Genomic DNA, 51,608 nt, shown 5'->3' with positions numbered 1-51,608 from the left:
TGAGAAATAGCATAAATCTAAGTTTAACAGCAAGTGTTAATAGTAGCCTGCTTCCTGTAATATAAATGTGGCGTTGTATATCATTCAATTCATTTTATGAAAGAAAAAAAAACTAATCTGTCAGTAGCTAACTGCTCTGATGATTTACAACACGTCACATAATAACAGTATATGCTAATTCAGAATCGGACACAAAGTAGGCCTAATTGATTCAGTAATGAGTTTAGATTACTTCATTAAACACTTGAAATCATTCTTAAATCATATTATGCTGTTCAGTTCATCAAGAAATTCGTTCAAGATCGTGTGGCGACGCATATGTTTTGATTCACTAAAAAGAGCCGAAGAGTCACTAGCTTGGGAGTCGAACCAGACTGCGCTTCCTGTTGTTGATTCAATTTTAGAACATGGAGCTTGTTGTTGTTGCTTAGTGCTGGTCTGGTCTTGACTGTTTGTGTCACTCCTACTGTTTCTTCAAGCTTGTTTCCTAAAAATACAGAGAAAAGTAGGAAATTTACTCAGCTTTTACATTCAAATATTTCATTTACATTTCATTTTGCTTCAGTTAGGAATAAGTAAAATACACTGTATAAAGATGTGAATGCGTGCTCAAAAAGAGTTTGCACACAATTATTTATCTTAATTTAAGATATTTTAACTGATTCAAACTGACTCTGTAAATCACTTTTGAATGTATCTTATAAATACATGCACAATCACATGGCATTCATATTAACATTCAGGAAAGGCCATCCAACAAACCAAGTAGATTTCATTGGGTTGAAGAGCTACTTTAGCTACTTCAAATATCAGAATCCTTGTGTTCTTATTTAATAATACTGCAGAGCAAATTTAGGAATATGATGCAAATAAATTGAAACTCTATTAAACTCACTATAATCATGACCAGCACGTTCGTCTCTTGAGATGAAAATCATTATTTGCTCGATGTGAGATGTTGCATTGGGCTTCAGTTCTAAATTATCAAAGTGTTATTCAAGGTGTTTAACATGAAAGGTGATTCAGGACTCTTGATTGCCTGATGCAGTGATGCAGTAAATTATGTTCATCCAAACCACCACCTCGAAGACCTCCCCTTCAGGGATCACAGCAGGTTTTGAGTCCTTTTGAGAGAAGGGTCACAGCCGCGAGGAATGGGAAGTCAGAGAGACAGGTTTTGCGGCTGGCCCACGAGGCTCTGTATCTGGGTCACAGTGTGCAGAAGCTCCTCCAGCCCTGGAGATGCTCCTCTCTGCACTGTGACAGTTATGGGATGGAAGCCAGAGCATCCAAGATGAGCAGCAGGGGAGCCCTGATTTCTAACAGTCTCTCCATCTGGAGCTGTGTGAAAGCAGTCAGACACACACTTTAATGTGAAGTGTGTCAGTCTTTTGTCTTTTAAGAACAAAGCCTTAAAATATGTATTTAAATTTTTCTATGCTACAATTTGTCTAGTAATTTGACAGATGCAGTTCTGACAGACTGCATTTGCTCAACATGTTGTGATATATTTCTTATTGGTTTGTCCTGTGCAGATACGAATGCTTTCGGATCACACTGTGTACAGATCTTTATCCTATAGGTTCAGTATAAACACACCAAAATACATGCACAGTATGTTTTTAAAATATATGGAAAAGTTTTGTTAATATTTTTAATTTAGATTTAATTTTGACATTTTTGTGTTTGATTTAATTTGAAAGTTTTAGTAATGTATCAACAAGCTTTCAGTTCATTTAGTTTCAGTAGTACTTTAATTTAAACTAAACGAAAATGAGAAATATTGCCTTGGCAAAATTGATGTACTAAATCTTAATATTTTGCATAAGATTACAATTTTATGTTTTTATATTTTAAAACATACTGTGCATCTTTTTCTTTTAATTTTAGTTAATGTGATTAACTACAATTGATTATTTTGTGTGTTTCTGTTATTATTATTATTAAATCTCTCTTTATATATACATAGTTTATTTTAACAAAAAAAAATAGAGTTATTGCCTTTGAAAATAGTTGAAATAGGTTTTATTATATTTTATTTTATTTATTTCAGATCATGTTTATATTATTTCAAGTAACAAAAATGCATTTTTATTGTTTAGTTTTAGTAAACGATAGTAACTAAAACCATAATCATGGTCAAATAAAAACAGTAAAACATTACACATCGAAATATCAGAATAAGCATAATGTTTAGCATAATGTTTGGGGTAATTGTTAAAAAAAAATTATGCAATGGTGGACATGTTTTTGTGAAATTCACTCATACATAAATACATAATATGAACAATAATAATTTCATAAGTAAATTAATACAGAGCTGGAATTAACACATAATACTGCATTTAGCCATAGAAATAAACAGCAATCAATAAGTAGGCTTATATGTAGCCTATTAAAAATACCTCTACTAGTGAAGCTGCAATGAAGTCATCATGGAGTGCCAATAAAACACTGAACCACCCTGAACAGTGAGTCTCAGACAAACTGTCCAACACATTTCACCCACTCACCATCCAACACTGCATCTGCAGAGAGAAAGAGAGAGAGAGAGAGATTGTCCTCCTCATCCATCTGTCTCTCACTCCCACATCACACTTTTGTAGATTCTACAAATTAGCATTGCATTGTAGGTCATGTGCTACGTTTAACAGCCTGGGTTGCATAACATTTTCTTTGTTGTTCAGTGAACGGTTGACTTGAACTGACCATTTCAGACATTGTGGGGAGCAATTCCATTACTGAAATATTTGTTGATGTTGTGATGAGTCTATTGCACATTCACGTTTTTTCAAATTCAGCTTAGTATTATATATATATACTACTAGTTTTTGTATACTAGTTATAATAATGTAGAAATAAATTATTTGTTTTTATTTAGCATTTATTTTTATATTTCCAATTTTCATTTTAGTTGACGTTTTAATTTCATTATTTTGTCATTTTTTGTAATTTTGCCTTTTTTGTTTTAATTATTAACATTTATTTGTTTCAGGATCATTTTTCATCCCTGAAAATGTTTTATTTTAACAGTTTTAGCTTTAATTAACAATAGCAACACTGAACAACTTAAATGATGATGCATTTAACTGTGGACAAAATGCTTTTTCAAATGCAGCGCTTTCCACAACAAAAGCATTATAAGCATCCCTCATCAGCATGCCTTTCTTGATACCGAAGCATTCAGACATAAACAAAAGGTTGGGGCTGGTATCACTACTGACATTTAAGAAAGGTCACCATCATGCTGAAAGGGCAGTTAAACATATAAAGCAGATCACATATTCCAGCCCAGTGGCATGTGTATGCAATGAGAAACATGACTCAACATGCCAAACGGGATCAATCACCTGATTCAGGACCCCTGCGTCCGGATGCACTTCAAACACTTAACAATGTTTGTGCAATGACAAACCTGGCCTTGGTTGAGCAGTTAAACGCATTTGGTGTGTATATTGGTGAGTCATCTTTGGTCTGGGAGACATTAAGCTGATTTCATGTTCCAAAACATTCGGAGTGAAAATGAATCAAGCCCATCTTCTCTTCCTGTTTTGCTTGTGTGGCATTAAAGGTCATTAGGAGCTACAAAGCCATCCATCATCATCAGATCTCTCAGTCTTATGATGCTTATTGTTCAAGATAAATCGAAGGTTGCTTGCAATCCACCTTTAAATTAAGAAAATCTCCAACACACTCCTCCCTTGGCAATGTTTAATGCTGTATTTTGAGAACTGGGTCTGCTGGTGTGCACATATGCTACAATCCTACCTAATCCTGCTTTACAACTGTGCCTTTCTGCAGGAAACTAAGCCATCGACAGCTTCAGAGGAGCTCTGGGAAAACTAACCTTTATCCACTGATCCTGTATGTTCCCATAAGAGTGTGTATATTTCTGGGAAATATGCAGGTGAATAAGTTTTCAATTTCAGATCGTCTTGGCTTTTTATTAACATTCTTCAAATGCTGGTTTTACTTGTTTAGATTAATTATTGCATTAGGCATTATTTACTAAAAATGAACAACTTTCCCCTCTGTAGCATTTCTATGTTAATGGTGACCTATAAATACATTATTGTTTATTGTTGAATACTAAAAATACTTTAGTAAATAAAATGCTTTATGTTCAAAAGTTTGGGGTCAGTAAGATTTTCTGAAAGAAGTCTCTTTTGCTCACTAGGGAGCATTTCTTTTAGACAGTAAAAACACTATATTGTGAAATCTTTGAAACATCACAACTTAAAATAACCCTTTTCGTTGAATATATTATAAAAAAAAAAAAATTTGTTCCTGAGATCAAAGCTGAATCTTCAGCACCATTACTCCAGTTTTCAGTATCACATGATCCTTCAGAAATCATTCTAATATACTGATTTGCTGCTCAAGAAACATTTCTTATTATCAGTGTAAACAGTTGTGCTACTGACTATTTAATGCAAAAAAAAAAAAAAAAAATACATTTCTTAGACACTCAAATTAGGCTGTTGACTCCTTAAAGAGATAGTTCATCCAAAAATGAAAACTCTGTCATCGTTTACTCACCCTTGTAAAACTGTTTCTGGTCCCCATTGACTTCCATAGTATATTTTCCATACTATGGAAGTCAATGGCTACCAGTAACTCTTTGGTTACCCACATTCTTCACAGTATCTGCTTTTGTTGTCAACAGAAGTAAGGAAATTATACAGGTTTGAATAAAATATGATAGGTGATGATGATTTTTGGCTAATTTTGACTCATACAAGATTTTTTTTTTTTGGTGAACTTTCACAAACTTTCACGGCTGCAATTCTACGTTTCACCACAAGGAGTCCCTGTAACCCGCTAAACTGCTGCTGAAAGTGAAGGATGCATGCACGAGTAATCGCAGCATACATTCAAGAACAATTCTAAGCATTATATAAAATAAATCGGATTATGCATTGACAAAAAAAAATTCTGAACTACATCAAGCCTTTTTTTTTAAGAAAGAAATTTTGCTGTAATATGATGTAAACAGGACGTTTATTAAAGACCAATTTTTTTTTATTTATATTATTTTTTTTGGACGCAAGCGCGATATAAAACAAGCCAAGACTGGATGTTGAGGACAAATTAATTCACTTTTAACGAGGAAACAGTGCCACCTCTGTTCAAGAGGGTATCAATGTAATAGCATAGACGACATAAAACACTCTTTATTAAGTGGTTACAAATGACAATTTATATTTTTATGGTATCTCAAGTTCCAAGTTAATCTATAATTTAACGTATTTCTCATTCTGGCTGTCATGGTTTCAGGTCAACAAACTAATTATGACATATAGGTTTAAGACTTAAACATGCCAGAGCAGCACAGTCAGTTCGAGCCCCACCTCGATAGAGTTCGCTGCTTTCAGCACAGATTAAACAGAGCCTGTGGCATATTATCTAAAGTAAACCGCCAACTGCTATATATCTCTCTGGATGAATCACACAAAAACACATCCGGCTTATATTTAAAAAAACACATGGAATGCAATTTTTTTTTGTGAGATATATATTATATATGTGATATATATATTACATGTTGTCACAATACAATTAAAAATACAAATTATAAATATTATATAAATATGATTTCAAAATACTTTATTTTACTTTGATTTTTATTTCATTTTTTTTTATTTAACGTAATTTTATAATTTATTATTATATATAATATTGTATGTTTAGTCAACAAATTAAATGTTTCCATTATAAATATATTATGCTACAAGTATTATTATATAATATTTAACAATTTATCACATTACAACAAAACAATGTAGATTATTTACCTGCCCAGGGACTACAGGTGGAAATTAGCAAATGTTGCTATAACCTGGCCCAAGACATATTCTCTTGTTTAACAAGTGTAATGTTTATTTGTGCATTGTCCCTGTTTTCAAATAAAATAATTTCCATTTCCATTTCCTTTCCATTTAAATACAATTTAAATGAATAATAAAATATGATAGCATTAGGTAAACAGAATCTTAAGTGTCAGTTTTTCGAAACTGAATAAATAAGCTTTCCGTTGATGTTTGGTTTATTAGGAATCGGACAATATTTGGCTGAGATACATCTATTTGAAAATCTGTAATCTGAGGGTGCAAAAAAATCACAATACTGAGAAAATCGCCTTTGAAGTTGTCAAAATGAATTATTAGCAATGCATATTATTAATTGACAAAAAAATAAGTTTTAAAATATCTACAGTCAAAATATATTCATGGAGCATGATCTTTACTTAATATCCTAATGATTTTTGACCCATACAATGTGTTTTTTTTTTGTTTTTTTTTGGCTATTGCTACAAATATACCCCAGCGACTTATAAATATATAAAATAAAAAAAAGCCAGTTTTATGTCTTTTTTTATTTGGGGTTGAAATATGACCAGGATACCTAAGCACCATACAGATTTTGTGAGAGTCACTTCTCTTCTTGAACTTAAAAAAAATAAAAATAATAATAATAATAATAATAAATCATTCAAATAAACTGAATATTTGCACTACACTAAGGACAGTTAAGTAACCACCCAACGTAAGTCAAATATCACTGTGTACCATTCAAATGATACAAAAGCGTTGGAACATGACAGAACATTTATTCTCAGAACAAATGAATCATCTTGGCACGTATGAAGCACAAATGAATGAACGCTCTTATGTACTGTGAGACTTACCAGTTCTCACTCTACAGTTTGCTGACAAGAGTGCATTAGCACCAGAGGCTGATTAGCTCTCTCTCTTTCTCTCTCTCAGACAGCGGCCCACTGTTCAAACACTCAGATATCTGGCACACGTTCAGCCAACAGGCTCAGTCACATACTTCAGCTAAAAACGCCTCAAAATGTCATCAACTCGGTCCATATCGCATCACATTTTTTTATAAGACTGAAGAAAAAAAAAAACTTTATCCCAGTTACACTTCAGAGCACTCAGACACCTTTTGGAGTGCACAGACTGTAACCAGACATATTAGGAAAGTGGATATGGCCATTTAAAAAAAACTGGCAGGCTTTGACTCACCCTGTCTCCTGTGGCTTTGATGTTTGTTAAAGAGGAACCTTGGGGAAAAAAGGCCTTTGCCATTGAAGCTAGTCAATACTGGGAGGGAGCATCAAGAAAAAAAAACATATACACTTCCAGTCAAGAGTTATGAAGGACCTACTTAATCATTACTATCAATATTATATTTATAAATTAATGTAAGCAATGCAATCAAATAAGTTTAAAGACCATTAAAAAAAAACATGCATTTTGATCATGCATCCACTGTAAGAATCAAATGTGTCCAAGCTTTTGACTGGGATAAAGTAAAATAAAGAGTTTTGAGGAGAAATAATAGTTCCAATATTCTCATTTCAAAACTATGAAGCTAAATGCAGTATACAATAATTCATAATGTTAAAATGTGATGTAAAAATTAAAGCAATCCTTCCTTTTACCTATAAACTACTGGCAGCAACATTCAATCAACTTACTGAAAATACCAGTGTCAGTCTCTTTCTGAACATGTCAAACACTTTTGCATTTGAAACCTTTGTGTGGTTAAAGGTATTAAGGAAATCATACCACCCCAAAATAGAGTGAAAGTTTTTCTTGTGACCCCTTGAAAAAACTATGTTCTGAGTTCCGAGGTAGACAGGGAGAAGATCTGGTAAAGAAAACAAACAACAGAACACCCCTCCACACACATGCAGTTACACAACAAAAACATAAAACCAGTTCATCTACACTCCTAAATAGTGTCTTTGCAGTATTAAAACAGGTTGCGTACAGTTTGTCCTTAAAGGCAAATTTTAAAGTTCAAACCGAATCAAGCCCAGAACTGCCTGGAACACAGTCCTCAAGTCACAGAAAAGTATGTTTAACAAGAAGTTAAATTGGACACCATTTACTTTAATAAATGTTGCATGTGTTGCTGCAGATAAAAACAAAAGTTACATGATCTTTTATCAAGGTGCTCTGCTTCTAAAATGATTCTTCTGACATAGGCTCTGCTAGTAGAGAAGACCATGTTAACAAATTTAAACAGCAATTTAGACATTATTTCATACTGATGTTAATGGTAATATAGACTTTCTGAAAGCTTTCCAATAGTTAACAGTATTTTAAAGCTTGAACATTTTATTAATTTGTAAAAATACAATTTTAAAGGTTAATTTGCAGACTACTAAGCAGATTTGCTCAGCCAGTGGCATAGGTTTGGAGCAGAAATGTTTGTTTGTCTAATCCATGAAACAGAGAGTTTTGAGTTTAGTTCAAATGACTATTATTATAATTTTTATTATTATAATTTTTTTTTTCAAACTGAACCTTCTCAAAGACATGCCCCTTTATTGCTATATCCAATAAGTCATGCCACTATCACCCCACACGTCACGTTCTCACGCAGTAAAAAATACATCGCTGAGCAAAGAGGACACTGATAACGCACCGACAGACAAGTGGGTTTCTTTAGGAATGAAAGTCTTAGCTTTCAAATTGTGTCATTTTGTGGCTCTTTAATGTGTCGTGACCGATCGCTGTAGCGCCTCAGTTCAAGCGGCACATGAGCCGATCATCTCTTCCTCTTTACTAGTTATAGCATGAAATTAACATGAATGAACATAAGAAGTCATCTTGTTTCAACCGCGCCAAGATGCCAATAAACACCATTTTTCAAATTCAAATCCACCACGTCAATCTACCCTCGTTTCGAATGGAAGATTCTGCGTTATTATTGGTCAGATCACCTGTCAATCAAACCAAAAGTTCAAAATGAAAGTTCCAAAGAGGATTTTCACAGGAATTCCATAGAAAAACCATTTTGAGTTCCCTGATGAACCTTTCATTTCCGTAAAGAAAAGATTCCATGAATGTTAAAGATTCATCATGAATGGCAATAAAGAACCTGTATTTTTAAGAGTGAATGGGTCAGGAAATGACACGCTACAGCTTTAATGCTGCTTGACACTGATACAGGTTGAGGCAATAATAGCAAGCAACAAAAGATTTTGAAGAAGCAATACCTCTGGGATGCGTCGAATTGTTCTCAAGGGTGAACTTGATCTTCGGCCTCCACGTTCTGATGACCATTTCGGTTCCTAACATGTTGAGACTTTTGTAAACATGGCCTGATTCCTAGGAAAGAATACTTATCCCAGACTCACGATCCAATCCATTACTGCAATGGATAAAAATCAGTTGATGTAAATTGCTCTCTCTCTCTCTCTCTCTCTCTATATATATATATACATATATTTTAAATATATAGTTGGGGTAAGACCTGAATGCAACCACATATAAAGCCATCCTTTAAATATGTTTTTAAAACATTATTCGTTTCATTGAATGGCTCATTAACCAATAACCCATGTGTGGATAGAGAAATATTAAAGATTGTAAATATATGTTTTTCTTTAGCACCAATGATTTGCTCACCATAGAAGCAGGAACATGAATTTGAAAGTTAATAGGCACAGGTTCCTGTGAAACTACAAGTTCCCTCACATTAAGCTGTGAAAAGCTTTTCATAATAGGAAGATTTTCACAAGGAAATATTCGAAATGCAAACCAATTTAACAGAGAATAACACAATGAAGAGCATTTAGCGATTGTTTTATGTGGTTGATTTCACCACGTGATTCACAACATGCAGCTCAGGAGTCCTTTCAGGTAAGTTAGCGGCTAGAGGTTTGCTGTAACGCTACATGAGTCTCTTTGACTTTGAGAATGGTTAATGATGTGGGCCGAAGCTGAAACAAGGCCATGAGGGTAAAGTTACTCTCTCTGGCGCACTAACAGACAACAAAGCATCCTGCAAACTTCTGTACGAAACAAAGACACATTTAGACACTGCTTACTACTACAGAAACACGTAAACAGCAGCCTAAAAAAAGGTATTTAGACACTTAAACCTTATAATACAATTATGTTTTGTGTCCAAACGCTTTCTATAAAAAAAAACAAAAAACTTGCATTTGGAGCCAACAAGCTTGATGAGCCCACAACACCTTCATAGTTTCACCAAAAGAAGCACACACTTCTCAAGAAACACATAAGTTCATCTTTCAGTTGAGTAATTTGTCCTAATGGTTTACAGAGCCAGAGGAAGATGATCTTGGGCAGCTGAGAGGTGAGCTGCATTCATATAGCTGATGGCAGGTCAAGATTACATTCACGCCAGTTACAATGAAAACGTGGATTGTAAATGGGAAGTGTTTCTATAGAGGATCATGCAGAAAACTTCACCACTGTATTCATCTTATTATACTGTGCTCGTGTTAACCAAGAATGTGGCCGTTCTGGTCAGGCAAGGTCTTTCATGTACGTGGCATTGAAACTGCTGCTTGTAAAAAATTAGTTTCTGCTCATACTGGGGAATAATTCTCGCTATGACTTTTCCATCAATAAATTCTTAATTTGCTGCCTATGAAGTTAGTAAGGTAGTTAAGACGTATGACCTTAATATGTGTTAATATGCGTTAATATGTGCTTAATAATCACTAATAAACAGCCAATTAGCTAGCAGTGTGCATGCTAACTTGTTCATAGTGAGAACTGGTCTCCTACATAGTGTTACAGATTTTTTAAAGATGTAAATAAAACAGTTTATTAGATTACAATGTAAAATAAATTACAGTTTTCCTATCTCAAAATTTAATGTTTAACTCAATGTGAAATTAAGAATTTTAAAATTGAAACCCTTTTTTTCAGTTTACAAGAAAACATTATGTACTGTAAAATAGTAAATTTATTAATTGGTAAAATACACTGTTGTTTAATTTTAAATATGGTATTTAAAATTAAATTAAATAAAAATGATAGTAAACCAACTCTTTTAAAAAATGTCTTAAGATATTCAAGTACTGAAATAAACAGTAAACTACATGAAATCTAAATTTAGGGGCACTTTGCTTTTAGAAAAAAAATAAAATAAAAAAGATTTTTATCAGTTTTCTGCCATAAAAATAATAAGGATGTCAGGTAGGGTGATCATCACATTTAAACAAAAAATGCAACTAATAAAAATATTTATAAACACTACTTTAATAAACATCGATTTTGCAACAAAAAGCACACGTAAAGTTTAGTAATGGAATTGAAGTTATAATTCATTAAAGAAAAGCGTCCAAACCAAACAATTTATTAAAAAGAATCAGGCCTCCATGTTATGCCATGACTGAAAAGTTAGTAACATTACTATTTATAGTCACCAACTCCTCCAGATCTGATTTAGCCTATACCAATTTCAAAACGTTTGACATATTTCCTCTATAAAACATGCTGTTTGTTACTATACCCTTACAAAATCTGGCTTGTAAAACAGAAACTTTATTGATTTATGGTAGTCTTTGGTAACACTGTTGGAAAAGTTCTGCAAGTCACATGTAAAACATGACATGCAAAGATCTGCAATTGTAAAAGAATGTTACACATCTAAAACTCCCAAAACTGTTATATGCTAATAGATCACATTTTATAAAGTTTGATTTTCATATGAACATACAAAAGCAAATAACAAAAAGCAAGTCACTGGAAGGCAAAAGTGCACTAAAAAGGTGAGCAAAAACAATTAATGTCTAGAATGAGTAACTATAGGTGCTAACTGTGTTACTAATGAAGCACTAGCATGCTCAAGGCCTTTCAAGAGGTGTTCAGCAGGAGGATCAGCAGTTATTGGCTTGTGTAAGAGAAGTTAGCACTCCACCAGTAATATGTAATCATGTTCAAACATTTTAAACAACTTAACTGTAAAAGGATCTGCTCCTATCTACATCTAGCAGATAATAATATTGATGTAGATATGGAAGGTAAAACCTGATCTCGGATCAGCACTTTTACTTTATAGCTGCTGTACCTTTACTCTAGATCTCTGGTTTCTCAGCCACTTTATGAAGGTATCTAGTAAACGAAGTTGATTCTGAATCAGTCCTACAAGGAAACTTCCACATCTGAAGAGTGCAAGCTCACCTATTCACAGTATCTCCTAAAATCTTTTAGATTAAGAATGCAGTACAGATTATCTATAGATTTGTAGTCAAGTCAAACATGCATATAAAGAGACAACAAATGCTAATTAGCATTCAACGTAGGCTGTCGAAAACACTTCTACACACAAATTCGCTTCATTAGCACAAAAGGTGGAAAAGCTTACCGGTTTAATAAAAATAATAATAAACGTAAATAATGTTTTCCTTGCAATTAGCTTCTATTGCAGAATAGACCTCACTCAATTAATACAGTACTTTATAGTTAAGCAGCTAATTGCAATGTTACCCAAAGTGCATTTTAGAGTCTCTAAATGCATGTCTTCAGTGACACCAGAATCACATTTTAGTACAAACACATGAGAACGTTTGGAAGACTATATGCGTAACCTACTCAATCATGCTATCCAAGGGTAATACTCAGTGGCAGACAGAGTGGCTACATTTAAATCAACACCATCTGCTTTGCCAGCTAAAGTGGCGGACAGAAAAAAAAAACATCAAGTACAAAAATGCCCCATGAAGGAATGTTTTGGATGTACACTAGATTGCACACACTACTAAAGTATATGTCCTGGTACAAAGCACTAATGCTGCCTTCAAATCATGTAAGAATGATCATGTTTACAATGAGCCACGACAATGTCTTAATCACCAGCGGGGGAATTTGGGATTTCCTTTAAGACTTTCTGTATTTAGAGCCATGCAATTATATGGCTTTGTTTGGGAAAATGTTGTTTGGAAAAATGTAAGGAAAAGCTGATTTAGAAAATATTTTATTTACTGTATGTTATGTTAGGCGACTTGTCCAAACAAATATAATATATTATTAGTGCTGTTAAACTAAAATCGCAATTAATTGCATCCAAAATAAAAGCTTTTGTTCACATAATGTGTATACGGTGCACATTTATTATGCATATATAAATACAAACAAATGTATACACTTAAGAAAAATTTTATGTTTATATATAAAATATATGTACAAACATAAAATATAAATATATATACACGTAAATATTTTCAACAAACTATATGTGTATACAAACATACATATATATATATATATACACACACCATACAAGTATGCAAACAAAAGCTTTTATTTTGGATGCGATTAATCATTTGATAGCACTAATAATAATAACATAAAAAATATATTTGAAAAAATCCAATAAATTGATTTGTTTTATATCCCAACAAACCTTCGAAACCAAACTACCTTTCTAATTTTCTGTGGAAAAAGAAAATACTGATAATTAACATCAACACAATACTACATATAAAACTGTGTTAGGTGGGTATATTATGAATAACATAAATGTATAATTAAATGTAAATAAGTAATTAATTTACTCTTTATGCTGTTGCACTAGCACTATTGCTCAAACAAAATCCGTTGAACACATCATAAATATGACTTCCTTAATTTCCCAGAAGAACTTGCAGGCAGCATTAGTACCAAGCGATTCATTTTTATTACAAAGAAAAATGCACACAAAACACTCCTCGTCTCCAAGAAAACTGTCATCCCTTTGCTCAATCACAATAAGAGCTATGTACAAGAGTCAACCAGAAAGAATGCTCAGTCCGGCCCAGCATTAATGAGGTATGTTGTTCTTTAGCTCAAAGCGGCTGTATACCTGTTTGGATTGGTTTAACTTGTTGTACTGGTTGACAAGGTCCAATTTGCTGTGACCCAAAGTCATGCGTTTCACGTCCCGCCGATGTATCCCTTTCTCCGGGCCCATCCTGTCCGTTGGCATTGGTCCTGGTGGAGGAGGACCTTGCTTACTCTCCGGTTCGTTCTGAGAAAGATCTGGCCCGCCAAACGGAGAGGAATGAGTAGGCATCTTCGGGAACAAGTGGGAGTCCTTTTCTTTTGAGCTGAACAAATCAGTGAACTTACTAATGAACGGGCTGGGAAGTCGATGTTTGGAGGAAGTCTTGCTGTCGGTTGGAGACAGTTGAGTTGGTGATGGAGGTTTTGGAGAACTATAGAAACCTGAAGTCTGGATTTTGGATGTCTGTCCGGGAATGTTTGAGCATAGGTAATCGGTCGCTCCTATTTTGGACCATTCCACACCAGCGGATTGACCTAAGGAAGTTCCTTCGACGCCATGACTACTATTCAGAGAACTTCTTCTAATGTGAGATCCTGAGTGCTTCGTGACGACCTTCCTCTCAGGAGGCTTTTGAGAGTTTTCAGGCTTCTTCTTGTCTGTCATTACTTTAATAGGTTTCATGCCTGGAGGAGCTGCTTTGATGCTGGAAACGCTGCCACTGGATTGGCTACTGGAGTGCTCCGAATATACTCGCTCCCTGCTCCCGTATTCTGCAAGAACATCCAAGCCAAAGTTTGGTACTGGCATGTGGTAAGAGTAACTGGGAAGCCCTTCTTCATCAGGATTGTAGAAACGGTCTATTATTTGGGAATCAGCATACATGCAGCGGAACTCGCGATCAAAGCAGTCCGTGACGTGGCCAGAGAAGTGCATGATCATGTTGCTGTGAACCATGCCTGAGAGCCATGTAAAACTAGAGGGAAGAAGAGAGAGAAAAATGACATTTTTTCATGGAAAACTACATCTTTTACAAGATGAGATTCTTATTTAAAAAAAAAAAAAAAAAATATATATATATAATAATAATAATAATTATATATATATATATATATATATATATATATATATATAATAAAAAATTTAAAAAGAAATGAGAAAAACACGTTTTTGTATCATCGATCATGAAATCAGTCTTGCCTAAATCATTGCATTGTTACACAGAAATTGATTCGTTTTAATTCATTTTGAAGTGTTTTTCTTAGAAAGATTCCATAATTTACAGACAATTTGACAGACTATAAAATGCCACATCAATACAAATGGATTCATTCATGAAACAGGAGCAGAATAACTTTCTGAAAACCATTCTTGCATTAATCGTTGCATAGAAATACGTTTGGGTTTCATAACTGAGGTTCAAAGATTCTGTCCATCCAGTTTTATGGATGGTTCACAAGTGTTTAACTATGTTCAAGCTAACCATCTGTTTATTACTCAAAGGTTTTGCATAATATTGAGGTAAAAGAGCATGTGATGAGCTTTACATTAGATCATCACTGTCTTTTCCGGTTTATAGATTAACACTAGGAAGTCTACAGTGAGCACAAGAGCACAAAAGACATGAAACTGTATCCCAGCATGCATAAATCTCAGGTAATCTTTCCTTCCTGGTGAAAAAGATCTGAAAAGTCTTAAATTGTTAGTAATAAATTTGCAATCAATTTCCCTTTGAACTGTGTGGACTTCTAGTCAAACAAAACTTCCTGTTGTCTATTATGAGGACAAAGCCTTTAACACATGAGTGTGGCCTCACCCACTATCCACACTACTGTGAGCTAACACGCATGAGTGTATCCACAGGCTGCTATCAGTCGCTCTAACCCTGAAATAACAAGACAACTCCTTCACAAACTCATTCCTCCCATCAATCAACAGAGGAGCAGATTAGCCTGCAAGACTGAGATCGTTTTCTGGGTCTAAACAAGCTAAATTGTTAACAATAAACACAGTGCCTGTATAGATCATCAGTTTAACTAAAACAAATCCTTCAAGTTAGCCACTGAGGCTTGAAAGCTGACAGCGCTGAAGCTAATGCTCAGGAAACACGGTCTCGGAGAAATGCAGAATCATCATGTTTTCATTGCTAAGCTGCTCAAGTCTACAGATGTCTGCTGGAGCGCATGAGGCACATGTCCCGTCATCTTCCATGCGCTAAAATGATTTGAATAATACAGAGTGATATGAGTGGCATGAGATAAGCCTGGACTGATGGGAATTTCAATTTAAAGCAACTGAATTCCTCCTGTCAAAAATGTGTGTTGCTTCTAGCGTAATTGGCTTTGAAAAACTTGCTGTGACATGCTCCACAAACATACTGATAAGAAAGTACAGCACGTCTGTGTGTGTTTTAATATTAACTAAACCTATTAGAAACAGCTATATTGAAACAAAGGTCAAATGAAATATAAATTAGATAATAATTGGAAACATTAGCAGCTAAAATATGTTTAAGGTTGAAGCACTCAATGTAAAAAAAAAAAATCTGTAAAAACAGGCCACAATGTACTATGTGAATGATTTTTTTTTATTTGTTTCCAATATTTTTTATTTGTTTATTCGTTTATAGTGTAGAAATATTTAAATTGGAAAATGTGAATTAATAAACCATTAAATTGGAACTAAAACATAAATGAAATTAAATATTAATACAAACTAATAGTATATAAATAAATGAAATAAATAAAACACTGATCTGGCACTTTTATGTACTAGCCAATTTATAAAACTATTTATTGTTTATTCAAATTCCTTTTATCAAATCAATGCTACAGCCCTTTATAAATTTAACGTGTTAACCAGTCAATATAATTTTAACACTGTGGTTAAACAGTCAACATTTAAGTAATTAATTATGCTATTTTGGTAGAAAGTTATGATTACATAAGAGGATTTTTAAACTAAATTATACAATGCATGAACATGATTAACATACCTGTATGATCCAGCTATGACTTCCTCACAGTCAATGATCATGAATTTTTCTTGAACCTGACCTGTGAATTTTTTCCCACTTTTGGTGCAATATGTGTCTCCACACACACTTCTTATCCGCATATTCTGAAACAAAGCAGCATTAAATAAATGTTATTTAATTGTTATGACGAAAACACAAAGAGTACATTTTTAATACAATTAGGATGTTAATATTAGCAACAAAATAAAAGCTGATTTGTTTTGACATAAATGCTTTTGAAATGTGTGCTCATTCATCTTGACATTTGCTTGTGATGTAAATGACCAAACAGACTTATTTAAGGAAACTTACACAAGAATTATGTTTTGCTGTTGACTGACAGGTGTATTCATATACAAATCCGAGAACACCCATCTTATTGAACAATTTCTTAAGACTTATTATGTGCAAGGATAAGAACTCGTGAGCTGGACCACACCATTTTATGTAAGCACCAGCGTCTGACTTACACTCAAGTGTGAATTCTGGACGTCCAGTTCTGAGCACATGTTCAAAAAATAGCTGAGATTCTTCTCGTCAAGTAAAATATACACTGGAACCCGGCGCTTGTTGGAGGCCTCCATCAGATCACAGAACAAGTCGACGTCTGTAAAAATATCCATGACTACAGCGATAACCTGTGGTGTAAAATACAGGCATTCAAATAAACCACAAACTGTAAACATTCATCCCTAATTACTTTATTGATTTCAGGTGATCATTTCAAGCTTATCATCAAGCAATTTAGTTGTTTGCAATGTGTCATGTATTTTTTATATGCAATTTTACATTTTCCAATAGTAATTTAACCTAAATTTAGTAACAGCAAAACATTTGGACATTTAAGAAACCCTTATAAAATATCTGAATTTATTAAACAAACTTTGTTTTTCTCAAAATTACTTTTTAGACGTCTGATTATTTCTTAAGCACAATTTGTGATGCATAAAGCTTATAGTAGAACAAAAGCACTTAAAAAGTATGCAGTCTGTCCAAATGAACCTATCTGCAAGATGTTACGGATCTTGTTTACCTGTGACGTCACACGTCACATACAAAGCAGCCGCAGAAAAGCAAGTTTCATGGAAAACATATTTGTAAACGACACGGAAACGGCATTAGCAAAATGTTTTGCACATTGTTGTTCTTACCTTCTTGGCTTTACTAATAAGAGATCGAATTAGATCTTTGACATTTTTCGACTTGTCTCTCTGGAAGTGTATCTGCGCTTCTGTGGGTCCAAATCGGTTGGAAGCCTCTGGCCAGCCCAGCTCCAACATTGGTGGCTCCTCGTCGGACATCATGGGGAAATAAGTCCCTGATGTGAGCTCGGACACCGTGTCCCCTTCCTCCATGTCCACTCCATTAGTACTGCTATCATCAACGCCACTTTTGGCCACATTATCGGCGATGTAGCGTATTTCCAGCGAGGAAAGAAAGTTCACTTCTCTTTCGTCATGCAAGACCTTTTTGTACTCCTTCTCTCCGTGCTCCAGGAGCGCGTCGGTGGCGAGCCGAGCGGTTTCGTTGTGGCTGAACTCGAGCGTTGATCCTTGTCTCCAGGGGTTCTTCACCTCCTCCACTCTGGTCGCGAGCTTTCCGAGCGCTTTACGCGCAGTGTTCGGCGTCGGACGCAAAACCTCTGAACTGATCATTTCCACGACTCACGTTTTGTCCAAGTAATCTAAGTTTTACAAAAGCTCAAGCAAGCATTCGGTTATTAAAGCAGGTGTATTCCAAAGCTGACCTTGTTTTGTGTCATGGTATTTGGAGTGCTCTATCCCAAGAGGCCTCTCCAAGTATTGTTGTGAGCTGCTAGGAAAATCAACGCTGCGCTCCACCTGCGCGCTCACCTGCCCTGTTCATCTAGCTGCTCCACCTCCTCTGACGTCATGTGGAAAGGAACCTGTGGCAGGCCATGTTAACATATACCTGATGGAAAAACGCAAACCAGAAATAGAATTCATTATTAATGGGTATATGAAATATATAATATATGAACACTACAGTTATTAACATTATTATCATTAAAAGTCGAATTATTATACATATCATTATAAATAAAAATAAAACAAGAATAATAATAATAATAATAATATTTATGAAATATATATATATATATATATATATATATATATATATATATATATATATATATATATATATATTAGGGGTGTAACGGTTCACAAAATTCACGGTTCGGTTCGATACGATACACTGATGTCACGGTTCGGTTCGGTTCGGTTCGGTTCGATACGTTTTAGATACAGCAAAATGTAAAAACATCTCAACTTTTCAGAATGCCGCAAGCGCACCGCGGGTCATGTGACAAGAACCAACCAATCAGCTTCATCCTTTCCCGTAACAACGTTGAGAGCTCAGCCAAGATGAAGGAACAGCTGATCATAGTTGTATATGGATTGCAATTTTGAAATAAATTCAGTAGCAGAGCTACTGCAAGCGATTTTTAGAGCTGCAAATCCATTTATCCTTCGCTGAAATTTCCGCGTCTCATGGAGAGAGCACGTCATTGTTGCTTAGCAAAGACAGACGCCTCATGAGCGCTTCTGCCCGAGCGCTTTGGAAAGGAGGAGAAAGACGTGCTTAGCGTTTTCCACGCGTTTTTAGGAGCGATATGTGAACGGACCCTAAGGCGCTCGCTCACTCAGCACGCGCTGAAGGCTCATTGCAAAATGTCTAATGCATTTAACAGACCAGAAATATAAGATCCTAAAATAACCAACAGGTCTGGTGTTTGGGTTGGATTCCCTGTAAGCTATAGTGTCTAAATGCTGCAGGGATAGTTTGCTGCGTGCATGTTTCTCCTTTTTTTCGTCTTTTCCCAGATAGTACTGACGCATATATCCCAGATATTCCCGCTGTTTTTTTTTTTTTTTTTTTTTTTGTAATCCCGCTGGTGTACCCTGTCATGTTGCAGATGCGACATACCGTTGTTTTTTTATCCACCACTCTCTTGCCATCACCATTATAGCTTAAAGGGAATCCAAAGTGCACCCAAACACCAGACCTGTTGGTTATTGGAGGATCTTCTCATTTCTAGTCTGTTAAACGCATTGGCTATTTTGCAACGAGCCTTCAGCGTGTACTGAGTGAGCGAGCGCCTGCTGAGTAGCCTAACATAAACATATAAGATGGTGTTTTTTTCTTCTTCGGGAGTGTCAGGGGCGTTGCCTGTTACGTTGTTTGGGTTATTGGGCTACCTTGTTGAACGCATATCATTATATTTCTTTCTCTCTCTTTTTTTTTTTTTTTTCAAATATAATTAATTACTCCAACGAACCGTTCGGTATACATAATGCGTACCGCGTACCGAACCGAAAGCGTCGTACCGAACGGTTCAATACGAATACGCGTATCGTTACACCCCTAATATATATATATATATATAAACACTAATATGATTACTAATTATTATACAGGTTAGTATTAATAAATAAAACATATATATATAAAATATAAATCAATATATAAAACATATAAATAATATTTTATTTATATAAATATATAATATAATAAATAAATAAAACAAATAAACAGCACCAAACAAGAAATTATTATATATAATTCATTATTGTTATTATGATTATTATTATTATTATTAGCAACAACAGCAATAATTATCATTATAAATTATAAATGTAATGTACTTGTATAATAGGTAAAACAAAAACATTACAATTAATACATATTATGCATAAAATTGACTGATAAAGATAAAAGCTAAAACAAAGGGAAAAACACCAGAATATAATTAAATAAATGTCATTATTGTTGTTTATTTAATTGTCAAATACACAACAATAACATTATAATTAATAACATAAACAATCATCATTATTATGAATATAATTACTAACTATAACTAAAAATAAAATAAAACATGAAAACGGCACAAAATAGAATAGAATTAAATAAATATTAGTAATGCTTATTTTTAAATAGTGAACAAATATACATGAATAATAATATTGAAAATATTATTCTTATATAAAATAATGATCAATCAAAAATAAAATACACACATTTGAAGATAAATGTACAAACATCCGAAGTCTGTCTTAGACCAGATAAATTGGATACTTTTTAATAAATGTTAACATGGCTTGCCATTCATAACCAAGCAGAGGAAGCTGTGCTTCTAACAATTGTGGCAACAGACAAACAATCTAGTGTACTCAACTTGGCTCCCATCTGTGGAGTTGATAAAGATATTTAGACACAAAGACAGATTCAAATTACGATAGTAGACTTTATTACTGCAGATCGTTTATCAATAACTTGGCCAAAGTCTAGAAAAAGTACCTTGTAAAATTTTAGATAAGGTAATAATATTTTTGATTGCTTGATGACTGACTGACGTTTGAGTCAATTGGTTATAGTTCTTTAATCTGGACTTCAGTAACTGGAGTTTAGGACAAAACGACATAATGCGATCTCTTGATATGGCGGTTCTGCTTTTGTGAAGCATTTCTGCCTAATTTGAATGGTAAATATAGAGGATGTCACTTGTTCAGTTCATTTACATGACTGATGTGTGGAGTTGATCACGAAGCGGAAAACGACACAGTAAGCAGACATACTCGAATGGCTGGATCCTAACTAGCTGTGCAACAGTTTTAGAGTAAACACTTCGCAAACATCATACAGAAACAGAACTGTGTTGTTCAATACTTCTCAACTCTCTTCTAAATGACACCATTGTTGTTTTGCCGTCTCTATTGTCCAGCAGTGAGATATTTTTGGGTCTTCCTGTCTTTCTAAGGTAGCAGCCTCCCTGAGGCTCGGCCGGCTGTGTGAATCATAACTTTTCCATGACATACAGTAAAAGGGAAACATATGCAAGCCAACAGTCAAACAGCATTTTCTTTGTTCAAAGTACTGAAGAGACATTTTAAACTCTCAGCTGGAGCTGTTATAGTTGCAGAAAACACAGAAAACTTTTCCACAGCTTTATAGCCTATAAAACACATCTCAGATGTCTGATGGAAACAGCTAATTTAATTGAGGTTTATATAACAATATAACACAAAAAACATATCCTGATTAATTTTCAGTTCAACTATTATATGAAGAAATCATTTTTGACTGCTACTGTCCCATACAGCACATCGTGGACACTGCATGGCACAATCTTATGCTTGTCGTGAGTCACAGGGAGGTCGGAATAATGGTTTTACTGTATTGGTGACAGTGCACTGGACTGTCTGTCCATGCTTTGATGATGAAGGGCAAAATTTGAATTTTTGTTCATGAATAAAACAAGAGAAGTGTTCAGGCAGAGAAATATTGCCCTTTTGTGAGTTAAACAATTGGATACAAAAACATGGGACCACTTTAGCAATGCTTTTCTAATGCAATATAAAATGTTTCATTGAATTATATTTGAGTGAAAAGTAAAAGAAGAGAATTTGCTGTTTTGAGAAGATTCCCCCCACTTTTATTCAGCAGGGAAGCAATAAACTGACCCAAAGTGACAGATATATAAAATATTACAATATATATATATTACTTTATAGTCATCAAAGAATTCTGAACATAATGTACAACAGTGTCCTTAAAAATATTAAGCAGCACAACCATATTCAGCGTTGATAATAATCAGAAATGTATCTTGAGCATCAAATCAGCATATTAGAATGATTTCTGAAAATCACATGATACTGAAGACTGGAGGAATGATGCTGAAAATTCAGCTTTGCATCACTGGAATTAAGAATATTTTATAATGTATTTAAGTAGCTAACTGTTATTTTAAATTGTATCAATATTTTACTGTGTTTCAGTTTTTACTGTATTTTTTATCAAATAAAAGAAGCATTAGTAAGCAGAAGAGTCTTCTTTCAGAAACATAAAAAATCTTGCCAATCTATATGTATGGGTCAGTATCACTGTAGGGTGCCTTTTGTTGTCCTGTACATAAATAACACATTTGCCATTATAACTTAACAGAAAAATGACTATGAAAGTGTGTGTTTTTATATTTATAACAAAAGCATTACTTGGCTCTTTAGATACATTTTCTAGATCTGTTTTGTTTGTTTTGTGTAAGAGGATGCATGTTATTTTGCTATGTCCCATGCACTGCTTATTAAATTTGAATAATATAAATAAATAAAAATATCCTATTAATATTTTGTTAAATAAGAGATTTCTCAGTTAAAAACTGATCTTTTTATTAAATAAGAAAAGAAGAGTGGGAATCCACCCCTTAATGAAAAGGCCATCCCGTTTAGTGACATCAGGACAACACGTGTTTTGTCTCTTCAGTGGCGGGCATTTCAACGGCTGAGGTGAATAAGTTGGTGACTTTACAGTTGACAAATTTTGTTCGTCTGAATTAAATATACCAGAAGTGATTTGAATACAGTATTTTCAAAATATGCAAGTTAAAATATACCAAATTCTCTTCAACAACGACTAAATATTTAGCTAGTAATTGTTTGTTGTAAGCTAATATGCTAATTGAAGCTTGAACTTATGGTTTATGCTTCAAATAATTAATTGCCCATAATTATCTAAAAAAAATGTGTGGGAGCTCAGCTCATATGTTTCTATAGTACTTAAGTGTCTCTTATTTATGATATGACAAAATTTGAGCATTGTGAGGGTTTAAAGGGACTCTATGGTGAGATTGAACAATATATCTTTTGTTTTTTTATCACATAATTGTAAATGCTCTTCTTGGTTTGGCCTGCAGGTCCAGGAACCAGATCCTGTTCAGTTTGTGGTCTTTCAGTGGAACGGATATGTAAAACTCAACATGCCAACACGTTAAGTTGCTGAGAAAGTCAACAGCATACCAACATATGACAGCAAATTGGTTATATAATGATATCATTATTGACAGGACTACTTCCTGGTATCAATTTATTTATAGCTGTATCGGTTAACAAACATAATTTTCAACACTTTCGTCATGAGAAATGAACACATTAAATGTTAATATGAGCAGTAATAACCGCATCATCTCTTGAGACCTGACAAAGCCGGTTTGTCCAGATACTCATGTCTATTTCACATGATAAAGGCTCCAACCGTGTCAACTGGGAAACTGATCCATCTCCAGAGAGTCTTCATTACATTCCACTGAAGTCTGCAGTCAACTATATCAGCTTAAACGAAGAATATGATCATCAAGCATTACTATTACTGCTCATATTTAGGGTAAGGTTTGTATTAAACCCTAGCAACCACACAGAACATTGTTAGCTACTGTACATTGTGGTGGAATGTTTCACAGGCCAACATCTATTTTTTCTTCACACAATACGCTCATAATTTTGACATTTAAAGCAAAAGAATGCAGCTCTGTGTATTTTTTCGAGGTTGGAGCCCCATACAGTTATGTGAGAAGAATTCACCATCTTAAATACATAACTGTCGTAATTACAGTGGACAGCTGTACAGACTGGTGCGCCCGAAATCACATACTGTCTGAATAGTCACTATATTTGAATATCAACTTACGTCGCGACAGTTAAAAAGGTATGCTGTATATAGTTATGATGAATATGGATTACATGAATAAAATTACGATGTACTACATCCGCCATGTTGTGACTATCACATGACCAACCAATGTCAGTGTTTCGCTCGCATTCCAGCATACTGTTGTCTTTTTCACATACTATATAGCAAAGAACATATATAAACTTTTTTTTGTTTTGGAAGAAGCATTCGATTTTGGATGCAGCAGTGCTTTTGTTGCGGCATAAAGAAACCCATATTTAAATGTAAAAAAAAAACACACACAAAAAAAAAGGTTACATGCTACAGTCATTTTAATTATCCTAGTGAAAACCAATATAAAATGTAATTAATTAATCTGATATTAATATATATATACTGTTTATATTGGTTATATAACACAGTTACACAATATTACACAATATTAATAGCTATTGGTTTTATAACACAATTACATTCAGTCTGCTGGTGATATTCTTTTTGTTAAAAGCCTGCTGAATTTGATTTAATCCATTATGAAAGGTAAAGTTAGTGATTACACTTGTCATGTTGATGTTGAAATCTCAACGGTGAGGCTCTAATGTCATAAGACAGTAAACTGCCTTCAGCGAGAGCGAGTACAAGTCTCTCTTATTTCAGCAAGATCACGGCCTCATAATACAGTTCTGAGAAGAGACGAACCTGGCCACTACGCTTCTTCTGACAACTAAGTTTATGGTAATATACTGTTTAAACGTCTGGGGTTGATAAGATTTTTGTGGTTGTTGTTTTGTTTTGTTTTAGAAAGAAGTCTCTTATGCTTACCAAGGCTCCAATTATTTAATCAAATATACATCAAAAACAGTAATAATCAGAAATATTTTTACAATTTAAAATAGATGTTTTCTATTTTAATATATTTTAAATTGAATTTATTTATGTGACGTCACTGCTGAATTTTCAGCATCAGTGTCACATGATCCTTCACAAATCATCCTAATGTGCTGATTTGAAACATTTCTTGTTATTATGAATGTTGAAAACAGTTATGCTGCTAAATATTTTTGTTAATGTTTTTATTATACATATCCTTCAGGATTATTTATAGGCTATTCATTTGAAATCTCATGGTCAATTTAAAACATTCTTGCTAAATGAAAATTCTAAATTGCCAATGTTTACCCAATATCTTAAGGTAAACTAAACTAGAAATTCCTCATGACGATTTATGATTCCGCTGCTATTGTAACTCATGATAGCTATTAGCAAGCTGCTCATGTCTATCACTTCCCATAAGCACCACTGTGACTGAGGCAAGCAGTTTTTGACCCGTGAGACCTTTGTTTCAGAGAAGGAACCATTCATTACTTCAAGAGCTGCAAGTGATCCACCATAAAGGAGATTCAAAGGTCCTTCATGAGTTCAGCTGGGAAAGGTCATCACTGAAGCATGTCGTCCTGCGACTGTTGACTGTGAGCGCTTTATCTCAGCAGATAACCTTCAAAGACACCCCAGCCAAAAACAGAAATCTTGCTCAACCACAGAAATAACCTCCATTGTCAGGTGAACAAGTGAAAACAAAAATACAGGCAGACTGTTGAAAGAGGGACACAACTGTAAGATATTGTGGTATATTTTTGTCTTCCACACTTGGAAAATCATAACACATGCAGTGGCCACAAAAGCATATGGAAATGACTTAAAAGACATTTTAAAAAGTGTAAATATACCTGCATTTCAAAATCAAGTGGCATTTGATTTAACAACATTCGACCAAAGAATTGGGTTGAAAAAAAAATGGGTTTATAAAATAATAGCAATTACATTCAAAATATTTCTTTAAAAATATTTTAACTTAATATTTTGCTACAAGAATATCTATAATATTTTTCATTTTAAAACAATGTTTAAACAACACCTCTTGTAAAAAGTTTTGCTCTAATGCCAGATTTTGCTCTAACTTGACTCCAACATGGCTCAAGTCAAATTGCTTTGCGTCTTTCAATAGTTTTGTAAGACGGTGTTCACTTTGAAGATGGATAAGAGAGGCAGGCGTTAATCATAAAACAGGATTTGAATCTACACAACATTCTGTTTGAATTCAAATCAGCAGCAGCCAATCAGGTTGCCTCTATAAAGTAGGCCACATAATATCCAGAGACTGATTTTAGATGGGTGTAACCACTCGTTTTTGCTTGAGAAGCTTCGGAGTTCAGAGCTCCTCTTCCCACAGTGAGATGGCATTTGGTGAATCCCTTCAGCAGATCATTCATGTAAAAACAGGAACATTTGCATGCAGCGTCTTGCTGATCTACCTTTGTGCAGTTTCTCACCCTAAGCCTTTCTGACCTGGAGTCTCAGCTCTGTGAAATATACTGGAGGAACGCTGGAACATGTGGATGAACAGGAAATGTTAATGCTCCCATTGTTCATGTTGACACAACAGTGAAGAATAGTGTGACTTTCTGTTCTGGCTCATCAACAAATGACCAGCATTTAACAGAGCAAGAAAAGTGCTGCTTTACTCTATTGGTTAAAATTGAGCCAAACAATAGATTTTTCGGTTTCTTTTATTTTGTCTCTTATGATCACTAGTGCTGTTTTTTTAAAAAAAAAAAAAAAAAAGCAAAACAAAAAAAAGGTAAAATTTTAAATACCTGTTTTCTATTTGATTATTTAATTTATTGCTGTAATGCAAAGCTGAATTCTGAAGTCTTCTGCGCCAAATGATTCTTCAGAAATCATTCTAATATGTTGATTTGGTGCTTTAGAAATATTTAATATTATATCAATATTGGAATCAGTTGAGCTGCTTCATATTTTGTGAAAACTGTGAAGCCTGTTTTCAGGAATTTTGATGAATAGAAAATTCAAAGAATTTAAAATTTTAATTAGGAGTCTTAAAATGTGTCTTTACTGTCACTTTTGATCGGTTTAATTTGTCCTTGATTAAAGTATTATTAATAATAATAATAATAATCTTATCTTGAACAGTAGTATTAGATGAAATGATGAACTAAGATGTAATAAAAACATTAAAAACTTTTTTTTTTTAAATGTAAAATGTAAAAAAGTTCTAAATAAAATCTTGGTGTGATGATATTAAAGATAGAGCAGTCTTATTGAAATTATACAAATGTTAACAATGATACCAAGAAAACCCCATAATATCTTGTTTTGTGCTGTGAAGAAATATAAATTACCATGGGAGTGTCTGAAATAATTTTTAACCCCTACCTGACACGTAACAAAAGTATGTGTGAAGTTAATTAGGACAGACACTGAAACTCAGAGAAGTTACGAAATAATTCAGTACACATCAACTGGATTTGAGGTGATTAAAAAGGCTTGCCAGGGAATGACTGCACCGAGAACCATCCTGTTAAACTGCCTGTGTTCTATCTCACCTGTTTTCACAGCAGCTTTGTGTCCATTCAGGACAGTTGTGAGAAAACAAAGACGATACTAGGAAGTCAGCAAGGCTATGTATAAGAACAGATCCCAACTAACAAATTAGAGTTAATCACCTGTTAGCAAACACTAAAACTGGTCTCAGCTCAGCACATGAAAGACTGTGAGCAACCCTCAGGGCGACAGAAGAGTGATAGCAGCATCATGTGAGCAGGAAGACGAGGTCAGGGAGGTTGAACAACATCCTTATGTGTGTTTATCACCCTCCACTGACTCATCTGTTTAACCAGTGTCCCTACAAAAATCCCTGATGACAGCACAGAAACCTGAGCCTGAACGCCATCTACCAAACTGAAACTAGGACAGTTTATCTAGACATACTGAGCTTAAAACACCTGGACCTGACACAGTTCTACAGGTTTCATGGACTGACGGACAGACAGAGACAGATTAGTAAGAAATTACAGGAAAACTATAGGATTTCTGTGAATTTTGGTGATCGGTTTTGACAATTCTGAGAGTCTGATTAGTTAGAAAACAAACAATACTGTCAGATCAGGCTGAACGTCTGTGTTTAGTTTGGTGGATGTTGCAATCAAAAGTATGTGCAATAAAAATATGATTGATTTGTGAAGCACATGATACTTGACACATGATGTCAACACCCTACAGAAGATCTGCAGACACGGATCAGGACAGAAATTACATTCTGGTTCACTTAAGGGAATACAAGGATTTTCCACACTGGCATGAGGGATTATATAAACCCTTCCAAACTTCACTGCACTGGTGAAGAGCATTTCGTGCAGTGATCACTAAGCTTTTTTTTTTTTTTTTTTTTTTTTTACATTTTAGCGCCCCCTGTTGTCACAAAAAGATTCATCTCCAATTGCATGACTAGCACTTCCTAAAGGAATATTCTGAGTATTCTGAATATTCTACTAGCAGAGTAGCACTGGACACAAAAAGGGAATTAGTTTTTACATTTAGAGAAAAAAAAGTCTAAATAAAATATTGGGAATAAAAAAAAAAAAAAAAAAAAAAGTCATTCAAATTTGAGAAAATAGTTGTAAAAAAAAAATAAAAAATTGAGAATAAACACACTCGTGTCGTGTTGATTTCATCTCATTGGACAGCGTCTGCAGTGGGCTGGGTCAGGAGTAATGCACTGGGGAGTATCGTATGATCGTATGACGAACTTGCTTTTCTTCCTTTTCTCATCACATCGGAAAGGTGGAAATCAAATGTTTAACATGCGTTTAATAGTAATGTATCAATCAGGTAGGTTTGGTGTTACTGAGCCAGTAAACAAACTTTATAGACAAAGAAATTCCTGAGGTTTAATAAAAGCAAGAAATGATTGAAATGAAACCGATTTAGACACAAAGAGAGATAACTGTGGAGTCAGAAGAGGTCATTACTAGAGAAGCGCTTTTATTGGTGGACGACCCTAACAAATAAAAAATACACTCACATTCACACACACTCCAAACATTTTCCTCCAACACATTGAGAGTGAAAAAAAAATGCACTGTAAACGCTGAGGAGAGGTACAATGAAAGAGCCAGGAAATATTCCTATAAATATTGCAACATTGCAGCCATATGGAAAGACATATAAATACAAGAATACTCTATAGGTTTAGAAAAGGAGAGTGCAAAACTATTCTGACGAGTCCTTAATACTCTCAATACATGTGAGAATAAATGTGTGTGTGCGTGTGTGTGTGTTTGTGGTAATCACATCACTGTGTTGATGAGGGAAACTGACAAACCAGCAGGGAAAGTGAGTCAGGAAAGTCAGGGAAAGACAGATAAAGGAAGAGGGTGTGACTAATCAGGTGAGTGCTGCTTCCTGATTGGCTGCTCGTGTGCTGATTGACAGCTCTAGGTGAGATATTAGGCTCTCAGAGACCAGCATCATTGTAGGTCGGGCTGGGAACCTTCAGGATGCTCTGGGCGTTTTCCTCCACCAGGGGGCGCCAGTTCACTTCTCCTGTTAAAAGCAGGTCCTCCCCGTCCAGAGCATCGATGAACTGCATCTGTGTGGAGCAAACAACATCTGTATCATCTGTGGCTTCTAAATGATCACAGTATATTCTGACCAAAAATGTCAACTATATTCTCAGGACAAAGACTATTTATTTTTTCCAGAAATGTCAGGTTGAAGCAAGAAGGGTTGCCCTAATAAACAAAAATAAAAAATAAAATAAAAAAATAGGTAAAATAATTTTAAAATTGAACTTATATTTTAAATAAAACAAATTAACTATTACAAATGACAAAAACACAAATTACAAAAACGAAATAAAATATTTTTTTTTAATGCAATCCAATACAAATATGATTTGATAGAGGGCTTTTTGAACTATGCGGTGCTAAAAGAAAGAGTAATCATCAAATGTGTAGCAATAAACAGCAGCTTCTTCCTTGTGAAAACTTGCCACAGGTGTGCATGTGCATCTATTCACCCAGGAAATAACAACGAAAATGGTCAAAAGCTTTTTTTGTTGTTGTTGATGTCGATTTTAAATTCACAAAATACAAGTGTGGTCCAATCACAGAGTCCGAACCTCAACAGCTAGCTTGAATGAATCCAGGTTCAATTTAGATCACTTCTATAAAAGCTCTGTAAAAAGACAGACCTCAATGAATCCACCTCCTAGTGTTTAAAACAGGCACACTAATTTAAACTGGGCTACAGTGAAGACAGCTGTGCTAATGCATGCAGGACCAGAGCTGCGTCCCGGGAACTAATTACAAACCGATGAAAACTCAACAGACAATTCCAGTTATATAGTCTGACTGGATGAGCCATCTGCTAAACGCACAGATAAACACTGCTGTTCAAAAGTGTGGTCAGTATGATTTTTAAAAAAGATACTATACGTTCAATACACAAGAATACATTTCATCAATCAAAAGAGAAAGTCAAGACATTTAAAAAGGTTTCACAAATATTTCAATTTCAAATAAATGCTGGAAAATATAAAAAATCCTGGGGAAAAAAAAATCATGGTTTCCACAAAAATATGAAGCAGAACAACTGTTTTCAACATTGATAGTAAGCAGAAATGTTTCTTGGCAAATCAGCATATTAGAATGATTTCTGAAGATCATGTGACACTGGAGAAATGATGCTGAAAATTCAGCTTTGATCACATGAAAAATTTACATGCTAAAACATATTCAAATAAAAAGCAGTTATTTAAATTGCATTCATATTTCACAATATTACCGTTTTTACTTTTGATTATATAAATGCTGCCTTGGTGACCAAGAGACTTCTTTCAAAAAAATCTTACCAACTCCAAACTATTCAATGTTACTGAATATTTTATGGTTCTTTTAAGTCAATTTTGGAGGCTGACAGACCCTGGTCACTGTATATTTTCATGATATTTGTATATGAAAAGACAGGAAGATGATCTTTTGTATTTCACTGAATAAAGGAAGACAGGGGTTTGGAATGACATTAGAGGTGGAGTAAATTTGCTTATTTGGGGTGAATATCATGTTGTCTGTTTCATTTCCAAACTCAAACTCACATCTCAGCTTGGAAAAAAGTTGCCACAGTTTAAAATGAGCCAGTGGAGCATTCTTAATGCTGCAGGGGTTTCAAAACAGAAAGTCAAACACACACACACAATGATGTCAGAGCTAGCGGGTGTTTGTCGAGAGCAATTAGCGTTGAATAACGATGCAGTCAAGCACCGGCGCACATATGCGAGCGCACCATGTGACTTCATCAGGAGAGGCCGCTGTAGCCATGGCGACGCTGTCCCTCTCTGCACTGTGTCATCAGTCGCTGCCATGCTTCATGTGCTGCACCTGTGACTGTTTTCTTTTCTTTTCACCTTCTCACTCGTTCCAGCTCTCCTTCTGCTTCTCACTCCATCCCGAGCTAAGCAGGCCCCTGACACTCGGGGGCCGACGGATGACGCTTATTTGTTGTTTTTCTTTCTTTTCTCAGAATGCCTGCAGGCACCAGAGCAGCCGCGTATAACGCACTCCTCTCGCAAACGCTCTCGTTTGTAATAATTTCCTGCTCACACCTGTAATGAGCTCATGGCCTTGGCACTGATGGAGAACTATCGTTGTGTGCTTTGTCGAATGATGAGAGCTCTTGATGGGGGCTTCAGATGGACTTTGTTCCAGATACTCATACACCGAGTGGGAAGTCGTGGCCTAGTGGTTAGAGAGTTTGACTCCTAACCCTAGGGTTGTGGGTTTGAATCTCAGGCTGGCAATGTGAGCAAGGCACTGAACCCCCAACTGTTCCCCGGGTGCCGCAGCATAAATGGCTGCCCACTGCTCTGGGTGTGTGTTCATGGTTTGTGTGTGTTCACTGCTGTGTGTGTGTGTGTGTGTGTGCACTTTGGATGGGTTAAATGCAGAGCACAAATTCTGAGTATGGGTCACCATACTTGGCTGAATGTCACGTCACTGACAGACAAGAGGTATTGGGAAAAGGTCACAAAGTAATCCTAAAGGCTGGCAACTGAAAACACGAAACCATTTAATAATTTTGAATTTGACAGAAAGAATTCGGAGCTGTAGCAGAAAAAAAAAGTGAGAGAAAAAAATACGGTCAGCAAGTCATAACAGAATAAACCTAGACCAGGGTCAGGTCTTATTTTGGGATAATGTCTATCAGACTATACAACATCCTGTTTATTACAGGCCAATTCAGCAAATAAATAAATAATACCACCAACTATGACAGTAACAGGTTGTTGAATTCATGCACTATGGTAAGTATCACTATGAGAAAAAAAACTGTGCATTTAATATTAGAATCTATGAATTAAAAATAATTAACAATTTTACAAAACCGGTTTTTAATTTTTAAATCGTTACCCATGAAACATTTGAATCTGAAACACTTTTTCCTAAAACAAACAGAACAGTTCAATCTGCTTTATTTCAAGTCAAGATCTCAAGTCTTGGTGGAAAGCCTATTGTAAGCAAAATTACTGACATGCATTGGCGTGGTAGATCAACAGTTCCTGTTTGTGTTTACATCCGCCTCACGCCACTCTGGCCAGAGGGTAAGGTGTGCGCAGCGCAAGAGGAATCTCAAGAGATTCACGCCAATGACTGAGCTGGTCTACAATGTGACATAGAATCAGAAAAACTATACATTTCACAAACGCCCAAATTACAAAAGGATTTGGAACTCATTATTGCTAGGATGTGAGGGTGTGACAGAAGTTTGGCTGCACTATTTGGTATAAAAAAATTAATAAAAAAAAAACCTCATGTCAGACAAACGCTGTGCAATTTGATATATTCACACACTACATACACTACCATCCAAAGGTTTGGGGCAGGTAAGAGTTTTTAATGTTTTGAAAGAGTCTTTTACATTTACTAAAACTGCATTTATCTGATCAAAATTGCAGTAAAAACTAAATTTGTGAAATATTAATATATTTCAAATAACTATTTTCTATTTAAATATATTTTAACATTCAATTTATTTTTGTGATGATAAAGAATATATATATATATATATATATATATATATATATATATATATATATATATATATATATATATATATATTTTTTTTTTTTTAGCATTCATTAATCCAGTCTTCAGTGTCAGAAGAAACAAACTGTGCTACTCAAAAAAAACATTTCTTACTATTATTAATGTTGAAAACAGTGTTAAAAATGCCACTTTGGATCAATTTTTTTGTGTCCTTCTAAGTAGTATATATATATCGCACGTGAACCAAAAGTGAAAGTATTTAAAATAAAATAATAAAATGTAACATTGCATTCACACTGAATCTGGATTTCAAAGTGGAGCCGGACCACATTTTTGTCCACTTTTGTAGAAATGGGATCTTAGCACTTTTCATTCACGTTTACAGTATTTTCTGGAACCCACTCAACCTAAACATATTTTATTAATACTATATTCATTATAACTCAGACATTAACACCCATCCGCAGAAATACACCCAAATGAATTAGAAACTAATCAATTCAGAATACAAAACATACATTTGAATCAGGAATTCTGTACCAACCCTCAGGCAAAATTTTAAATCTGCATCAAAAAAACATGTTGTGAATGGCAGACCAAAATGGATTTCTCCTACTGACATTTTTCACAATTAAATTGCAGTAGTGATAATCATCATCTTGATTATGTTTTTCATGAATTGAGCAGCTCTAGCATGGATGTTGTTGAGGCTGAAGAGGGGCTCATGAAGAGGTGAAAGGAAAGGGAAAGCTCTCCACAAACACACAGTAAATGCTGAACCCGATGAATGTCACATTATGGGGTGGAGATGGGGGGCGTTTGCTTGTTAAACACAGTGCCAGTTGATTTGAGTGACGGAGTGGGTGACGTGCAGCACTCCAATGTGTTTATGTGTGTGAAAAAGTCAGAGCTGTATATACACACGTTTCTGTTTGCACAGGAGTAGAGACCTGGCCTCTGACCATTCACACACACACACACACACACACACACACTGACCTGTTTGCGGACGTATTCGACCATCAGCTCGAGCTGTCTGGGGTCTTCACACTGTCTATTGAACATGTTTCTCCAGAGCGCTGCCGCAAGAACGCAATCGTCTGACAGGATTCCCTGAAACATACAGAAGAGATAACAAACTTACTGTTAACTCTTGAGTTACGATATGAAAAACTAGTACTGATAATAGTCAATAACTTTGGGCTTAACCGCTTACCTCATCATAACCAAAAAGCGCAGCATAGAATGTCTCCGTCATCACCTTCATGCTCTCCTTCCTTTGAATGGCATCAATCTATGAAAAAGGTAACGAGAAACAATGAATTAAAAGGCAATATTCAGACCACTTCACCATAACTAGTGACAGTGGTCAGGCCAGTAAATCATAATTCTCAATTTTCTGCTGTGATATTATCGGTATTGGACAATAACCTTATAATAATAATCAAAATAAGTAAAAAAAAACAACAACAACAACCTGAACTTAAAATAATAATAATAATAAAAATAAAGAAAACAAATCGCACTTAACTAGAATAAAATAATACAATTACATTTAATTAAAAATAAAAATAAGTTGTTTTAGTAATTAATTAAGCTACTAACAGATCAATTCTGGACCCTGAAACCAGTTACTGAATAGTATAATCATATCATATTTAACCTAAAATAAGAAATATAAGTAGATATTCTTTACTGTGACATTTGTTTACCTTTTTAAAGCATCAAGGAAACATGAAAAAATTTAGTAAAACACAATATTGACACCAGTTTGGACAATTAGTATCCAACCGAAATATTAGTCAGGACGATTAATCACAATTCACAACTTCCCGATGTTGATATTATGGGCGATGGCCAATAATTCTGATGATGATGTTAAATAATTCTAATATAAAAAAGAATAAAACTAGATAAATAAAAAAACAAAACAATGTATTGCCATTAACAGATAATTTTGTACCCTAAATTCAGCCACTGAAAAATACAATTATATAATTCCTTGAATGAAAAAAATGTGAGTGGAGATTCTTCACTGTGACTTTTGTTTGTCATCATTTAGATAATCAAAACACAACAAAATATTCACACCAATTTGCCATAGCTAGTGACGGATCCAAAATCAAAAATAAAATAAAAATGAACCATACACAGATCATTCTGGAACATGAAAAGTACAATAATGTTATACTACGAGAAAAAAAAGAAAAGAAAAAAGATGAGATTCTCAGATTCTCACACCATGACTTGTTGAATTTGTAAAGCATCATTTAGATGCTAACAGGTGATGGAGCGATTGAGTCCCTGCCTAATACTGAGGTCACAGTTCTGCATTTAGTCAGAGCTGAAATAGTCCTTGGCATTAAATATCAAACATGTGGACGAAAACAAAAGCAGGACTGGATCTGAAGCGAGGGGCCTGCCCAGGTGCGTCGCTCCATATGAATCTAAACACACAACGGCCACAGACACCAACCCTTGGGAGGTTTTGGGTGGGGAGATTTTCAAAACAAGTGTGTTTATTCTTAAGTCTTGTATGTCGGGTTTTCTGCATGCTTGGAGTGTGTCGGGTCACAGTGTGTGTGTGTGTGTGCGTGTTCGTGTGCGCACAGGGCAGAAAAGCACCTGTGCATAATTACGCAGACCTGCAAATAATCAATCTCATCTGGCTGTGCTTTAAGTCTTCTACCCGCCTCGTCTTCTCTGCACGCTCTCCTTTGTGTTCCTGCCCACAGCTCGAAACATTCGTCGCAAGCATGTGAACGTTCATTCTGAGCAACTCTCTTTTGCTTCCAGAGAACGCTACAGATGAATTTACTCAAATTAACAAATATGATTGAATGATTACAACTGCTTGTCACCTAATAAATCAATGAACCAGTCGACTGAATCAGATGACTCTTTTGGAACAAGTTTGGAACAATTTGAATTATTCAAATATTTACTCAAAAGGACACTCACCAGTTGCCAACTGCTGGTCACCAAATGAACTGATGAAACAGTTGATCGATTCAATTGATTCTTTAGAACAAATCTGAGTGAACTGTTCAAATATTTACTAAAATACTCAAAAAGACATTCACCAGTCACCAACTACTGGTCAACAAATGAATTAATGGAAAAGTTAATTAGTTTAGTAAAAATTTAATTCCCATTTATTTAAATAATGCTTCAAATAATTCAAATTATTTCAAAGCTTTTTACAGTAACACAATTTTGCTGCAAAATTTAATTACGAAACAACTTCAATTTGAACTGTTAAGCAGGTCTACAATAGTGTCTTAGTTCAGCTCAGTTTTGTTCAACGTTGATTCAATTCAGTCAAAATTAGTCAATTATAAAACAACTTCTATTTAAACAGTTAAAAATCTCAACAGAATTCAACAGAGTCATTGTTCAACTGAATTGAGTTCAATGTTGATTCAGTTCAATTACAGTGTTGCAAAGTTCATCAATTATGAAACAAATTAAATTCAGCTAGAAGCAGCTCTACAGAAAACAACAGCATGTTTATTCAATAGTGTCACCCTTCAGTCTGATAGTGTCAAATTGATATTTACAATTGATTGATTATTAACAAGTCTTATAAACCCCAAATCAGCAAGCTAAATCAGGTTTTTTTTTTGCTGAACATAATCAAAAGATTCAAATCATGTAAGTGAATCAAAACGAAAGACTCCAGATTTACACTGTCCCGGAATCGGAGAAAAGATTATTTTTAGAATCAACTTCCAGACCTTTTTTAGGTTAACCACTGCCATAATGGATCAATACTTGAGTAAAGATGTCTGTAACCCCTACAGTACTGCACAGTAACGTTCACAATACTTTTTCTCTCTCCTTTCACTTGCTTCCCTTCTTGAATTTTTCCCTCCCAGTGTCCACCCTGATCTCCCCTCCCATACATCCATCTTCATCCCTTCATCCTCGTTTCCCGTGTTGTGACGCAGGTCGGTAAAACCAGGCTGGGATATTTAATCCCTCACACTAATCAGACCGAGGGACCAAAACTTGCTTGTGAAGCAGAATCTTGCTCCTATACCACCAAATTAGTGTCATATCTCACTTCACTGTTATTACTATGGCTTAGAAAAACTCCTGAATCACACACACACGCCCTGACGCTCTCGTCAGTGTGTGTAGAGGTAAAGTTCAAGGGGGACTGGTCTAACATGGCACAAATGACAAGTATTTTAGCACAATTAGGCGAAGTAACCTAACCGTAGTGAGGATTGAGTGAGTGGGGGTCCTTCCATTTCTAGCGCTGTAACTGTATCCTGATCCAACAGGACGGACCTGTTTCAGACCTGCCAGACGCGCTGATTACACTCCGTTTACACACGATTTTTCACAGCTTAAAAAATAACGCATTCAAGTCGTGCACAAAGGGAAATACCTCCTCACTTCTGACCTGTGAAAACAGACTTCCACATCAGGTCAAAGTGTACGCACATGTTCCCATCTTCACAGAATACAAGCCGTTTATATTGAGGGTTATTCCATTAGCACTTCATTATGTAGTAACTTAAATGGATACTTCAACCAAAATTACAATTCTGTCATCGTTTATTCGCCCTCATGTCATAATATTATTTTGTATTTCTTAGCAAACTGTCCCTTTAAGTTACAACTAAATACCTAAAAAAAAAGACTTTAACAAAAAATATATATATATAATTCAAAACTTGTATTTCGATAATTGTTAATTTTTCAAATCCGAAAACTTTCTTTCCGGCTAAATAAAGTAAGGTCATTTTGCCAAATAAATTTAAAGGTATAAAGGCATTAAGTATTAGTAGTAACTCTAACAGTTAATCTAAATAGTAAAAATAAATAGCATCTATAAATATTAAGGGTTTATTTGTTTACGCACAACATCTGTAATAGGGCACAAATAAAAAGTTTAAAATAACTGAATAAATAAACAGTCTGTTATTTGTCTGGCCATACTGAACATGAAATGACTGCACAACGTAACAAAAAGTGTCAATCAAAACATTTGATATTTAATATGCAGTTACCCTATTTTTCGGACTAAGTCGCACTGGACTATTAGTCACATTAATTTAGAACCAAGAGAAAACATTACCGTTTACAGCCACGAGAGGGCGCTCTACGCTGCTCAGTGGTAGACTACAGGAGCACTGAGCAGTATAGAGCGCCCTCTCATGGCTGTAGACGGTAATGTTTTCTCTTGGTTCATTTCTCTTGGTTCATGTCAAATTAATTTTGATAAATAAGTTGCACCTGACTATAAGTCGCAGGACCAGCCAAACTACCAAAAAAAGTGCTACTTATAGTCCGGAAAATACGGTATGTGGAGACGGACAATGGACCAATTCGATTTAAAGTGGGTGGAGCTAAACCTGCAAAACATTGCTGAAAAAAAACAATCAATAAAATGACATTAACATTTTTAAATTTAATCTTACTGTATAACTAAAAATACAAGCAAAAAAATGTCGCCATATTGCTAATGAATGTGTAATGTTGGTCTTTTTTTTCTGCAGGAGAACCTACAAGAACGCAAGAGAAAGAAAGACTGTGATGGAAAATGAGGTCACTTTTCTATGGTGCCACTCGATGGCCGCTGCCAGGACTGAGAGGTCAAATGTCTTCGGTCCCGAATGTACCTGCAGCCAAAACATGCGCCACAGCACGACCCCACTCACATCTCATTGAAAATCATGTCAAACCAATATACATGCTCCTAAAAACTGAGAGCAACTTCATACACGTGATTGAAGCGAGCCGCTGGGCAAAGTGACAAGGCAAAAGTCAAACGCCTTTTCCATTTCACACACATTTCATTTCATATAATATGTGAATGAGTTCTGATCAAGACAGCTGGACATAACTGATGACTGAACATGTTTATTTAAGCGTATGTTTATGAGCCAATCGCAGCTATAGGAATATATACATAAATGGGCCAATAAGAGGAAATTATGTCATGTGTGTCAAAAAATGTCAGTATATTTCAATAAAAATTCATTAAAATAAATAAATAAATACACATGCACTCCCAGAGTTCATAAGGAGTCCAATATTTAAATACTGAAAATATTTGTTCAAATATTTCAGCAATGTCTCAAAGTCATTCATAGTTAATTACATTTGGTTAAAACTTTTTTCATTACAGCAACATACAGTTATCAGGGAGGAAAAAAAAGACAAGAAAAGAGTGTGGTTCTCTCTTATCCCAGTCAATATCATTATTAACACATTTCTAATAATCTCTCATTTTGTATATATATGAAATCTAAAGGATGCTGATGAACAATTAACACATTCCACATGCTCCTTTTCGTTCTACCTATAAATCATTTATGCATGGCATGACCAGAACACGTTTATGGTCTCTACACGGGTACACAGAGTTTGACCAAATAATAATAATAATAATAAATAATTAAAAAACTGCATAAGGTGACATTTTGGTCCATGACATAAAATGAGTTTGACAATCCTAGCTAGGGGGCAACTTTAGCAGCCCAGATTTCATCTGGCTTTAAATTGTAGCCTTCTTATTAATATACTCACTGCAATTCCAACGTTAAATTGATAATAAGCTTGTAAAATCTTACTGGCTGAACAGAGCACCTGAAAAATGAGAGGATTATATTAAGAGTCCTCATGAGAAAATGGAGATTTTTGATTTATAGGCTCTGGGAGAGGGGGAAAAGTGACATTATGGAAAAAGTCATTGCACAGCGTGGCATAAGAGAGGTGCCGAGTTCATTAAATACACACACACACACAAATGCGGACATTTAAAGTGTTTTAAGTGCACTTATTTTACTCCAGTGCTCACCATCTTGCTCTCAAACAAGGCTTCTTGCTCAGCGAGATGGAAAGAGAGGTCAATCACATTAAAATGTCTTTTCACACTATACTTAACCGAGGTTGATGTCAATTATCAAACCTAGCACAAGGTCGTTTGACACAAAAAGGGACGGTCTACTCAAAATTATGATTCTGTCATCATTTGCTCCCCCTTATTTCTACTTTATGGTTCTTTCATTGAGCTTTCGCATCTTTCAAGATATTTTACCTTAAGTGCCCTGTGAAAATTCAATGTAATTCTAAGCCAGAATCCAACCAGCATATAAACAAAGAAAATCATTTACTTTTGTGTTCCACAGAAGAATTATAGTCAAACTGGTTTGGAATGACATAAATGATGAAAATGTTCATACTTTAGTGAACTATTGCGTCCTACACCCCTAACGGTACTCATTTTGGATGTCTTCCTGACACATCCATTTCAGGTCTTGGAGCTGCTACTGAGGAGCTGATGAGTTGAATCAGGTGTGTTTGATTAGAGAGGCACAAAATATGCAGTGTACTTCTGGCACACCAGGACCAGGGTTGGGAAACTCTGCTTTAAGACAAACAGACTGTACATGCTGACAGCTTCACAGATGGACGAGAGGTAGTTATAAATACAGATGAATGTGCATATTGTGCTTCGCATCTTGTATCGACTGCAAATTTACAAAATCAACTTAGTTGCCTCAGCATATAGTCGATTAATTAGAATTAGAATGTTATCAATATGATTTCAGAATTTTCATTTTCCCAATGAGTTCAGAGAAGCTACAACAGATGGAGTGCACCAGGATAAAGCAGTATGCAGGGGTTTAAAGACACATTTAATACAAGTTACACAAGCGTAGGACACTATGAAATATAAAAATAAATGAACAATGGAAAAAACTAAACCCACAACACAAAACACAACAAAGACGTCTGCATGAACATGTTTGGCTCTAAAACAGTAATAGGATAAAATCAGTTTTAAAAAAAATAAAAATAAACTGTGAAAGTTAAGTAGCTCACTGTCAGGATACAAATTACAGTATCAGATCTATCTCTCTCTCTATATATATATATATAAATAAATCGGAATAAAGTTGTTGACTAGTAACCAACCTGACTACACAGGCTTAATTACTTACCTCTAAAAATGACAAAGAAAATGTAATTAAATTTAAAATGTAAAAAAATGTAAAATAAAAGAAAATGTAAGAGGAAATAAATATTTTTTTTGTATTGTTATTTTTAGAGCTTTCTTCCTAACTCCTTGTTTTATAATAAACCCTGCATTATATATGTTGCGAATATTGTTGGCTCTGTGACAATTTGTTTTTGTTTCTTGGATAAATGATTAAATGTAAATGCAAACAGTGAAATTCCCATTGGAACAAAAAGTAAATACTTTTTTTTTTTTTTTTACAAGGATTTTATTTTGAAAACTATCTTACAGCTAATGAGATCATGAAGTATTTCAAAAACGATATACAAAAAATCCTGGATTAACATTAAATGTGAAACGCTCAACAAATCTACCATGCATTTTCCCACACCAACAAATCTTCTCACACAAAAGCACAACATTTTGATTACCGGGAGCTTTGAGGTTTTGGTTTATCTCTCTCTCTCAGATAACAATGCGTTCTCTATCTTAAGCTAAAAACAAAAAAAAACAAAGAGCTGTTCCCTCGGATAAATAAACTACTCAACGACTCAAAACTGCTAATACTCTAGCTGACAGTCAAAAGAAATCTCTCGACGGCTGGCTCACGTCCAGCCTTCACATGCTGTGGCATATCCATAAGGTCGTAGTGACTGATTAGCTGCCGCTGGTATGATCTGGTTCATGTTAACTAGTTCACGGTGTTATGCAATACACTGTTATATGTTATGTAGCATATATATTTGTCATGCACAGATCCGGACTGAGTGGCACTTGTTCTTTAAAGCAATACCAATTCAGTCCTACTATTAAGATTAAAAGACGGAAGGTAGAAAAGATGGGGGGGGGGGGTGTCAACAAAGAGAAGTGTGGGGAAAGAGAGAGAGATTTCTGTTTTCACAGCTGGGTTGAAGTCTTGTTCCCACCCTTTTTGACAGCAGTTCCCCTAAGGCGCCTTGCATTGGCTTCCTCTCAAACACACACACACACACATATATATGTGCATTCTCTGCACAGCAGAAACATGTCATCTTTACTGACCTCGAAGAGATTTAAACACCTTTTGCTACTCCACTGGACAGCGATCAGCTCCAAATGCCTCCACAGTCTGTAGAGCATAGTAATTACATCCTAAAACCTGAGTGTGTGTGTGTGTGTGTGTGCGTGTGTGTGGCAGTATTTTACTGTATTTCACCATTTTTCAACATATCCAAACAAAAGACCTGATCATCAGTCATTTCACAAGCTACAACATTGGGCGGACAAACTATCTGTTGTATAAAAAGCAGAAAGTACTTAGTACTTGATTCATGAGACTAAAAGGCTGTGACCTCAAACAGTATTTGAACACGTAAAATTGTCAGAATGTCAAATATATCAAATCAACTGGCATCTAGAAACCAATGATGCAGGATCTTTTCTCTTCGCAAACATTGTTTTCTGTCATTTAGATTTTTAGTGAATGTATGAAATCAGTTCTCCTCATGTTCACTCAAGTGTACTTCATCACTTTGCACAAAGTCCTCATCATTATTTAGTAGGGGCAATAATAGAAAGGTCTCTGGTCATTTAAAATAAATGGTTTTTTTCCAAATAGGCCCGATAAGACTCATTCTTTTCAACTATCCTGGATGCATACTTGTGCATTTGTGTTCTTTTGGGAAATGCGCATAGAAAAGGAATAAACATTTGTAACCTTGTACACAGAAATCCATCTTATAGATATGAGATCCATCAGGGAAAGCCGAAGAAGTCCTTCACCGGAGATGAGGTAAATAGTGTTGCACACAACACTAGCAAATCCATGATTTCTTAGGCTATCGGTTTCATTTTTATAGAGCTGTCAAGTTTATTTTTCCAATCCACTGGTCACAACTGAAAGCTGAACTTGTGGTAACATTAATACTATAGAAGTAAATAATGAAATGAAAGAAATGGAGCAGCGTTCATTACATTCATGTCCAGTTTTGAAAAGAAATGCTGTCAGTTCCAGTCGGACCCAGGTCTAATTATATCACGTATGTCTCGGGACGGGTGGATTTAAGTCAGGTACAGATTTTAGGACCCGAGGAGACCATGTATGACAGTAAGCAGATGTGAGAAAAAGTATTTATAACATTTTAAATATGGATGTTTTCTTACAATAATGCATCAAATTGCTACAGGAGACCTTTATTCATCCCCCAAAGCCATGTGAGGCACGTTTTACTACGGATATGTGTGCATTTTTTTATTACTTTTGGACTGTAAAAAAAAAAAAAAAAAAAAACACTTGGAAGATCAAGGAGAAAAAAAAAGTCTGAGAGAAGTCATACACACATATGATGCTTTGAGGGTAAGTAAAACATGGGCTAATTTTAATTTTTGGGTGAACTAACACTTTAGCTCTATTCTAAGATCTTGCAAACTGACACTATGGTTTACTGGTCAAGCAAGCATGGTTATCAGTTAGCGATGATCTCAAAATGGCCAAATATCAAGTCGACAGATGATAGACTATAACTATTATGGACTGCAAAACACAAAAGCACAAAATCCTTCTGGCAAGGTGTTTCAAAAGAGGCAGTTGAAACCAAAAAAACACATCTACTCACTCCCATGATCTTGCTCCTCTGCTCCACATCCTCCCACATGGAGTGGACGATGTAACGGCACATGTACTTCCCAGCTCTGCCTTCCTGCCGCATCCGGACCAGACACATCCTGTCAGAGCAGAACAGAGATGAGCAGAGCGTGGACTCAAGACAGTCTGACAAGCCGACTGCCTGTGTCTCTGCTCAAACACAGTCATCATGCAGATGCAAGGCTATACGCACAAACATGTGCCTTTAGCTGGAAGAGTACAGAGTGTTGGGACCAAACCACCACCATTAATCAGAAGTCTCATTCTGACCATAACACATATTCACTCATTTTTTCTTAAGATCAGCCAATCTTAAACACCTGTGCTTTGGCATATGTGACTTCGGTGAGGAGGAGGATTAAATTTAAAGAAGATTACAATCGATTTCAATGACATTTGTAGCAACATCTATATTGAATTCAAAATTAGTTTGAAGTATTAATCAAATACTTAAATAAATGACATTTGTAGTAATGTCTACAGTGAATTTGAAATTTAAATTAATTTAAATTATAATTATATAAAACGTTTTACATATATCTACATTTATTTACACACACACACACACACACACACACACACACACACACACACATATATATATATATATATAAGATATAAAAATGTAAAACAAAATATACACTACTTCTATGTAACCAATCAACTAAGGAAAGACAATAAAGAATATACAATCTGCATATAATTATTAATTCTGGCAATCCTGAAAATTTGGCAAATTGCAGAATTAAAAAAAAAAAAAGTGTCACAATTTAATTAAAAATTACAGAATTCTGGGATATTCTGAAAAAAAAACAATACATGATTTAGAATTTGCATGACACCGGGTCAAAAAACTGCATCCAAAAACTCACCAAACGTGGAGCTGTGCCACCAAGAACCAGGAGTTGAGCGTGTCGGGGAGAGAGCACTCTGGGAGAAAGAGAGGGAGTACAGGACATCACAAGAGAGAAGGAGAAAACACAACATGTAGCCAAACCAATGCAGACTTGGGCTCCGATTCCAAAACCGCTATTGGGTTTACACCTGTTTTTTCCTCAGCTAAAGAAAACAACATAACATAGCTGTAAAGTGCCACATAAATCTTTCAGGTGCTGCTGAAAATGTCCCTGTACGCTCATTTCAACATTTCGGATAAAGTGAGGGGTGTTTAGGAGTTCTTCCGAAAATTTCAATGAGCATGACATAAGACTCATTAGGCCATAATACGAGTGTAAAAAAACAAAAAGATTCAGGACCAAAAATACTTACTTTCAAAAAACTCGTCATAGTTGATTCTTTCTACACAGCATGTGTACATGCGCAAGGCAGCTATCTTAATTTTCTGCAAAAGAAGAGAGACATTTGTGACACACATGATCAAAAAGCCACTCAATCTGGAGTGATCAAAAGCAGAAACTGATGAAATTGGCCACGACACGGCAGTGTTCACATTTTCAGTCCGGTCTATCAAGCCAAACATGTGCCCCAAAATGAAGCAGACATGCTGAAGTTTTAGACAGCCGTGTGATGCTGATGACTCTAGCATGGAAGGTCATCTCAGATTTCACAAAGTGTGGCCCCAGCTTTTGAAAACACAAAACAGGTAGCGGTACGAGATGAAGTCATCATTCCAACACCAAAACTCGACAGTGTCTACTTCAAAGTCAAGATGTTTGAGGGGTGTGGAGGCTAAGACGGTGCCAGTTAACTACTAAATTCAATTGTAGATGTAAAAAATTCATTTTTCACCCCAAAATTAAAAATACATAAATACAACTAAAAAAAATTTTAATATATATTTTTAGATATATTACAAAAAAATTAAATTAAATTTTTAAGGAATATTTTTATGATAATTAAGCTAAACATCCAACCAAACTCTCTACGATGCTATGTGTTTAAAAAAAAAAATTCTCATTATTCTCATTATATTCTCATTACTGGAATAAAATATTATATTAGCATATAAATACCTAATTTAAACAATCTCAATATTTCAATTAAATATTTTTTTTTCATATTACAGTATTACAACCATTTGTGGCACTGTAGTAATGAGAATAATAAGAAATAATAATGAACGTAATGAAAAAAAAGGGGGCTAAATGCAAAAAAAAAAAAAAAAAAAAAAATCATAATATTTAATCAAAATAAAAAAATATATTTAACTTAACCCATGTGTTTCAGTTTCATAAAAAATGGTGATAGATGGGTGACATCGATATATAAAGGGCAAATTCATAACACTAGATTTAGAGGTTGTTTCTTTACCCATTTGTTGTATTTGAGGGGTCCGGTGAAGCCTATGGCCTCAATCAGTTTGGTGAAGGCCCCCACCTCTTCATCTGTAGTCTGTGGGGTCTCTTTAACAGTATGCAGCTTGTAACAGAATATAGAAACATATCTGGCATTAGAGCTTTATAAAACACTAGCATAAACACATGGGGGTTTACAGACAGTGTATATAAACAATATGTTGACGAAAGCAGGTTACAAACTTACTGGAATGCTAATACAAAACAAAACGTGTCTGAAAAAACTAACTCTCTCAGTTACAAGGTGCATTTTGAAGGATCTCTAAGGCTTTTGATTTGTAATATTGACAAATGGCCATTAAAATGTCAAATCGTTCAGCTATTCCTGTTTAAGATCAGCATTTTACAATCATTTCTAGCTCAACCTGGGTACACTTTATGGAGCCACTGCAATGAAAATGTTCCCTCAAGCCACTACTATGGATGCAATAAAACCTTCCCCGATGGATTTCTCACCTAGATTTTATGTTTTACTGCTATGATTAGGAAGACTGACTAGTAGAAGTTTAGTAGACTATAATCAGCACTTGCCCTTTGGGGGGCTCATAGGGAGGAAATGAGAATATGTTTCTTAACTTCTTTAGACTTTTGGAATTTCAGAATCAGAAATGAAATTAGTTTTGTAGAAAATATTAACAGTGTTGCTCCATACATTTATTTAAACTAAAATTTGTCAAGACTTCAGAGTAAGTTTCCATTTTATAATATAAGTTATCTACATTAGTTAACATGAACATTTAAAAATACATTTTTAACATCAAAAGCTTTATCCGTTAATATAACATAATGAAGCTGAACTAAAATTAACCAACAATCAACAGTTGTATTTTTATTAACTAACGTAACAAATACTGTAGCAAATATATTGCTCATTGTTAATTTTAGCATTAACTAACAGGACATTATAATGAAGTGTTACCTAATAGTTTTGACTGTGTAAATTTGTTTCACAAATTATTTCCATATTCCCGTACTTACATTTGTGTTTTTTGATCTCTTAACCATTATGAAAACACATTCAAATTTCTCCCTAAAATCAATTTAAAAGCATGTCTTTGCAGAAAGTAATGAACCCTGCTTTTTCAGTTTTTTTTTTTTTTTTGCAATATGTCAGTTGCCATCAGTGTAATGTATCTTTTACTTTTGTGATGGTAAAAGTTATTTTTATCCATGGTGACTGTGGTGATTCCTTAGAGGCTTCCTCCAGGATTCCTAAGAAACAAATAGACACCAAGATCAGAAAAAGCATCACACACCTCTCTTGTGCTGTGAAGAACTCTGTATTGTGAGTGATTGTGGACGCCCGCATCCGCTGTCATCCGGCAAGCCACCAAAGCCCTGGACTGACACGCATCTTGTTCAATGGCCTGGGGAAGAATATATAAAACTTGACAACTGCTTTCCAATCCAATTTGAAATAAACACAGGGATATGACACCTGTTTATCCCTTAATTGGTATTAATATTCCTAATAAATTAACTGACCAAGATATATAAGATAAATAAAAGTATACAAATGTTATAAAAAACACAACATTACATACTAGTACAAATCAAATTGGAAAGAATTATGGCACTGATTATAACAATAATATTTAAGAAATGCACTTGCACAATCATCATAAATAAGACATTCTATATACATATATACACACATACATATATACATACATACATACATACATACATACATAATGTCACCTGGTGTTGTAAAAGTACAGGTTAGGCAAGACGTAAATGTAAATAATAACTCCAAATAACATTAAAATGTCCGTCTTAGAACGTAAATGAGAACAAATATTTAAAGTGATGTGATGTCATTGCCATTATTGATACTCAAGTGTCTATAAATTACCTTTCCGAGGACAGCTCTCGATGCTGAAGCGTTTAATAACTGTCTAACGGCGGACTGCAGCGCTCGCCGATACATGATTCCTATGAAATTACAATGGAGTATTATTGTAACTATAAAGCAGAAATCAGTAGTTGTTACTTTCTAACACGTTTTGTAACTGTTTGTTTTGTCCCTCCCCCTTCACAGCAATGTCAAAGAATCTGCGCCGCTCTTAAAGCGGTCCGTGTGGAAATCTGCGCTGTGGAATATAGTTCCGCCGATGTTGGCAGTAACGCCTCACAAAGCATATCTTATTACTATTCCATTATATTTCCCTGTGTCCTCTTCTAGTCCTGTCCCTGAGAAATCAATATATATATAATTGTGTTTTCACTACTTTGTTACTGGACTGTCCTACCCTGGGGGAAAAAGTAACAAACAGGTAACAAATAATGTAATCATGATTTAGGGTAGACCAGCAAACTACACTTACAAAAGAACTGTGCCAGTACCACTTAAAAGGGTAATTAACCCAAAAATGAAAATTCTGTCATAATTTACTCAAAATGCATATTGTGACTGAGAGAATATCTTCTTTTGTGTTCAGCAGGAGAAAGTAATTCATTCAGGTTTGTAATCGCTTGATAGTGAGTAAATGATGACATAATTTTCAGTAGCACTTTATTTTACAGTCCTGTTCCCCATGTACAAACTATGTACTTATTATACTAATTACAATAACTATGTAAGAACTAGGTACTAACCCTGATCCTACCCCTAAACCTAACCCTACCCCATGTAGTTACCTTGTATTACCAGAACTTTCTTAGATAAATACACTGTAAGTACACTACAAGTACATGTAAGTACATGTACTGTAAAATAAAGTGCAACCAAATTTTCATTTTTGGATGAACTATCTCTCTAAAAGTATACTAGGCCTATAATATTACCATATACATGTCCAAAATGCCATGTAGTACCTATGGTATTTTTGTGCCGTAGGCCATCTGCTATTGTAGCTATATTATAATAAGTACAAAAATTATGTAATGAATTTTTTTGTTTTGACAGTTTACAAATTGCAGTTCTTAGTTTATTTAGAAAATTATTTAAACACATGTATATGTGTGTGGACTTGGGCACTGAACATGCTGATTGGTTGAGTACATGCAGCATTGTATTACAACTGTTTGAAAATGTGCTTTGCTGATTTCTGGGATGTGCGCTCCACGGATCAGCAACAGATCTCGAGGGAAAAAGTTCCTGGGAGAAATAAATAATAATTATATTACATTATAAGACTCTACTTGCAGTTTGTTAACTGTAATATTAAATATTTACCAAGATTTACCACTATCCCTCAAACCACTAGGTTTTACCCAGTTGTCAATAAGTAGTTTTAAATCATTAAAAAATAATAAAATTTATTACTGTAGCATGTCCACAATGTTGTTGTGTTGGGGATAAAAATTTGCTTAATGTTAACGTTGCAGTTTATTCATTTTTGTGTTGCAGAGAGAAGGAGGAACTCAAATCATACATTATTATGTGGTTTTTCCGTCCTTAGTTGTGACTGAGCTGAATTGCAGAGGGATGTTTAGCATTTTGGCAGCGACAGGTGAACTGCTTGATGTCATCAGACAGTGGCATGCTGCTTAACAGAGAAATCACATCAGATGACGAATGGCTGGCTCTAGTCAGTTCTAAAGATTAACGTTGAATATGTATCTGGCTTCACAGCTCCCGAGCCACAAAGTAAGCAAGGCTGAGCATTGCTGCGTCCACTAATTGTTCAAAGTTATCCGGGCATCAAGGCAACTTCCTGCCTGGCTACATCCAAAAATCACAAAAATATGTAATGCCGCTTCTGCATGAACGATTTAGAAAAATAATACATGGAGCCCCCCTCTGCATGGCACACACGTAAAAGTCCCAAAAACACTCGGGCACTTTGAAGTAGGGATGTTTTCACAGCAGGGAGTAGATGAGGTAATGTTTGAGTTGTCTTTGCATCGCTTTCCGAGTAACTGTTTATGCTAGGTGAGAGGTTCTTCCTCATAGCTGTGGAGTTTTAACTTAAATGTCACAAGTCTCTCTGTTTCTTCACTCTAAACTCAGGAAGGAAAATGTCACCGTTATTACCAGTGAAATATTTGTCTTGCTTTCACTGCTGCACCTTTATGCCTTCAGGAAACAGGAGGAGGTGAGGGGGCCGTAACATGGTAGTATTATAGCTGGCCTCTTGAGGAACTGCCTGACTGTTGTTCATCCCTATGTCACCCATCCCTGAAAAAACAAGCAAGCAGTGGGTGAAGTCATATGGGAGAGTGATGTGGTTCTGCAAAGATTAAATATAATTTGTTTAAATCCTATGCAACATACAGTTCATTATGAAAGAATTAGTGTTTTACTCGAGGTCATATCAGCAAACTACTAAAGCCTGTTTATTCCTTAAGTGTAAAAAAAAGAGAGAGTTATTGTTACGTCATTTCTGGTAACTGCAATTTTGTATCTCAAAATGTGAACTTGTATCTCACGATCATCTATTTGCAACTTCATTTCTTACATTTGAAACTTAATTGATTGGATATGCAACTTTATATTTCACATTTATGACTTCACATCTTTCACTGTGACTTTATTTCTTAAATTGTGACTCACAGCTGCAGCTTAAGCTTATGTTTGTGACTTTATTTCTCATATGTGCATCTTTATTTCTTGTAATTGTAACTATTTCTCTAAATTTTCACTTTAATTATTGCATTGGGACTTTATTTCACATATTATATCTAAAAAAAATAGACTATATCTCAAAATGTAACAATTTCTCAAAAGGCACTGAAACTTAATCATAACTTTGCATCTTTATTTTTTCATGATTGCAACTGTTTCTCAGATTTATTACTTTATTGCATTTTGACGTTTTTGTAATTTTATCAAATTTCTGTTACTTCATATCTCATAATGTGACAATTTCATAAACTGTGGCTTTGTATCACATGACTGTAACTTAATCTTACATTTGCACATTTATTTCTCATGATTTTTTACTTTTTTGCATTTGGGAGTTCATTTCTTACAATTATAAATATATTTCATTTATGAGTATTTCTTGTTTTTGCAACTTCATATCTCAAAGTTGTGACTTTATCTCTCTATAACCTCAACATAATCATGTTTGTTACTTTATTTCTCATAATTTCATCTTTCTGACATTTGCAATCATTCATTTCTTATATTTGTGACTTGTTTTCTGTAAATGTGACTATGTAATTGTGCATCTTACAGTTCCAGCCTTAAGGTGTTGTCGGTGGTTGCCAGAGGATTTTTTTCACCCATTTCATCCAGGTTGATTCATTCATTGTAGTAGCACAAGGATGTGAGGAATGAGTCACACACTAAATTTAACAAATTTATACATGAAACCTCTCACCATCTCTCACAGTTGCACTGTTATACCTTAACCTCTCTTAACCCATTGAATCCTTGAGAGGGTTCATTCTAAACTCGGCTTGACTCAATGAGAACATTTTTTCTTTCAGAAAACAAAATGGGTCTTTTTCCTCAAGTGAAGCGAGGACTGCTTTCTCTAGCATGTTTGGATTAATAAGGAGTGATTGATGAAGACAGGAGAGGAAACATTCGATTCCTGCTCTGCTCCCGTTCCTGTGAGAAAAACCTTGGGAAAGAGAGCTATAAATAAGAAGCGTTGGTCCATGTGCAATGACCATCTCGCTTAGGCAAGCTGTGTGTGTGTGTGTGTGTGTGTGTGAGTGAGAGTAGAAGTGTGTCAAGTGTGTGTGCACGTTGTTGGTATGTCAATTTGGCATGAAGGACAGACTGGCGACAAGCTTTGGAAACAAGGCAAGGAAAATATTGACCAATCATGCACAGCAAATGTCAATACATACGCTTCAAGTGTGC

The 51,608-nt window shown here is 34.9% G+C and overlaps 2 protein-coding genes across 2 annotated transcripts; both read right to left on the bottom strand.

Moving 5' to 3' along the window:
• Window positions 1–13,435: 13,435 nt before the first annotated feature.
• Window positions 13,436–18,451, bottom strand: LOC127960196 (protein FAM83C-like). Its single transcript, XM_052559789.1, has 4 exons — window positions 17,710–18,451; window positions 17,029–17,196; window positions 16,538–16,662; window positions 13,436–14,518 (listed from the first exon to the last, which is right to left on the bottom strand). The coding sequence occupies exons 1-4, from the start codon at window positions 18,211–18,213 to the stop codon at window positions 13,582–13,584; spliced, it is 1,734 nt and encodes a 577-aa protein (XP_052415749.1). The 5' UTR covers window positions 18,214–18,451; the 3' UTR covers window positions 13,436–13,581.
• A 10,398-nt stretch (window positions 18,452–28,849) lies between these two features.
• LOC127960188 (ubiquinol-cytochrome-c reductase complex assembly factor 1) lies at window positions 28,850–47,920 on the bottom strand. The gene is made up of 9 exons (XM_052559783.1): window positions 47,703–47,920; window positions 47,104–47,214; window positions 45,804–45,911; window positions 44,802–44,874; window positions 44,405–44,462; window positions 43,504–43,612; window positions 34,148–34,225; window positions 33,931–34,044; window positions 28,850–29,477 (listed from the first exon to the last, which is right to left on the bottom strand). The coding sequence occupies exons 1-9, from the start codon at window positions 47,775–47,777 to the stop codon at window positions 29,343–29,345; spliced, it is 861 nt and encodes a 286-aa protein (XP_052415743.1). The 5' UTR covers window positions 47,778–47,920; the 3' UTR covers window positions 28,850–29,342.
• Window positions 47,921–51,608: the final 3,688 nt, after the last annotated feature.

This window comes from Carassius gibelio, chromosome B6 (genome assembly GCF_023724105.1).
Source record: "Carassius gibelio isolate Cgi1373 ecotype wild population from Czech Republic chromosome B6, carGib1.2-hapl.c, whole genome shotgun sequence".
Classification (NCBI taxonomy): Eukaryota; Metazoa; Chordata; class Actinopteri; order Cypriniformes; family Cyprinidae; genus Carassius; species Carassius gibelio.
This window is presented reverse-complemented; position numbering and strand designations above follow the sequence as displayed.

What these genes read in the sequence shown, in the direction of transcription:
- LOC127960196 (XM_052559789.1), bottom strand. Translation starts at nt 18,213, where the DNA reads ATGATCAGTTCAGAGGTTTTGCGTCCGACGCCGAACACTGCGCGTAAA. An exon ending in TTATTAGTAAAGCCAAGAAG is followed by an intron (nt 17,197 to 17,709) that starts GTAAGAACAACA and finishes TTTACACCACAG; the next exon opens with GTTATCGCTGTAGTCATGGA. An exon ending in GTCATAGCTGGATCATACAG is followed by an intron (nt 14,519 to 16,537) that starts GTATGTTAATCA and finishes TCTTCCCTCTAG; the next exon opens with TTTTACATGGCTCTCAGGCA.
- LOC127960188 (XM_052559783.1), bottom strand. Translation starts at nt 47,777, where the DNA reads ATGTATCGGCGAGCGCTGCAGTCCGCCGTTAGACAGTTATTAAACGCT. An exon ending in CGAGAGCTGTCCTCGGAAAG is followed by an intron (nt 47,215 to 47,702) that starts GTAATTTATAGA and finishes ATTCTTCCCCAG; the next exon opens with GCCATTGAACAAGATGCGTG. An exon ending in TTCTTCACAGCACAAGAGAG is followed by an intron (nt 45,912 to 47,103) that starts GTGTGTGATGCT and finishes TTCTGTTACAAG; the next exon opens with CTGCATACTGTTAAAGAGAC.